Raw genomic sequence first — 72,089 nt, 5'->3', positions numbered from 1 at the left:
CACACACACACACAACTGAAAGAAATCCAAACATAGTATTAAAGATAGTCCTAACATCACAGATGAAGGGAATAAAAGAGGAAGAAAGGAACACTGAAGAAATTAAAGAGGGATTCTAAAAATACCCAAGACAAATGAAAATGAACACACAATGATCCAAAATCTATGGGACACAGCCAATGCAGTTCACAGGGTGAAGTTATAGTGATACAAGCTTATTCTTAGGAAACAAGAAACATATCAAATAAACAGCCTAACATTACACCTGAAGGAATTAGAAAAAGAAGAAAAAACAAAACTCAAAGCTGTCAGAAAGAAAAAAATTAAGAAAACAATACCATATGCAATCGCACCAAAAAGAATAAGATACTTAGGAACAAACACCCCTAAGCAGGTAAAAGACATGTACTCAGAAATCTATCAGCCACTGGTGAAAGAAGTTGAAGGCAACAGAAAAAGATGGGAAAATATAGCAGGTGCATGGACTGGAAGAATTAATACTGTTAAAATAACCATATTACCAAAGACAATCTACAGATTTAATGCAATCCCTATCAGAATACCAAAGCATTTTCACAGAACTTTAAAAAGAAATTTTAAAATTTGTATAGAAACACAAAGACCCCAAATAGCCAAACAATCTTGAAAAAGAACAGAGCTGGAGGCATCACGCACCTTGACTTCAGGTTACACTGAAAAGCGAGAGTAATCAAAGAGAATCGGACCATAGCAAAAACAGACACAAAGATCAGTGGAATAGAATAGAGATCCCAGAAAGAAGCCCACACACGTATATTTAATTGATTTATGACAAAGCAGGCAATATGGAGAAAAAACTGTCTCTTCAATAAGTGGTACTGGGAAAACTGGTCAGCTACATGGAAAAGAATAAAATTAGAGTATTTTAGCACACCATATATAAAATAAATGCAAAACTCAATAAAGACTTAAATGTAGGACAATAAAACCCCTAGAGGAAAATACAGAACATTCTTTAACATAAATGATAGCAACAGTTTTGGGTTCAGTCTACTAAGGCAAATGAAACAAAAGCAAAAATAAACAAATGGGACTTCACTAAACTTAAAAGATTTTGCACAGCAAAGGAAACCAAAGACAAAATGAAAAGACCACCTCCTGAAGGAGACAATATTTGCACATGATAAGAGGTTAACACCAAAAAGATGACCAAGCAAGGGTTCATATCTAAACTACAGAAACAGCACATACAACTCAATATCAGAACAACACCCAAAATCATTTTTAAAAAATGAGAAGACCTAAATAGACATTTTTCCAAGGAAAAAATAAAGAGAGACGGCCAGAACTCACAAAGATGCTAAACATAGCTAATCGGCAATAAAATGCAAACCAAAACAATGAGATATATCACCTCAGTCTTGTCAGAATGGCTGTCATCAAAAAGGTCACAAATAACAAAGGTTAGTGAGGATGTGGCGAAAGGGAAACTCTTGTACACTCTTGATGTGAATGTGGAGTAGTGAAGCTACTGTGGAAAGCAGAATGGAGGTTCCACAAAAAACTAAAAATAGAACTACCATAATATCCTGCAATTTCACTCTTGGGTATATCAGAAGAAAACAAAAACACTATTTCAACAAAATAACTGCACACCAATGTTCATAACAGTGTTATTTGCCATAGCCAAGATATAGAGTCAAACTAAGTGTTCATCAATAAGTTAGGGGATAAAAAAAATTTTCCATGATGACTTAAGCAAAAACTGAAATTTTGCCATTTGCAAGAACATGGATGGACTTGGAGGGTATTATGCTTAGTAAAATAAGCCGCAGAGAAAACAAGCCTGGTAGGTTATCACTTACACGTGGCATCTAAAAAATTGAACACAACAACAACAACAAAACAGACTCACAGATTAAAGAACAGACTAATGGTTACCAGCAGGGAGAGACAAGGTGGAGGAGCAAAATATTCGTAGGAGATTCTGAGGAAGAATCCACTATGTATAAAATCAATAATCTACAGTGACGTACTGTATAGCATGGGGAATAGAGCCACTCTTTTATAATAAGTATAAATGGAGAACAACCTAAACACTTATGAATCACTCTGAAACTAATATAATAATGTAAATTAACTATAGATCAATAAAATATAAAGTAAGAAACAATAAAGGGGAGACACAGATTATTAGATAGAAATCAATTGAATAAACACAACTTTTGGAAATCAAGGAATTAAAAAACCACATGTAAGACACAACATTGGCATTTAAAGTGTACGATCTATTCATTTAAAAGAAATCATTTAAGTGGTGAAAAATGGTACCCATTCTCACAATTTTGTATATCTAGGATAAATTATTATCTACAAAAATATGTTACAAATATTCACTCAAAAAGAAAGAGAAAATTTGGATTAACCTATTTTAGTATACAAAGTTAATATCAAAGTCTCTATGTAACATTGGTTTGAATAAGTTCTGTTAGCCATTTCTAGTTTCTTTGTGATGTAAAATCTTTTAAAGCATAAAAATCAGCCTTTCTACATTTTTCCGTTAGACATACGCAGAAGTTAAAGGAAATGGGAAGACAGAACAATCAACCAGGAAGGTGAATTTACTGAGAAACAGTCGTTCGTTCTCCCTCCTCCTTTTCTTTTCCTCCTTTTCCAGGTCTCTTTCGATTCCAATCAAGAGAAGTCTTGAGAATTCTGAGAATATTTCTTTCAGGGCTTCAAATCACCATACCTACATCCTCTGCCACAACTACACACACAGGAACAAAAATAAACCTCTGCTATCTACTCATGTAGGAGGGATTCATGCAAAATAAACTCCTACATGGAGACCAACAGGTGAGTTTTCTACCTGTTCTTTATAATATCCTTCCATTATAGTAAATCCCACACATTATGAGGCAGAAGGGGTTATGTGAGCTCTTCCTTGAAGTAAAAAAACTTGCATTCATTTCAAGTACCTAGTGATCATAGGGTACAGCCAGGGAAGGTGCCATCCCACTTGGGGGGGTGTCGGTGAATGGGCTCCCGCAGCCATGCACCTCCTGATGTACAGATTCTGGAGAAACAAAGGGCAGTCACACCGCAGTCAGCCTGTCAGGCTGTCGGGCCACTGGGCAACCCCACCAGCCTGGAAGTGCCCCATCAGTTGCTGAAAGCAAAACTCTGTCCCCCCTGTGAAGCCAGGTAATGTGGGCCAGAGAGTCAGAGGAGACCGGTAATCAACTCCTCCTCTCTGCTCACCTCCTTGGGGTTACAACCACCTCATCTCCAAACCCAACTCTGATCCTGGAGTGCCAAAGTGGGAGTGCAGGTGGGCTCTGCCGGTGCTTCAGCGCCCTCTGGAGGTTGTCTGCTCTAATGGCAACTCTCAGCCCTTCCTCCTCCTCCTTCCCTAGTCCTGGGGGCTGCCTTGCCCTCTGCAGCTGCTGGCCTGATTTCATTCTCCTTTTTTCTCCAATTACAATGAAGTTTCCTACAGAGGTTTGGAATCTCTTGAAGGAAGATCTTTTAGTCAATACACCTTAACCGTGAGAAGTTGGTTTCAAGAATGAACCTGAAATACTGTATTTTTCTCCTGATGATTCCAAGGAGAGACAGCTCAAGTTTTCTAAATCATAAGAAAAACCAAGGTAAATATGATATTCTGAGCCAGAGATGAAAAAGCAGTTTTTAGCACCCCCTCCTCATGTCATTTTACTGGAATTTAAATCAATCAACTGCCACTGGTTTTTAAATCACATGACCCAACTTTAAATCAATCAGCTGCTTCCCTGTAACTCACGTGACTTGGCTTTGAATAGTAAGAAATGCAGAGGTATAAAAATGATGTTCTAAACAATAAATGGAAAAAAAACATTTTAGAAAGTTTTTTTCTTTTCAGATGGACCATTCATTGCATACAGAGTAAAGGATGCTCTTCTGGATTTCTTGAACTGTAAACACATACAATGTCTCCGTTGGCTTGATTGACTTAGTTTTTTGGGGGTTTTTGTTGTTGTTGTTAACATCTTTATTGGAGTATAATTGCTTTACCATGTTGTGTTAGCTTCACACAGCAGTGCTGGCTTGGAGCGAACTTGTGCACCCCCATAGTTGGTCTTGTCCTGCAGCTGAGGGACGCAGGCTTTAAGTCAGCTGCCTTGGCTTTAAATTAATCAGTCCCCCCTTAAGTCAGGTGACCCGACTTTAAATCAGTGTGCCCCTCAAGCCTGCAACTTCAAAAGTTGGGAACTTCACTTTGATCCTAGCAGCTCACATAGCTGAACGCACACTGTAGTCACCCCCAAGCCTGGCTTAGAGGCAAGATATAAGGTAAGGGGATGGGCGTGCACTCAGGGTGATGAGGGTGTACTTCATGTACCAGTAGGGTCTAGGTACTCTGGGGGTACAGCAAGCAGTGCACGATACAGCGGCTCCCTGGCAAAGCTGGTGATGCACAGGGAGAGCGGGCACACCCATGCATGCAGAGGTTTCAGGACAGGAGGTGGGGCACAGCCAGCCCAGAGGGTGTGAAAGCGGAGGATCTGAGCCTTCTTGAGAAAGGCAGACACAGAGGATGGATGAGAAACAAAGACCAGATGAAATATGGATTTGCAAAACACACCCTGCTCTTGAAATTGGCATGGAGGGGCACCCCAGATTTGCGTCTTCTTACTCCCCAGTACCTAGTGCTTCGGCATTTGCCCAATTACTTATAAAATTTCCTGATAAGATCTAGCCCATAGAATACTGCATTTGTAGTGGTATCGCGTGTTAATGTTTCTATAGTGGAATGATCTTTTCTACAAGAAACATGTACACTATCTGAAATAAATTAAAACCCTTCTTTATAAAGTACTATATCGGACTTCCCTGGGGGCGCAGTGGTTAAGAATCTGCCTGCCAACGCAGGGGACATGGGTTCGAGCCCAGGTCAGGGAACTTCCCACATGCCGAGGAGCAGCTATGCCCATGCGCCACAACTACTGAGCCTGCAGGCCACAACTACTGAAGCCCGCGCGCCTAGAGCCAGTGCTCCACAGCAAGAGCAGCAAGAGAAGCCACCGCAATGAGAAGCCCATGCACCGCAACAAAGAGTAGCCCCTGCTTGCCACAACTAGAGAAAGCCAGCACATAGCAACGAAGACCCAACGCAGCCAAAAATTAATTAATTATTTTTTAAAAAAGTACTATATCCTTCTGTACAACTTCTCTGGGAAGAACAGAGAGATGGCATGGTAGAGTGAGAAAGACCAATATTTAGTCCACATCTCTCATGCAGGTGCTCTGCTGGCTCAGATACATTTATCCCCACTTTACAAAGGAGGAAATAAGCTCAGAGAGCTTTAGTAATTTTCCCAAAGCCAAACAGCTATTGAGTGGCAGAACCAGGATCTGAAACAAGTCTGTTACATTCAAAGCCTAAGTCCTCATCACAACAATTAATATTTACATTTATCGAATTACATTGAAAACTGGGGAGTTCTTGGCACAATCCTGAATAAGAGTGAGAAAGAAAGAAACAGCACTGTTCCTACAGTCAACCAAAATTTTTGGAGCAGCTGCTAGATGCCTGGCCCTTTTTGGGGTTCAGCCGTGATCACGACAGGAAGAGTCCTGCTTTCATGAACCATGTAGTGGGGAGGAGAGACGGGTGCAACTTGGGTGAGGGATTTCACCTTGCTGGGCCTCTGTTTTCTCATCTGGAAAAGGGGACGGGTGTTCCTCATTTTCTGGGATTGTCCAGCCCTCACATTCTCTGATTCCATAAGAAGCATTTGTTTTCCTGTTTCTTTAAAATTCATTCAGGCCGTGAGCCGTGATGAATGACGTTAGCTGCTCCCCAAATCACTCTATTCCCACCCTTTTCCTGTGATCAGGTCTTTCCTGAAACATGACTCACAATCAGTCAAGTCACAGAACCTAAGGGGCACCCAGGGGACAAACTCCAACCCTTGCTTCTCAGGAGCTCTGCGTTCTACCTGCCAGGTAAACTTAACTCACCTGGCACAAGGTGGCCATCCCTGGTTTCACATCGTGATCTCAGGCACAAACCTCGTTTTTCCATTTTGTCTTTAAGTTACTTGTTGAAACAACTGTACAAATATGACAAAGATATAAAATCAGGCATCTTCTGCCCCCAGTGCCTACTAATAAATGATTTTCTGCCACTTTAATGGTAAAGATAGAACATGTCAACATTCTGCTGCCCTTATTGTCATTTTTGTTGATATTTCTATTGAACACATCTTTCAGTATTTTAACAATGGAACATTTATGTAGGCTGTTCCAGACCCAGCCTTTAGTGGTAAAGGTTTTCTGGTCATATTTCTGTTTCCTTTAAAAATCATTATCCTATTTAAATGGATGAAGTCAATTCTATAGGCATTTATCTTATGATATTGATGAAATGAATACCTTAAGGGCAGTAGTACAAGTTGATGGGACTTGAGAACCTCTATTAGCACAGTTAAGTATAAATATTATCTATATGTAAACCAAAGTACATGCTGAGTGAGATTTTCCGACTCTTTTTCACTGTCTGCCCCTCAAGCCTGTGAGAAATGGAATATTTCTTGCCAGCTCAGTAAACAAAGGATGTCACAGTCATCAGCACTTGCAGCCCTCCAGTGTGAGCCGCGGGCCCTGAGGAATTCAGGATATGCAAATACAGAATGCAGGCCCCAGAGAGCTGAGGTGCATATGAAAGGGAGGATTTCAGTGAGCCCACACTCTGGCATCTTCGTATACAAAGAAAAGCGCTGCATTCCTCTCTTTGGGAGAGCTGGTTTTCCTTAGCTAACAATCACCTTTTAATGTTCCCTATTACCTGCGCCAAGCCCCTGCCCTGTCCCCTCCCCCCGATACTTTAGCTCAGTGAGGAAGGAGCGCAGAGGGACTCGGCTGAATAAGGGGCATGCGAGCCTCGGTAGGAGTTTTCAGCCGCTTTCCCCGCAGTTGGGAGGAGGGGCGCTGACGCTGCAGCCGGACCCTGCGCCTCCCTTGCCCCGTTTCCCCGCCGGACGCTCAGGCCGACCCCCTCCCCACGGCCCACAGGCCCCGCGAGCCAGGCCGAGGGCAGTGGGGAGAGGAGGGACCGAAGTTCCCGGGGACCAGACGCTGGGGGCCGCTCTTTCTACACAGCAGCGGCGGGTGGCAGCGAACCCCTGCCCCTCAGAAGCTGGTCTTGCGCTGCCGCCCGGGCACCGGACCAGGCGGAGAGTCGGCGCCCACTTACCCGTCCCGCCGTCCGCACGACTGTCGCTGCTTCGGCCGCCGGGGCCCCTGCAGAACCGGCAGCCTCAGTGAGGCCGCCCTCCCTTCGGCCTCCGCGGAGTTCGCGACGGCGGAGGGAAGAGACCCCGAGCTGCGGGAGTTCCAGCTCTGCGGAAACGCGGGCTCCGTTCTGGGCGCAGGGGGTGGGACCGCTCTGCCCGAGGCCTTCCGGGAGGGAGGGGGGCGCCGGGGGAGGGAGCCGCCAGGAACACAGGGCCCAGTCGGGGGTCCTGGAGGGGCGGCCCGGCCTGGGGGCCCTCCCACTGTGACCGCAGCCCAGGCCTTTTTCCTGGAATCCTACACAAAGTTAGAAAGATACACGGTCTATAGTAAATATTCACAAATGATTGTTGCTGCTGTGCTTATTGTCCTATTAAAGGTGTAAAATCCATAAAACACTTTAAGTTCAAAATTAAATATGAATTTTTACCTTTCTAATTGTGTCTCTGCTATTCACAATTGTCGTTAATGGATCAGAGACTGTGACATCACTAGTTAAAAATGAGCTTGTTGAAAAAAGAACTCAGGCCCACCGGACCTACTGAATCACAATCTGCAGTTTTACAATCTCCCCAGTGTACCTGTGTACCCATGAATAGTTGAAAGGTACATTTCTACCTCGACATGTCTTTTCTGTCTGAGAAATACACACATTTTATCCAATTTGATATAAGTAAAACATTAAAAAATGCATATGCCTGTGTTGAAACCATCATTTTATCATTTCTTTTCCAGATAAGTATAGTCTCTATAGTGGTTTTGTGAATCACATGCCATACTCTTTTCTTGTAGTTAGAAATAAGGTAGAGAAAGTTACTTTGTAATTATATATATATATATTTGTGATAATTGAAGACACTCTTCTAAATTAAAACCAGTTCTCTTAACTTGCTGTTTTCTTCTTGGGTCACATTATGAACTCTTCCCGTGGCCACATGGCATGTGTACCTTTAATTTCAGGGACTGCTGACATTCCAGGATATGGCCATAGATTTCTCTCAAGAGGAGTGAGAATGCCTGGACCAAGATCAGTGGGAATTGTACAGGGATGTGATGTTAGAGAAGTATAGGAACCTGCTCTCCTTGGGCGAGGATACCTTCCTTCCAGAATTCCTTATCCAACCACAACGTTTAGAGTCCTTCATTTGTAGAATGTCTCCTGGAATCTTTGGCTTCCTACAATAGGGTTTCAGATTGCAATGTTTCAGGAAATATTGGGAGTTTGTGGGTATAATTTATCTTATTATTTTAAAATTGCAGCCTCCCTCAGCCGCATAGCACAGGGAGAGCAGCTAGGTGCTTTGTGACCACCTAGAGGGGTGGGATAGGGAGGGTGGGAGGGAGGGAGATGCAAGAGGGAAGAAATATGGGAACATATGCATATGTATAACTGATTCCCTTTGTTATAAAGCAGAAAGTAACACATCAGTGTAAAGCAATTATACTCCAATAAAGATGTTATAAAAATAATAAAAAATAAAATAAAATTGCAGCCTCCCTTTTAATATACTTTGTAACTGCTTGGCATGTGTCTATATGAACTGTGTACTATATGATTCTGTTATAGTCCTTACAATTTTTTATTGTCTTATTTTCTGTAACAATTTTCCATAGATTCTTTGGGCTTAAGGTATATTAAAAAGGAGACTGCGATTCTGGGACTTCCCTGGTGATGCAGTGCTTAAGAATTCGCCTACCAATGCAGGGGACACGGGTTCAATCCCTGGTTCGGGAAGATACCACATGCCACGGAGCAACTAAGCCAGTGGGCCACAACTACTGAGCCTGTGCTCCACAACTACTGAAGCCGGTGTGCCTTGAGTCCGTGCATCATTTATTTTTTGGAGAATAAAACCACCTCTGAGTGATTAAAATTTAGACCAGCTAGTCAAAATGCTTTATCACCTGTTCTTAAAAACATTGATCAACAGAACAAGTTTTACTAGGGATAACAGTGTAATTGTATTCTGGAGTTCATAACGGCAATATGGTTTATGACCTTGATGCTGGATGACGATATTTCAATCGTATAACTGCTATTACTTGTGTGTTCAATGATTAAAGTCTCACGTGATCTGAGTTCAGACTGGAGTCATGCTGGTTGCTTTCTCTCTATTGCAGATTTCTTCCAGTATGAAAGGACAAGAGCAATACGGCTTACTTTACAAAATGTATGCAAGCTAAATGATGATATAATCTACATTCAATTAATTTATACATACCCTGCTGTAGAACCGGGTTTGTTACGGTGGCAGAGCCCAGTAATTATGTAAAACTGAAACCTTTATCTGCATGGGTTCAAGTCCTCTTCCTAAGAATATGTTTATAATCAACATTCTTTCACAAATGACCCAATTTAATTCACCATAGCATTGCTCATATTAACTAAATGGAAAATCCTAGGCTATATACAAATCCAGAAAGGGCCAAAAATCATCAGCCCCCATGGATTATTACAATCCATTGCTGAGGCATTCAAATTACTTATTAAAAACCACTATGTCCATCAACAGCATCAATTTATATATTATTGCCCCAATGCTAGCCTTAACCCTGTCTCTCACAACATGAATTCCTCTTCCCGTATCTTATCCACTAATTAGTATAAATGTAGGCATATTATTTATATTAGCCATATCACACCCAGCCATTTATTCTATCCTCAGATCTGGATGAGCTTCACATTCAAAATACTCACTCACTGGAGCTCTAGGGACAGTAGCACACACAATCTCATATGAAGTAATGTAGCAGTTATCCCATTCTCAGTCTTACTGATAAATGGATCATTTACACTTTCAACAGTAATTATTATACAAGAACACCTATGACTAATTTTCTCCTGACCGCTACCCAGAATTTGATTATCTCCGCAGTAGCAGAAATCCAATGAAGCCCCACTTGATTTAACAGAAGTAGAATCAAAACCTGTATATATCTTCAATGTAGAAAATGTAGCAGGCCCATTCACCCCGTCCTTCCTAGAGAATATGTCAATTTCCTTATAATAAACATTTCCACAGCAATCTATTTTTAGGAGCATTGGACAATCCCTAGGTGCCAGAATTATATACAGCCCAAGTCATAATTAAAACACATCTAACAATCTCCTTTCTATGAATTTGAGCATCCTACCCAGAATTTTGATATGATCAACGTACACATCTCTTATAAAAAGTTTTCTTACTACTAACATTAGCCCTATCTATATGAGAGTTTTCACTACCTGTCATCATACCAGGCAACCCACCACAAACTTAAGAAATATGTCTGACCAAAGAGTTACTTTGATAGAGTAAATCATAGAGGTTTCAATGCTCTTATTCCTGGAATTGAATTCTTCCTAAGAATTTTACATTCTCCATGCTACCACTTTATACCACATGCTATATAGTAAGGTTCTCTAAGTAAGCTTCAGGCCCATACCCCCAAAATGTTGTCGTATATCCTTCCTGTACTAATAAACTCTCATTGTTTTTACTATCATTTTACTGACCATTTTCTCAGGAAACATAATTGTATAACAAGCTCACACTGGTTAATGGTATCCCCATTCTAATAAAAAACACGAACCCATAAGCTACAGAAGCATCCAACAAATATTTCCTAAAATGATCCACCACATCAATACTACTTATAATGGCTATTATCATTAATCTAATATACTCTGGTCAAAGAACACAATGAATAACAAAAATCTTTAATCCAGCAGCATCCACCCTCATGACAATCGCCCTTGTCACAAAAGTAGGACTTTCCCCATTTCACTTCTGAGTGCCTGAAGTCACACAAGGCATCCCATGAACAGCAGGGCTGATGCTATCAGCCTGACAAAATTGCACCCCTATCAGTTTTATATCACATGTCACCATCCATCAAGCTAAATCTACTATTAATCATAGTGATATTATAAATCATAGCTGGAGGCTGAGGCAGACTTAGCCATACTCACATGGAAAAAATTACACCCTCCTCATCTATTGCCCATATAGGATGAATAACAGCTTATAAAGTATATTCTAATTATAACAGTCCTAAACATACTAATTTATATCATAATAACACTCTCTTCTTCTTTATGCCCAAATCATGTACTACAAGAGTATCATTATCACAGACATGATATAAAACACCTTCCATCACAATCCTTTTCCTCACCATTATAGTATCATTAGGACATCACCCATCACCATCAGGGTTTTTACCCAAATGAGTAATTATCCAAGAGATAACAAAAATGATAACATCATTCTACCAACACTAATAGCCATCATAGCAGTCCTCAACATATATTTCTACTTGCAGCTAACATACTCCACATCACTAACTATGTTCCCTTCATTAAACAACACAAAAATAAAACAATTTGAACACAGAAAGAAATAACCTTCCTATCATTACCAATCATAATATCCACACGATTACTACACATAACACCCATTCTATCAGTGCTGGACTAGGAATTTAGGTTAATTCAGACCAAGAGCTTTCATAAACCTAAAGAAGTAAAATTTACTTAATTCCTAAAAATAAGGATTGCAAGACTTCATCCTACATCAATTGAATGTAAAGCAAACATTGTAATTAAGCCAAATCTTTAGGAGATTGATGAGTTTTAACCCCAGGAAACTTTAGTTAACAGGCAAATCCTCTAGTCAACTGGCTTCAGTCTACTTCTGCTTCATTTGAGAAAGAAAAAAAGGCAGGAAAATCACCAGCAGAAGTTTAAGCTGCTTCTCTGAAGTTACAATTCAATTTGTTGATTCACCACAGGGTTTTTGAGAAAGAGGGCTCAATCTCTGTCTTTAGATTTACAGTCGAATGTTAGCTCAGTCTTTTTACCTCTGTCCATACACTGCTGATTATTTTCAACAAACCACAAAGATACCAGCATCTTATATTTTCTATTTGGTGCTTGAGCTGGAGTAGCAGGCAGCACCTTAAGTATATTAATCCAGGCTGAGCTATGCTAAGCCGGAACGCTACTTGGAGATGTCCAAATCTGTAAGGTAGTCATAACAGTCCCTGCATTTTTAATAATTTTCTTTATAGTTGTACCCATTATGATTGCAGGGTTTGAAAAGGGACTTGGGCCACTAACAACTCGGACACCTGAGGTAGCATTTCCCCAAAAAAATCATGTAAAATTTTGACTACTTCCCCCATCACTCTTGCTCCTACTCATATCACCAATAGTAGAAGCAGGTTCTGGTACCAGTGGAATGCCATATTCAGCTCTAGCCTGCAATCTGGCCCACGCAGGAGCCTCTGTCCACCTAACTATTTTCTTCTTACATTTAGCCCTTGTCTCTGTAACTCTTGGTATTATTACTTTTATTACTATAGTCTTTCATACAAAAGCAGGAGTCATATCCCAATACCAAACACCACTATTAGTTTAATCTTCCCCAACTATAGCCATATTACTATAATTACCAGTGTCAGTCCGAGCAGCCAGAATTGCCATACTGTTAAGAGATAGAAATCTAAACACTACTTTCTTTGACCCTTCAGGAGGAGACCAAATCCTATACCAACACCCGTTTTGATTCTTTGGTCACCCTGAAGCCTGTATTCATGGCCTACCAGGGTTTGTTATAAACTCACATATCATTACATACTATTTAGGACAAAAAGTGCCTTTCAGCTATTTGGGAATAGTATGAGTCATGTCTACTGGCTTCTTAGGATTTCTCTTGTGGGCCCATCATATGTTTACCATAGGGATAACTATCAACTCAGGAGCATACTTTGCATCAGCTACCGTAATTACTTCTATCCCTACAGGAGTAAAAGTATCTAGCTGATTAGCAACCTCTTTCTTTAATTTTTCTTTTTTCTTTTTTCTTTTTTTTTGGCTGCGTTGGGTCTTGGTTGCTGCACGTGGGTTTTCTCTGCTTGCGATGAGCGGCAGCTACTCTTCGTTGCGATGTGCGGCCTTTTCATTGCAGTGGCTTCTGTTGTTGCAGAGCACGGCCTCTAGGCACGTGGGCTTCAGTAGTTGTGGCTCGCGGGCTCTAGAGGGCAGGCTCAGTAGTTGCGTCGCATGGGCTTTTTGCTCTACGGCATGTGGAATCTTCCCAGACGAAGCCTTGAACCCGTGTCCGAATTATTAACCACTGCATCATCAGGGAAGTCCCTGGTTAGCAACTGTTCACGGAGGTAATACTGTATGACCTCCCACTATATTATGAGTTTTAGGCTTTAGTTTTTCTTTCTACAGTAGGTGGTTTGGCAGGAATCATCTTAGCCAACTCATCCCCAGACATTGTCCTCTAGGATACATACTGTGTAGTAGCACACTTCCATGACCTAATGTCCATGGGAGCAGTCTTCACTATTATAGGAGGCTTCCTACACTGATTCCCACTATTCTCATGTTATACAGTTAACTCAGCATGAGCAAAAATTCACTTTACAAGTATATTTGTAGTAGTAAATATGACTTCCTGCAGCACTTTCTTGGCCTCTCAGGGATGCCACTACGTTAGTCTGTGTACCCTGAGGCACACACAACATGAAGTATTTTGTCTTTAGGCTCATTCATCTCAGTAGCAGCGGTAATGCTAATAGTCTTCATACTTTGAAAAGCATTTGCATCTAAACAAGAAGTCTTAGCAGTGGAAACTGCTACTCCTAACCTAGAATGGTTACACAAATGCCCTACATCATATCCTATGTTTCAAGATCCTACCTATGTAAATGTAAAATAAGGAAGGACTCAAGTCCTTTTCAACTAGTTTCAAGCCAACACCATAATGATTATGTCTTTCTCAATAAATGAGATAAAAGTAAAAAGTGATGTAGCTTTGTCAAAGTTAAATCATAGGCTAAAGTCCTGTATTATCACTAAGGCATATCAATTTCATCTAGGCTCTCAAGACACAACATCACCGATTATGGAAGAACTTTTACGCTTTCATCATCACACAATAGTGATTTTTAAAATAAGTTCTCTAGTCCTCTATATTATTTCACTAATACTGACATCTAAACTAACTCATATATATACAATAGATGCACAGGTAGAGAAAATGTGAACAATTTACTAGCCATTACTGTAATCTTAGCTGCTCTATCATCATTGTGAATCCTTTACATGATACATGAAATCAATAACTCTTCCCAAACCATAAAAAAACTATGGGTCAGTAATGATGCTGAAGCTACAAATACACAGATTATGAAGATTTAAATGTTGACTCCTCTGTAATCCCCACATCAGAGCTAAAACCAGGAGAAAAATGACTAATAGAAATCAACAACAGAGTAGTTAGAGATAGACATTGAATATTAGTTAGTTTCATCTGAAATTGTTGTACACCCCTGAGCTGTTCCTTCTCAGGTCTAAAAAGAGCTGCTATCCCAGGATGCCAGAATTAAAGAATCCTAATATCAACAGGACCAGGCCTATGCTGTGAACAAGTTATTCCACCACCCCTACAGAATTTGTTCTTGTCATTGTTCACATTTGAGCCATTCTAATGGGTGTCTCCAGCAGCCCAGTGGTGGAGGGGAGTGGGAAGGATGCAGAGCTTCCTGAGGAAACCACAGGACCTGGCATTCTGGGAAATTCAAAAGTGCTAGTCCAGTTCTGGCAATCTGAACTCTTCCTTCTCAAAGCTGAAGTCTGAGAGACATTCTTGCTCCCTTTGGTCACACGGCTGACAAGAAAAGTAGCTGACCTGCAAAATGAGCACCGGTTAGGGTGGTGGAAGGGGGACACTCCTTACAATTATGCTAAAATGTTGCCATTTCCTCCAAACTCTCAGTATTCACGTCTCATTATTCATTCACAACTGTGTTACTAAGGGTTACCACTGAATCAGTGATGACTCCAGAATTTCTGTAGGAGGGGTTTGGGGCAGATGAGCAATTCATTCTGGGAAAGAGAGTTTAAAACCAAGTCAATGGCCCTTTACATTAGCATGGCCCACCTTGTCTCAACAGAGCCATTATTCTAGAAAAAACTACAGTGTCACTTTTCAGAGGTCTACCCTGTGTGAACACATGGAGAAGACACTTAGAATGTTAAAGTCAGCATGTTAAGTAATTTTCTTGAAATACTGTAACTAACACCCACTTTACTTTCTTCACAGTCCTTTTCATAATCTATTTAATTTTAGTCCTTTTTAATTGTCTGGTACACCTTTAACACCTAAATTCCAAGAGAGAAGGAGCTTCATCTTATCTCCACTGCCTAGCACATAATGGTTCCTAAATGGAACTGATTCCAAGATTGGCTTCATTTAGGAGTGGATCTGTTGTTATGACCAGGTTTCCAAAATCTTTAGTATCAATACGAATCCTTTCCTCTCACATTTCACAGGAAGCTAGACTTCTTATAGCCCAAACATGGATACATTTCAAGTTTCCTTGAGTGATTTAAACTGAATTAAAATTAAAATAATTACTTTGTACAGGAAAAACTTTCAATGTTTTTTCATTTTTCAGAACATAACCACCTTTTCTTTCTCTACTTTCTTCTCTTCAAAACAAACTTTGCAACATTGGGGTGAGTTAAATAATCAGAAATCTAGCCAAAAATTAAGCTCTCAATGACATGAAACACATTTTTTGCTCCTTTTAAATAAAAATCCTATATGCAGTACATTAATGTTTTCTTCCAGAAATTATGTTGACAACTTAATCCCTAATTCGAGGTATCCATATAACTGATTTACAGTAAGGTTCTTTGGCAAAATATTTAACACAAGATATATATGAGATGTTGAGATCTGGGTAATATACCTTACTTGAAAGGCATGAATAGTTTTTGAACAGTGTAGCATAATCACACTTACGACCATAGTTACTTTGTTCCCAAATCCCTGCAATTCTATTTGAGGGGAGTTCTAAAAGGCCTGTGTCTTCTCCTGTGTCCACAGCCGTAGACGTACACTGGTGGCCCTCAATCCTGCTCTCCAAACTTCAAATAAGGGACCAGAGACAAGGCTGAGGACTTGGAAAAGTCCTGGAAATTCCCTGCCTCAATATCACTTTCAGAGTTTCACCTTTTCCTAAGGAAGAAAGAGCTGAGTAGATATGCCAAAGTCTTCCAAATCCTGCTGGTTGTTTTGAATTATGGCTACACTGGCTGTGGACCCCTTGAGCTTTTATCTCCACATACTTGAATTAAATCCTGTAGCTTCTCTTCGGTCTAGCATCTGTGACCTGTTCACAGGGTCTATATGCCACAGCTGTTTTACCACTTTCTGTATTAAAGTTAACAAGGGTCAATTCATAAGTTTTCTTGTTCTAAAACTTCCTATATACAATGGTAGCACTGAATAATTAGACATTCTTTTGACTTCTAAAAGCAGAAAATAAGAGCATTTTCCTAGAAGTTCCCTCATCTGACACTTCAGTTTGTTTTTTTTTTTTTTTTTTTTTTGTTACGGGGGCCCCTCCCTGTTTTGGCCTCCCGTTGCGGAGCACAGGCTCCGGACCCACAGGCTCAGTGGCCATGGCTCACGGGCCCAGCTGCTCCGCGGCACATGGGATCTTCCTGGACTGGCCGGGGCACGAACCCGTGTCCCCTGCATCGGCAGGCGGACTCTCAACCACTGCGCCACCAGGGAAGCCCCGACACTTCAGTTTTTATCATAATTATTTGTGAAAACATATATAGAAGTATCAACTATGGTTCAAAACTTTTTGATCTTAGAAATAAGAACTAAGGAATAAGGACATAGAAATTAAAAGCTGTGGAAGCAAAAATGTTCAATCACAATACAATTAAATAGGAAAGCATTAGGTGGGGGTCAAAGTGAGTTCAAACCTGGGAGACATACCACTGGACTATAATAGATACTTCCTATTAGAAGCAAGGCAAGTGCCTACCCCTTGGGACCAAAATTCTACCAGATACAATGAACAAAGCTTTGGAGACAGAGACAGAGAGATAGAGCATTTGAACACTGCACCGGCAGAAACTGGCTCATGTACCCTTTGGACAATACAGCTTTCCTCAAGGCAAGCTAGAGCCACCAGGCTTTTTGATCTAAGGAGTTTTGTGTACATATAAGGAGTACCTTGGCATAATAGGCACAAACAACCCAGGCATTCACTTTGGTTCTTAAAGGTTGTTACCAAGAGTTGACAGCTGATGGAGATTCTGCCTGATGACCAGGGAAGTCAAACTTCACTGGAAGGACTGCCCAAGTTGGAAGGCCAAGACCAATCCAGGGTCAACTCTTACAAGCAAATAAGGTCTCTGACAACTTAGCTAGGTTTTCTCAGTCTCTCAGCCTGCAGGGCTGTGAAGCAGGGGAGCAATTCTGTTCCGGGAATCTACTAATCATAAAGTTTCCTTTGGGCACAGCCTGTGACATTCTCACCGTTTATAACTCGACAGGGAACACAATCAACGCTATTCAATAGCATGACCACTTTCAAGACTCACAAAAACGTAGCTGATTATTATATAAGAATCATATTCACCAAATATATCAGAAATGAAAACTGAAATTAAACTGATTCCAAAAACATAATCTAATAAACTCTTCAACAAGAAAACAACGGTAATAATAATAGTCAATATACTTTGCTTACTATGTTTCAGGCATAGTTCTAAGCTTTTTACATTCATCATCTCATTTACTCTTACAATATCCCCCATTTGGTGGGAAGCTGAATTACTAACCCTATTTGCAGATAAAGAAATTGCAGCTTAGAGATATTAAATACCTTCAAATGTCTCTGGCTAGAAAAACCTAAAATTGCAACAACAAGAACAACAAAATCTAAGAGACAAAGTTAGGACTCAAACACAGGTGTCCAAGGCTTATAATCACTACCCTATTCTGTATGATAAGCAAGCAATTGAAGAAGAACTGGATCAAACACTTTCTGTATGAACTGAGGCAAGTGATTTTACATCTAAACACTGGGGACAATAATATTTGCTGTTGTTTTTCTCATAAATGCCACAAAGAACAAATGTAAGACTCCTGCTGTGAAAGCATATGGTGAATGAAAGAATATGTAATGTTTTAGATAACCATTATTTTCATCCAGTTAATTTTTCAAATAAGTTTATTTGCTCACTGAAACTGAAGCACTTCAACAACAATCAAAAAGGTCTTACCTAAAACCACAATCAGCAATTTCTGGAATGCATCTGTCATAGCTTTCTGAACAGCAAGCTTCTGGGTTACCTTCCTTTTCATAAGGAATGATAATGACCCTAAATCCAACCAAAACAGATGAATTTAAAATGCCTATATGAATAAATGATTTCTAGGTTATACGTTTAAAACTAAAAATGCATCTGTGATTCTTAGATCATTATCTTAGTGATTAAGGGCAGGCACAACACTGGGTTATGGGTGAAAGTCTCCATTGCAGGTGTACCCTGGCATGGCATATTTTTACTGCTCAGACCTATTCTGGAAGTTCCTAACATATTAGATGGGAAATGCAAACCAAGAACGTGGCACAAATCTCATATTACTCACAGATTTCAAATAGACAAGCTGAGGCTACACTGCTACAGACCCTGCTCTCCTCTGCATAAAGGACTGGATTCATACAGTGAGATAGATTTGATTGTAGTGCAGATGATCTGGCCTCTACTCAACCATCACCCACTCAGGTGGATGGTGGAGCCTCCTCCACCCCATTCGCTAACAGCCCTGTCTCTGACTTAAAACCCTAAGCCCAAGTGCCATGGATGCTAGGAAAAAACTCAGTACCTATCGGAATCCCCTTTCTGGGGATCTACATTTACTTTTTATGCTCAGGCCCTTCTATAAGAGGCAAAGGACTGAACATTTACACAAGAGTTTATTTCGATCTTTAGACAATGATTTTGTTGGGATAACTGAAGGCCAGAAGACATGTGCATTTGAAGGACTATTTTTAGCACAAAACAAATTATTAACAAACAAACAAAAAAAACCCCAAATAAACAAAACAAAAAAACTAACTAATTTTCCCTACTCCTAAGCTTCTTGGCAGGCAGTCAGTTCTAAAATTCTAAAGTTTAAGGTGCTGTCAGGTATTGCCTAAGATAAAAACCTATATTGTCAGGCAGAAAAATTCTGCCCAGGCTTTCAGTTGCTTAGAAAAGATGATGATGTATCTGAAAAGTTGAGTATCAGAAAGAAAGAAAGAAAGAGAAATCCCACTCCCTCACCTCCCCACACACACAGATACTGGAAAACAGACCTTCCTTCAACTTATCCAAAAGTTCCTCAGCCATGCTAACTCAGGGACTCCTGCACTCGTGGGAGGTCAACACCACCTCTAAAGCACAGAAGAACTTCAGGCTTTGCTTCTGAAATCGTGTCACAATATCTTCATTTTCCCTTTCTTCAAGGTTAGAAAGATCCCGAAGCTGTTAGGATTTTGAATTAAAGGCTAAACTTCAACATATACTGTTGTTATAAATAAAAACTAAACTCCAGCAATCCCAGGTAATAGTTTAGGTATGCTACCCCTTCAAAATCAACTGAGACTTGCAAATGAATGACTAGATATGGACCACTATTTTTTTAGGATATACCATACAAATACTGGAGAAAATTATGGACACCACCATCCAAGTCATTGAGTTTATCACTAATTCTAGGTGGCAGGCCAATGCTCAGATACTTCCACGTGGAAGTCTCTCACAACTCCTTCCCATAGCCCTGTTCTATTCTTCTCTCTAAAGTCTAGGAGTTCAATGTTGAAAAGAGTCTGGTTAGTCAAAGAAAATCTACAGAGTTTACCTTGATGGTCCTTTTTGACCACCCACGGAAATCAAAGTAGTAATTTGCCAATTCTTGGCATCTGGAGCTGTTTAGGGCAAGCGTATTATGTTGAACCGTCTTACGTCTGGTGCTGAGACGAACCTAAAGACATAAAAGACCTAAAAATATCACCACCCTACACAGAGACTTATTTTGGATATACCTGAGATTTATCAATACCAATTTCATAGAGTGGTTGTGAAGATTAATTAGGACATTTTAAGCAATGAGTTCACAGTGAGCCCTAAATGTTATTTATTATTTTTAAGTCAGTACTTTTCTGCATCATTTTCAGGGCCCCTGATTAACCGGAAGGTTCCCTGACCTCTGGTGGTGAAAGTGATGATGAAAGCCACCAAGGAAGCCCAGCAGAAGCCTATTATGGTGCTGGGGTTAAGCAAAGGAAGTTAACTGTTTTACTCCTCTCATCCTGTGGCTCCTGCTTGAGAATATAACCTGAAGAGGAGACAAGATGGACCTGCCACTGAATTAGGACCTTAATCTGTAGCACCCCCTCCCCAAGTTACTAACCCCTGTTAGAAGAGGGAATACGTATACCTCTATAAATGTAAATGAAGCAACGAAAATAATTAGAGGTTCTCTGCGTTAACAGGCTTCTTTGAGAGTGCAAATATTTCCAGTCTTAACTCTCTAAAGAACTTACATATTACTGTGGATTTTTTACATCACTAGTTCTTTCTTAAATGTCTATTTCCATTTTGAACAGGGTATAGTATATAAATATAGTCACAAAAATTCAAATAATACAAATAAAGTCAAAGCATTGTTAATTCTTTATTGATTTGTTTGTGCATCTTCCTCTGTCACTAGTTTATGAGCTCCATAAGTGCTTGAAGGAACCATATATTATTCTTTCCTTGTTACCAGAAACAAGCATAGATCTTGTCATATCATAGAGGAGTGATAGTCTGTTGACTGAGTGAATGAATGAGTACATAAAAAAAATGAAATTACTTTCTCCAACTGAAGCTGCCTGCTGGGAAGTAGAAATGAAGATTAATTTTTAAATGTTGAGTGTCACATGGGAGGCTACATCCTGTGCAGTGAGTCATAATGGAGCTGTCCTGGACAATTAGGAATCTTCAGAAGGGCTCTGAGCCCCTGGGTAGTAGAGACAGTTCACATCTGGGTTAACCTTGCCACAGTTCTTGCTGGCAAACATTTCCCTTCGTGCTACTGAGAAAAATTCAGATACATTAGACCTTTCCTTCATTTTATTTTAAGATATTATTCTCTTTTCTGTATTTATAAAAAACACAGGGGAAAAAAGCTAAGAAGTATGTATACCTGTCAATGAATAAAATAACACATAATTGGAACTTCCATGCTGGTGCAGTGGTTAAGACTCCTTGGTCTAAATGCAGGTGGCCCGGGTTCGATCTCTGGTCAGGGAACTAGGTCTCACATGCATGCTGCAACTAAGAGTTTGCATGCAACATTTAAGGAGCCTGTAAGCCACAACTAAAGGAGCCTGCCTGCTGCAAATGGGGAGCCCACATGCCACAACTGGGGAGCCCTTGAGCTGCAACTAAGGAGCCCGCCTACTGCAGCTGAGAGCCGGTGCAAGCAAATGAATAAATAAATAAATAAAATTGAAAAAGAATGCATAAGTAAAGAAGGGAACAATTTCGGGGGTGTGGGTAGTAAACTAAGGCTCTGCATTAAATAAAGAAATATAAAACGAATGCCCTTTCCTCTCAACTCTATAGTGACTTGGAGAACATTTTCTTCATTACTCTATCAGTGACGGGTTTTATGCTGTGAAAATCTCACAACCTATGCTTATGGAATGGTCTTAATGTCCAATATAAGAAAAGAACTCATTACTTACCACTGATACCAAGTAACTGTTTCATACTCTTTCCAGGACCATCTGTCATATCTGAGTGCTATGTGAAATGGTCGCAGGGTCCGCAAATTAAAGAATGTCTGACACAAAATCATTTCAATCCCAGAGAGTACAGCCAGGATTGAAGTGGGTGTTAAATAAGTTACAGAAGTGGGAGGTAGTGTACCTGGAGTCCCATCTGAGGAGAGTTCTCAGATTCAATATAGGTGAAATCAGTGAGAAAAGAAATGTGGGTGAGAATAGGCAGCAAGGTCAGTAGGAAGTAGTCAGAGCAAGAAGCCAGTCAGAGAAGACACAAAATTATAAAGTGAAAGGTCTGGGAAATCTAAGCCTCACTCACTTATTCAGAGGAATTGAAAAGGTCCTTGAAAAAGGAATGGTGGCTGAATGGAGGCACATAATGAAATGTTAATTCTGGGAAAGTAAACTTGGATGGCATGTTGATATAGAATAATGTTTCTACAATGCATTAAAGAATATTTTAACCATTTTCTGGAATCCGAAGGGAGTTCTGAATAGGCAGTTTGAGAGTGATGTTGATGATGAAGGCTACTTTATGTTACATCTGACCAAAGTTTGTCAAGCTTGGGACTTCCTTGGTGGCACAATTGTTAAGAGTCCACCTGCCAGTGCAAGGGAAATGGGTTCGATCCCTGGTCCAGGAAGATCCCACGTGCCACAGAGCAACTAAGCCCGTGTGCCACAACTACTGAGCCTGTACTTAGAGCCTGTGAGACACAACTACTGAAGCCCGCGTGCCTAGAAGCCGTGCTCTGCAACAAGAGAAACCATCGCGATGAGAAGCCCACGCAAGGCAACGAAGAGCAACACCTGCTCGCCGCAACTAGAGAAAGCAGGCGCGCAGCAACAAGACCCAACACGGCTAAAAATAAATAAATAAATAAATTTAAAAAAATTGTCAACCTCACACATTTAAAATCCACATAAAAGTAAATATAAGGAAGACTCTTGTGAAGATTTCTTAAATTAAGGGGCAGCATAAAATGACATGGGGTTTAACATCAGTTAAGTTTGGGTTTGGCCTCTAGTTTCCACGTTTACTGTCATGAACCTTAAGTAAGTCACTTAACCATCCTGAGTTCGAGTGTCTTCATCTAACAAAAAAGAAACAACTGGGGAACTGGGGGATCAGTGGAGCAGTGCATCTGAGAGCATTCTGTACACCACAGTGCTGTAGAAATGCTGGCCATTCCCCCCCCCCAGCCCCCCCACACCCCCCGGTATCTTAGTTCCCAGACCAGGGATTGAACCCGGCTCCTCAGCAGTGAAAGTGCAGAGTCCCATCCACTGGACAGCCAGGGAATTCCCGATGGCCTATTAGTTTTAAATTCAGCACATCATCCCAGTAGAGCGAGGAATTCCACATTTGGACCCACCTTCACTGGAGATGTGTGAAAAAGCTGCTTCTGGCCGCATGCCTTTTGGGCTCTGTGGGCATCCATTGCTGAATAAAACTTGATGATGGCATAGAACACAGGACAGGTCACTGCTGCGTTTGGGAAGACTCAGACCAAATACAGAAGGCCAAACCGGGAGAAGACTGTGAAGAGAGAAAGCTGTAGGGCGGTCCCACACTAAGTAAGTGCAGTAAATTTCAGGCCCAGTAAACAAAACCGCCCATTCCCTTATATTCCCCCAGCCATTCGCCACAGGTAACTGTGGTGAGCCTGGAACTCCAAACACTTCTTATTTCATGAACAAGGTTCGCTATGAAATCCTAAGCTTCTAGAAGCATTAGGAGGCAATGCCTTCTGTTGGGAACTATCTCTCAAAAATCTATGGGGGAGAGCTGATTGCTGAGGTCATCTCTAGAACTAAGATTCCTCTCAGCGGAGAACACAGGCAGCTGAGGTACTGAAGCACTACCCCGGGCCGCCCAGTTACTGGGGCGTGGGGCGGCTTCCTCCACCCTTCCCTCTGCTCCGGCTCGTCTCACTTGCAAGGCCTCGGCCGTGGGTCGAGAGCTCAGCTCCCACAGCAGCAAGGTTTTGTCACCCCCAATGGGAACCGCAAAAGGTACTGACTGCAAAATCCTATCATCACAGCACGTGCGCGGCTCAGGGCGCAAGAAGACTGCGCCAGAGAACGCGTGCCCGCGCTTTTTAAAAAGTTAGTGCCAATAAATCTAATATACAGAAAAACAGTTGAAAGCCCCTGAGCGTTTTGTGGATAGAAAAGCCTGAGATTCAGAGCAAGTTCAGAGCTGGACAGTCTAAGAATAAACTAGCTCTCCATTCCATTAGAAGGGCTAGGTAGCAGCTTCTGGTTATGGAACCAGAAATTCTCAGGCTCCAAATAGGACATAAAACAGCATTACTTGTACTCTTTATAAAATTGCAGAATCAAACAAAATAAACAAAAATATATTTACACTTGCCCTATAAGACAAAGGGTACTTGAGACCTAATATATATAAAATCAGTTTACAAACTGTGAGGCACTATATCAATAAGTTCTCATTTGCAGAGGGCACAGCATAGGATATGAGGCCATTAATGTTAATTCCCTTCCCCCTTCCATTCCTTTCTCTTGTTCTTTTATGTATGCGGATCAGTTACATTATTAAGCTAACAATGTAACTGAGATATTAGTAGCTTAATAATGTAACCAAGAATCTGATTTTTAGCAAGGGGGTAATTCTTAGAAACTTAGGGAGCTGGAACTCTGAATGAATGAATTAAAATAATGCAATTACATCATTAATTTTAAAATTTATCATCATTGATTAAAAATAAAAATATTAAATTAAAAATTTATTATCCTGCAATTGAGACTCACCACAATGTGTAACATCTGTCAGGCATTCACTGTCACAATGCAGCTTGACTGTCTTACAGACAACCTCAGTAATATTTTTAAATTGGCAGAGGCAGCAGGCCATAAGGCTAGGTAAGATCCTATAAATGGAAACACAGGTAATTAAATTCGTGGTAAAATAGTTACTTGAGTAGGTAGAAGAGGTAAAAGGAGGTCTTGGGGCATGTGGACTGCAGAACTGGATAGGGGCAGGTTGGCCAATTGCTGCTCTTGACTGTTGTAAATAAATATAGAAGAGGAGAGAGGTGCCCAACAGAAGGATTAAGATGGCAGTAGATATGGTATGCCTAGAAAAAAGGGAATAGGGATTAGAATAAGGTGACACTGATCTGTAGTTTAAATCCGAAGTATCTCCTTCCAACCCGAAAGCCTCACTTTGGGTTAAGAGTACACAGGAAGAAGGCAGACTCCTAAGAAGAGTCTGAATAAGACCACACCTTCTGCAGTCTCTTTCTCAGGTCCTATTTGTGAGTAGTAATATATTAGAAATTATTCTAGTAATAAAAAAGCATCGTGTGGTTAAACAATAACAGAGGTGGCTTTGGCCAAATCGGGACAAAAGGAACATTCCGAAGAATAACATTACCATTACAATAAGTTATAAAATAGTTAATAAAAAAAAAGCACATGAGTTCATAATGATACTCAAAAGGAAAGTGGGGGGGCTGTACTTTATAGAATAATGTCAGCTAATAAATGCAAAAGGAAAGATAGAATTAGGAAAGTGTCATTTTGCAACTGTCAATATAATAATCGATTCAGACAAGGATTATCATTGATGCACAGTTGAGTGAAGAGTTATTTGAAAGTAGAATGTTCAATGATTCCAAAGTATCAACCCACATATGATTTATCAATTACCAAGGGTAAAAATAACTTTACAATGGAGAGATATAGAAGATACCACCTTAATCAAGTGATCAAACTTAGCACTGGGTCACCTGAAGTGATGAAGTATGAAGATTACATCACCCACATAGTATTCTTCCCCAAAAAGTTTACTTTGAATCTAATGAGGAAACAGACAAATCCAGTTTGTGGGCCAATTTATAAGACAACTGGCTTAGACTCTTCAAAAATGCCAATGTCATAAAAGACCAAAAAAAAAAAAATAGCAGGGAAATATTCTAGATTAAAGGAAACAAAGACAAGACATGCAATGCCTAATCTTTAATTGGACCCTGTATCAAACAAAACACACTTAAAGAATGCTATTGGATTCTGGCAAAGAGGAATTAAAAAGGACCAATTTAACCTTGCACCTGAAGCAATGAAATAATAAGACAGAACTTATGACAAAACAATTTTCAATATACTGGACCTCAGGCAATAAAGTTCAGTAATCCCCATGAGATGGGCAATAAATGAAATGATTCCTATAATCACCCTAATGTACTTCTCTGAGAGAGTTTACAGGTCATGGTACAAGGAAGAGAAGCACAGGCAGAGACTGGTGGACTCCCTGACTGAGGAAATGGAGCTGAGAGTCTGGGAAAACCAAGGTAACTAGAGTTCACAAAGCAGAGTATCAGAGACAAAAGAAGTGCACAGACAAAGAACTCTGGAGATATGCATAGGGATCTCTTGAGAATTCAACAAAGTATTGGTCAGTACATTTGTGTGAGGAATTGCTTGATGCCAGGAAAAGAACCACATGAAAGGATTAATAATAAGAATAACTGGATATCACACAGGGTTGTAGGAATAAAATCTGTTCCTACAAGTCAGACTGGAAAACCTCAAGATACTCAGAAAGGACTTGTCTCAGTAGTTGCAAATAATGCACTCCAGACTAAAGGGTACTTGGACTCCTATCCAACTAATCTTAAAATCTAGACCTAAAACAATAAAATTGTTTTGAGTAACTTAATTTCACCCAGAACAAAGCCCAAGCATTTTACAGGAATATAAATATCTATAACACACAATAAACAAAAACTCACAATATCTGGGATCATATGAAAAATTGCCAAGCCTGCAAAGAAGTAGGAAAATATGACCCATAGTGAGGAGAAAAGGCAATCAATCAAAACTAAGCCATAATCTATACAGATGTTAGAATTGGCAGAAAAGAACATTTAAAAAGTTATTATACCTGAAGTAAAGTTATTATAACTGTATTTCATATGTTAGAAAACCTAGACTAAAAACCGAAAATGTTAAGTACAGGCATGGAAAAGGTAAAGGAGACCAAAATTGAGCTTCTATAGATTAAAAGCAATGTCTAAATGAAAAAGATATTGAACGAGTTTAATGGCTGATTAGGCACTGCAGAAGAAAGGGTCAGTGAGCATTAAGGCATAGTAATAGAAACTATCCAAAATGAAACAAAAAGGGTAACAAAACTAAACAACAACAAAACTGAATAGAGCATCAGTGAGCTGTGCAACAACTTCAAGTGGCCTAATACATGTGTACTTAGAGTCCATGAAGGAGAGGAGAAATGCAAAAATTTGAAGAAATAATAGCCAAAATCTTTCCAAAATGGTAAACTCTATAAAGCCACAAAGTCAAGAAGATCAATGATCTTTAAACATAAGAAACATGGACAAAACTACACCAAGGCACAGAAAATAATCAAATTGCTCAAAACCAACAATAAAGAGAAAAATTTAAAAGCTACCAGAGGAAAAAACTATACACTACATACAGAGGAACAAAGATAACAATGACAACAGAATTTTTGTTGGAAACAATGTAAATGAGAACAAAGCAAAATAACATCTTTAAAGTAGTGAATTGAATTCTATCAAGCTAGAATTCTATATCCAAATCTGTCAAAACAAAAGCAAAATAAAGACTGTCTCAAACATACAAAAGCTGAAAGAATTCATTACTAGTAGACTTTCACTTTAAGAAATGTTAAAAGAAGTATTTTCAAGCAGAAGGAAAATGACAGCAGATTGGAATATGGATCTACACAAAAGATTAAGAATACAGGAATAGGGACTTCCCTGGTTGTTCAGTGTTTAAAAATCTGCCTGCCAATGCAGGGGACACGGGTTCATTCCCTGTTTCGGGAAGATCCCACATGCCGCAGAGCAACTAAACATGTACGTCACATCTACTAAGCCTGGACTCCAGAGCCTGGGTGCCACAACTACTGAAGCCTATGCACCTAGAGCCTGTGCTCTGCAGCAAGAGAAGACATCCAGTGAGAAACAGGTGCACTGCAGTGAAGAGTAGACCCAGCTCGCCACAACTGGAGAAAGCCCAGGCGAAGCAAAAAAGATCCAAAGCCACAAAAAAATAAATTAAAAAATACTTTAAAAAATTTAAAATGGTTTTAGTCATTCAATAAATGTCTCCTAACACAATGGAAATAGATTAGAAATTAACAAATCTGAAAAAGCTCCAAATATTTGGAAACTAAACAATACACTTCTGAGTAGCTTTGTGGTCAAAGAAGAAATCAAAAAGGAAATCAGAAACTATTTTGAACTCACTGAAAGTGAAAACATAATATGTCAACATGTGGGATATTGCTAAATCTGTACTCAGCTTCCACAACTTCCACCTTAATCTGGGAAAACGAGAGCAAATTAATCACAGAGTAAGAGAAGAAAGAACACAATAAAGATCAAAGTAGAAATAAATAAAATGGAAAACAGAAAAATACTATAGATATTAAAAGGATAGTAAGAGAATATATAGAATATAACAATAAATTCAAGATGAAATGGACAAATTCCTTGAAAGACAAGGACTACTAAAGTTTTTCAAGAATATAGATATTAGGGCTTCTCTCATGGTGCAGTGTTTGAGAGTCCGCCTGCCGATGCAGGGGACACGGGTTTGTGCCCCCATCCGTGAAGATCCCACATGCCGGGGAGTGGCTAGGCCCGTGAGACATGGCCATTGAGCCTGCGCGTCCGGAGCCTGTGCTCCGCAACGGGAGAGGCCACAACAGTGAGAGGGCCGTGAACAGCAGTAAAAAAAAAAAAAAAAAAAAAAAAAAAAAAAAAAAATACAGCTATTAAAGAAATTGGATGTGCAGTTTAAAACCTTCCAACAAAGAAAGCTTCAAGTCCAAGTGGCTTAACTGATAAATTCTACCGAACATTTAAGGAATAAAATAATGTCAATTCTACACAAACTCTACCAGAAAGTTGAAGAGAAGGGAATATTTCCCAACTTATTTATAAGGCCAACTTTCACCTTATCAAGATTAGACAATGACATTGCAAGAAAACTATAGATCAATATCTCTCATGAACACAGAGGCAAAAATTCTTAACAAAATTTTAGCATATCAAATCCAGTATTATATAAAATGATGATACATCACGACCAATTGGGTTTATCTCAAGAATGAACGGTTGGTTTAATATTTGAAAATCAATTTACCCAACTTAGTACACTAAAAAATAAAAATCAGGACATCTCTGGTGGGGCAGTGGTTAAGAATCCACCTGCCAGTGCAGGAGACATGGATTTCAACCCTGGTCCGGGTAGATCCCACATGCCACGGAGCAACAAAGCCCATGCACCACAACTAATGAACCTGCACTCTAGAGCCTGTGAGACACAAATACTGAGCCCATGTGCCACAACTAGTGAAGCCCATTCACCTAGAGTCCGTGCCCTGCAACAAGAGAAACCTGCATACTGCAATGAAGAGTAGTCCCTGCTCGCCACAACTAGAGAAAGCCTGCGTGAAGCAATGAAGACCCAAAGCAGCCAAAAATAAATAAACAAATTAAGAAAAGAAAAGAAGGGAAAAATCACATAATTATTGCAATAGATGCAGGAAAACAATGAAAGAATCTAACATCCATTCCTGATTAAAGAAAAAATCAGCCCTCAGTAGACTAGGAATGGAAGGAGACTTCCTCAACTTGATAAATGACTTCTACAAAAAACCTAACATCATATTTAATGGTGAAGGACAAAGTACTTTCTCTCCAGGATCAGGACAATAGCAAGGATGTCTACTCTCATTACTTCTACTTGACATTGCACTGAAGGTTCTAGCCAGTGCAATAGAGCAACAACAAAAAAAGAGATATTCAGAATGGAAAGGGAGAAGTAGAACTATATTTGCAGATAACATAATTATGTAGAAAACCTGATAGAAAGTACAAAATTGCTACTGGAACTAATAAATGAGTTTATCAAGTTTTCAGGGTACAAGATCAACATAAAAAAGATTAATTTATCTCAACAAACAATCAGAAATCAAACTTTAAAAATACTACTTATAATAGAATCAAACATATAAAACACTTAGAATAAATCTGATAAAATATGTAAAAGACTTGCACACTGAAAACTGAAAAATATTGCTGGGTGAAATTAAGGAAGACCTAAATAAATGGAGAGATATAATGTATTCATGGATCTGAAGATTCAATATTGATAAGATATCAATTCTCCCCAAATTGATTTATGGATCAAAATCCCAGTAGGCTTTTCTGTAGAAATAGGCAAGCTACTTCCAAATTTTATATGGAAATAAAATTTAGAATAACTAAAACAACGTTGAAAAAGAACAAAGTTGAAGAACTAACAGTAACTGATTTCAAGGGCTATGAAGCTACACTTTCAAGACATTGTGATAGTAGGGTAAAGATAGACAAAAAAAAATCAAAGGAACAGAATGGAAAGTTCAGAAGTAGAGAGTTGTGGACAACTGACTTTCAGGTTCAAAGGCATTTGAGAGGAGAAACGATAGTCTTTTCAACAAATGATGCTGAAACAACTGAACATCCAGGTTCAAAAAAGAAAAATAACTTCCATCCAAACCATATACAGAGGGCTTCCCTGGTGGCGCGGTGGTTGGGAGTCCGCCTGCCGATGCAGGGGATACGGGTTCGTGCCCCGGTCTGGGAGGATCCCGCGTGCCGTGGAGCGGCTGGGCCCGTGAGCCATGGCCGCTGGGCCTGCTCGTCCGGAGCCTGTGCTCCGCAATGGGAGAGGCCGCGACAGTGAGAGGCCCACATACCGCAAACCATATACAGAAATGAACTCAAATTGGTTCAAAGATCTAAATGTATAACATAAAACTATAAAACTTCTAGAGCAAAACAAGTGAAAAATTTTATGACCTTGAGTTAGGTAAGATTTCTTAGATACAACACCAAAGCATAATCCATAAAAGAATAAAATAGATAAATTAGCTACCATCAAAATTAAGAATTTCTGCCCTGCAAAAGACACTACTGAGAGAATGAAAAGATGAGTCCCAGAATGGGAGAAAATACTTAGGAACTTACACATTGGATAAAGGACTAATTTCCAGAATATATAAAGAACTCTCAAAACTCCAGAAAAAGATAAAAGATTCAAAGATATACATATGGAAAATAAGCATATGAAAAGATGTTTGACAAGATTAATCATTAGGGATTCTAGAGTGAGAAAAAATTACACACCTATCAAACTATCTAAAATTAAAAATACTGAGCATAGCAAGTGTTGGCCGCAACGTGAAGAAGATACAACTCTCATACACTGCTGGGAGAGATGTAAAAGGATCAAACCAGTATGGAAAACAGGTATTTTGTAAAAAATAAAACATACATTTACCAATGATCCAGCCATTCTACTTGCAGGTATTTACCCAAGAGAAATGGAAGTATACATCCATACAAAGACTTGTACAAAAATACTCATAGCAACTTTATCTGTAATAGACTAAGACTGAAACAACTCACATGTCTATCAGTGGTGAATAGATAAATTGGGGTAGATCCGTATAATGGAATACTATTCAGAAATAAGCAGAAATGAATTACTGATATATACAACAATATGGATGAAGATTAAAATAATCATGCTGAGGGCTTCCCTGGTGGCGCAGTGCTTGAGAGTCCGCCTGCCGATGCAGGAGACGCGGGTTCGTGCCCCGTTTCGGGAGGATCCCACATGCCGCGGAGCGGCTGGGCCCGTGGGCCGTGGCCGCTGAGCCTGCACGTCCGGAGCCTGTGCTCCGCAGGTGGGAGAGGCCACAACAGTGAGAGGCCCGCATAACGCAAGGAAAAAATAAAAAATAAAAAAAAAATAATAATCATGCTGAGCTTAGAAGCCAGTTAGAAAAAAGTATACACTGCATGATTTCATTTACATAAAATTCTAGAAAATGCAAACAGAAAGCAGATCAATGGTTGCATGGCGATTGGAAAGGGCAAGGAATGATTGGAAGCAATAATTATGAAGAAACGTTAAGAAACTTTCTGAGGTGATGGACATTTTGATTTTGGTGATGTCTTCATGGTGTGTATGTACGTGTGTGTGTGAACACAGATTACTGTATGTCAATTATACCTCAAAAAGATGTTAAAAGAAATGATATTATATGAGAGAGACAATTGGGGAAATTTGAGTAGCAAGTCTTTATTAGGTAATATTATTGTGCAGGAATTTAATTTCTTCAATACTGTATATTAACAGTATTGTAGTTACATAGGGAAATATTGTATTTTTTGTGTGTGTGTGTGCGGTACGTGGACCTCTCACTGTATGGCCTCTCCCGTTGAGGAGCACAGGCTCTGGATGTGCAGGCCTAGCAGCCATGGCTCACAGGCCCAGCCGCTCCACGGCATGTGGGATCTTCCCGGACCGGGGCACGAACCTGTGTCCCCTGCATCGGCAGGCAGACTCTCAACCACTGCACAACAAGGGAAGCCCCGGGAAATAATTTTTAATATCCAGAGAGGAGGGCATCTAGCTGACAAGAGAGGGATCACAACTGTGGCAGATGCTGTTGGAGGCTGAGGAAGATGAGGCTAGAGCAGTGACCAATGTGTGATGGCATGGTGAAGACAAGTCATTTGTCGGCTGACCTGACAAAGACAGTTGGAACAGACTGCTAAATGCAGGGTTCTTTCCACATACTAATCTCACGCAATCCCCTCAACTAGCCTTGGCATAACAGAAACTTTCTATTAGCTTGCCATACTGGAGGGGTGATGGCACAATTTAAGGTGCAGTAAGTTGTGTAATAAACTGTCACAATAGGGTCCTATAGAAATAGTTTTCTTTAAATGGCAAAAAAAAAAGAAATGACCCATCCCTCAAAACATATATGAAAATTAACTCAAAATGAATCATACACATAAATGTAACTATACAAATTCCGGAAGAAAACATAGGAGAAAAGCTTTGTGATTTTGGGTTACACAATGGGGTCTCAGAAAAAGATTTCTTAGATAAGACACAAAAAAGCACAAACCATCTAAGAAAAATTGCTAAGGGAAACGCTGTTGGTTAAGACTCCAAGTTCCCAATGCAGGGGGCCCAGGTTTGATCCCTGTTCAGGGAACTAGTTCCCACATGCATGCCACAACTTAGAGTTCATATGCCACAACTAAGAAGCCCATGAGCCGCAACTAAGGGGTCCATCTGCTGCAACTAAGACCCAGCACAACCAAATAAATAAATTAAATAAATATGAAAAAAATGCTAAATTAGAGTTCATCAAACATTTAAAACTTCTAGTCTTCAGAGACAATTTAATACAATGAAGATAAGTCACAGTCTGGGAGAAGATATTTACTAAACACATATGTGAGAGAAAGGACTTTTCCCATTGCTTTTTATATAAAGCACTCTTAAAACTCAATATAAATATCCAATTAGAAATGGATTTTAACAGACACTTCATTTAAAAAGATATCTGCACATGAACAGATACTCAACATCATCAGCTATTATAGAAATGCAAAATGTGGCAAAAAACAGGAGATGGAACTACACACCTACTAGAAAGGCTAAATTTTTTTAAAAAACAAATATAATGATCAGGTGACGATGTGGAGCAACTGCAACTCTCATAGACTGCTAGTGGGAAAGCAAAATGGCACAGGCACTTTAGAAAACAGTTTAGCAGGTTCTTAAAAAGTTAAAATATGCACTTAGCATATGATGAAGCAATCCCACTCTTAGGTATTTTACCCCAAAGAAATGAAAACCTATGCTCTCACAAAACATATGTTCACACACACATGTGAGTGTTTCCAGAGGCTTTGTTCATAATAGTCAGAAAACTAGAAAAAACTCAAAAGGTCATCAAACGATGAATGTGTAAACAAACTGTGTATCCACATAACTAGAATACTACTCAGCAATAAAAAGGAATGAACTACTGACAGGTGCAACAAAACACACGAGTCTCCAAAGAGACTGGTAAGTGAAAGAAGCCGAAAACAAAAGGCTACATACCACAAGATTTCAGTTATAAGCTATTCTGGAAGAGGCAACACTATACGGACAAAAATCAGATTGTTGGTTGCCAGGGGCTGGCAGTGGGAGGAGGATGGATTGACTACAAAGGGACATGAGGGGTCTTTTGGGAGTTCAGAAGGTTTCTTTGCCTCAAATATGGTGGTGGCTACAGAATTATACGTTTGTCAAAACACATCACAATGTATATTTATAAATAGTGAACTTTGTGAAATGAAAATTATACATAAATAAACCTGACTTAAGAAAATAATAAAAGAAAACTAAAAAAAATTTAGTGAAAATAAATGTCAGAAAAACTCAATTTACAGTTTTTCCAATTCAAGGGTCACCATGAGGATGCTTTCAATAGTTGTAAGTGACACTTTGTGCTGTTCCCATGTCTCTGAAGGAGAAGCCCAAATATGCATGATATAAAACTCAAAGACAAAAATTCTAAACATAAAAAGATACTTAACATGTGATTACTTCAATTCTGGCTACTTACTTGCCATAGATGATAATTCGAAAAAGCTCTTATTGACGAAATTTAAATTTGCATCATCAAATTAATGACCATGGTGCTGAACAGCACAATCATTTTTTATTCTCCTAACTTTTCATTTTCAATTGCATCTACCTCTTTGATAACTTTTTAAAAAAATAATGTACCCCTTATTCCTTTTTGCTTTCTGGGATAAATAATATTCCTACATGCATCTATACCGTCATAACTATATGTGTTCTTCAACACTGTTCTCATTCTCTGCTGGCTGTCTTACCAATATATATTCTTTCTTAATCCTTTTCTTTGCCAATAACTCTTATTTTCAATAACCCAGTTAAAATCTAAATTATGACTTTTCAGCCAAAGTACTCAATCTTTGACGAAAGCAAACAAGAGCAGAAATTATCTCATGAGACATGAAACTGTTGCAATAGTTACAAATATTTTAATCCTGGCAATTTAAAAAGATAAGAATCTTTAACTGTTGTCAAAGGATTACGATTGAGAATTCTGAAAAATGGAATGGAATTAAAATTACCTGCATTTTCAGAAAATTATAAGACACTGATGAAAGAAATTAAAGATGATACAAACAGATGGTTCAGAAAATTATAAGACACTGATGAAAGAAATTAAAGATGATACAAATAGATGGAGAGATATACCATGTTCTTGGATTGGAAGAATCAACATTGTGAAAATGAATATACAACCCAAAGCAATCTACAGATTCAATGCAATCACTATCAAACTACCAGTAACATTTTTCACAGAACTAGAACAAAAAATTTCACAATTTGTATGGAAACACAAAAGACCCCGAATAGCCAAAGCAATCTTGAGAACAAAAAATGGAGCTGGAGGAATCAGGCTGCCTGACTTCAGACTATACTACAAAGCTACAGTAATCAAGACAGTATGGTACTGGCACAAAAACAGAAAGATAGATCAATGGAATAGGATAGAAAGCCCAGAGATAAACCCATGCACATATGGTCACCTTATCTTTGATAAAGGTGGCAGGAATATACAGTGGAGAAAGGACAGCCTCTTCAATAAGTGGTGCTGGGAAAATTGGACAGGTACATGTAAAAGTATGAGATTAGATCACTCCCTAACACCATACACAAAAATAAGCTCAAAATGGATTAAAGACCTAAATGTAAGGCCAGAAACTATCAAACTCTTAGAGGAAAACATAGGCAGAACACTCTATGACATAAATCACAGCAAGATCCTTTTTGACCCACCTCCTAGAGAAATGGAAATAAAAACAAAAATAAACAAATGGGACCTAATGAAACTTCAAAGCTTTTGCACAGCAAAGGAAACCATAAACAAGACCAAAAGACAACCCTCAGAATGGGAGAAAATATTTGCAAATGAAGCAACTGACAAAGGATTAATCTCCAAAATTTACAAGCAGCTCATGCAGCTCAATAACAAAAAAACAAACAACCCAATCCAAAAATGGGCAGAAGACCTAAATAGACATTTCTCCAAAGAAGATATACAGACTGCCAACAAACACATGAAAGAATGCTCAACATCATTAATCATTAGAGAAATGCAAATCAAAACTACAATGAGATATCATCTCACACCAGTCAGAATGGCCATCATCAAAAAATCTAGAAACAATAAATGCTGGAGAGGGTGTGGAGAAAAGGGAACACTCTTGCACTGCTGGTGGGAATGTGAATTGGTTCAGCCACTATGGAGAACAGTATGGAGGTTCCTTAAAAAACTACAAATAGAACTACCATATGACCCAGCAATCCCACTACTAGGTATATACCCTGAGGAAACCAGAATTCAGAAAGAGTCATGTACCAAAATGTTCATTGCAGCTCTATTTACAATAGCCCGGAGATGGAAACAACCTAAGTGCCCGTCGTCGGATGAATGGATAAAGAAGATGTGGCACATATATACAATGGAATATTACTCAGCCATAAAAAGAAACGAAATTGAGCTATTTGTAATGAGGTGGATAGATCTAGAGTCTGTCATACAGAGTGAAGTAAGTCAGAAAGAGAAGGACAAATACCGTATGCTAACACATATATATGGAATTTAAGAAAAAAAAATGTTATGAAGAACCTAGGGGTAAAACAGGAATAAAGACAGAGACCTACTGGAGAACAGACTTGAGGATATGGGGAGGGGGAAGGGTGAGGTGTGTTAGGGCGAGAGAGAGACATGGACATATATATACTAACAAACGTAAGGTAGATAGCCAGTGGGAAGCAGCCGCATGGCACAGGGAAACCGGCTCGGTTCTTTGTGGCTGTCTGGAGGGGTGGGATAGGGAGGGTGGGAGGGAGGGAGACAAAGAAGGAAGAGATATGGGAACATATGTATATGTATAACTGATTCACTCTGTTATAAAGCAGAAACTAACACACCATTGTAAAGCAATTATACCCCAATAAAGATGTTAAAAAAAATAAAAATAAAAAAATAAAATTACCTGCATTTTCAATTACTTCCATGGAAGTTTATATTCATTTTTTTTGGTATGGAACTTGAAGGTTAAAAAAAAATCATTTTCTGTCTTTACCTATAAATCACTCTAAGAATCTGTAAAACAGTCTTTCACTGGGAACTACCCAGGTCTCTAGATGATAAAGTGGAGAAGAGAAACAAACAAACAAAAAAAAAAATAGAAAAAAAGTAGCAAACAAAGAAAAAATATGCCAAAGAACTTTTCAGGTTAAAAACCCAAGAAGTGACTATGCTGGTAGGAAGCCCTTGCTCTGTAAAAAAGTACTATTTCTAGTGTCCTCCATAATTCAAGGTGTTTTTCTTTCATCTCTACAAATTTTTTTTAAATTTCATGATTTATAGTACCCAGTTAAAGACAAAAATAGGGCTAATTCCTTGGTTCTGGAGCCAAAGAAGGAGAGATAAATCCAATAGGAACTAGTGAAAGCCATACTGCCATCACATAGTACCATGTGAATTCTAGTAACATAGCCTTTGTTACTGTGTATGTAATCACCTGTTTACTTGTCAGTCCCCTAGATTATCAGCAACTTGAGAGCAGGGACCACACTTTATTGTCATTATTATTCCTGTGCCTAACACATTGCCTAATATTTACTAGGTATTTAATAAATGTTTGCTGAATAAATAAATATTTTGTTTATATATCAATAAAATAAACAAATAAATTTGGGGGAACAAAATTTTATTCCAAAATGCTGGAATAGATTTCTTCTTAGTTCTTCTTTTCTTCTTAGTTCTTTAAAACAAATAGGGGAGGAGTTGTGGAAAGATGGCGGATGAGTAAGAGGCGGAAATCACCTTCCTCGCCACAGATACACCAGAAATACATCTACATGTGGAACAACTCCTACAGAACACCTACTGAATGCTGGCAGAAGACCTCAGACCTCCCAAAAGGCAAGAAACTCCCCACGTACCTGGGTAGGGCAAAAGGAAAAAGAATAAACAGAGACAAAAGGATAGGGACGGGACCTGCACCAGTGGGAGGGAGCTGTGAAGGAGGAAAAGTCTCCACACACTAGGAAGCCCCTTCGCGGGCAGAGACTGCGGGAGGCGGAGCGGGGAGCTTCGGAGCCGCGGAGGAGAGCACAGCAACAGGGGTGCGGAGGGCAAAGCGGAGAGACTCCCGCACAGAGGATCGGTGCCGACCGGCGCTCACCAGCCAGAGAGGCTTGTGTGCTCGCCCGCCGAGGTGGGAGGGGCTGCGAGCTGAGGCTCGGTTTCGGTTTCGGTCGGAGCTCAGGGAGGGGACTGGGGTTGGTGGCTTGAACGTAGCCCGAAGGGGTTAGTGCGCCACGGCTGTCCGGGAGGGGGAAAAGGCTGCACCTGCTGAGGAGGCAAGAGACTTTTTCTTGCCTCTGTGTTTCCTGGTGCGCTAGGAGAGGTGTTTTAAGAGCGCTGCTTAAAGGAACTCCAGAAACGGGCGCAGGCCGCGGCTAAAGGCACGAACCTCAGAGATGGGTGCGAGCCGCGGCTAAAAGCGCGGACCCCAGAGACGGGCGGGAGACGCTAAGGCTGCTGCTGACGCCACCAAGGGGCCTGTGTGTGAGCACAGGTCACTCTCCACACCTCCCTTCCGAGAGCCTGTGCAGCCCACCACTGCCAGGTTCCCGGGATCCAGGGACAACTTCCCTGGGAGAACACACAGTGCACCTCAGGCTGGTGCAACGTCATGCTGACCTCTGCCGCCGCAGGCCCGCCCCGCACTCCGTGCTCCTCCCTCCCCCCGGCCTGAGTACGACAGAGCCCCCAAGTCAGCGGCTCCTTTAACCCCGACCTGTCTGAGCAAAAAACAGACGCCCTCCAGCGACCTACATGCAGAGGCAGGGCCAAATCGAAAGCTGAGCCCCTGTGAGCTGTGAGAACAAAGAAGAGAAAGGGCAATCTCTCCCAGCAGCCTCAGAAACAGCGGATTAAAGCTACACAATCAACTTGATGTACCCTGCCTCTGTGGAATACATGAATAGACAGCGAATCACCCCAAATTGAGGAGGCGGACTTCTAGAGCAAGATCTATGATTTTTTCCCCTTTTCCTTTTTGTGAATGTGTATGGGTATGCTTCTGTGTGAGATCTTGTCTGTATAGGTTTGCTTCCACCATTTGTTCTAGCGTTCTACCCGTCCATTTTTTTTTGTTTTGTTTTGTTTTTTGTTTTAACTTTTTTCTTAATAATTAATTTTAATTTAAATAACTCTATTATACTTTACCTTCTTTCTATCTTTCTTTCCTTCCTTCCCTCCTTTAGACAACGAATCATCCCAAATTGAGGAGGTGGACTTGGAGAGCAAGTTTTATGATTTTTTCCCCTTTACCTCTTTTTGTGAGGGTATATGTGTATGCTTCTATGTAGCATTTTGTCGGTATAGCTTTGCTTCCACCATTTGTCCTAAGGTTCTATCCGTCCCTTTTTTTTTCTCTAAATAATTATTTTTTTAATTCAATAACTTTATTATACTTTATTTCACTGTATCTTCTTTCTGTATTTTTCCTTCCTTCCTTCCTTCCTTCCTCCCTCCCTCCTTTCTTTCCTTCTTGCCTTCTTTCCTCCTTTCCTCCTTTCCTCATTTCTTTCTTTCTTTCTTTTTCTTTCTTTCTTTCTTTCTTCCTACTTCTACTAATTTTCTCTACTTTCTCTCCCTTTTATTCTGAGCCGAGTGGAAGAAAGGCTCTTGCTGCTCCAGCCAGAAGTCAGGACTCTGCCTCTGAGGTGGGAGAGCCAACTTCAGGACACTGGTCAACAAGAGACCTCCCAGCCCCACATAATATCAAATGGTGAAAATCTCCCAGAGATCTCCATTTCAACAACAGCACCCAGCTTCACTCAACGACCAGCAAGCTACACTGCTGGACAACCTATGCCAACCAAATAGCAAGACAGGAACACAAGCCCACCCACTAGCAGAGAGGCTGCCTAAAATCATAATAAGTCCACAGACACCCCAAAACACACCACCAGACATGGACCTGCCCACTAGAGAGACAAGATATAGCCTCATACACCAGAACACAGGCACTAGTCCCCTTCACCAGGAAGCCTACACAACCCACTGAACCAACCTTAGCCACTGGAGACAGACATCAAAAACAATGGGAACTACAAACTTGCAGCCTGCAAAAAGGTGAACCCAAACACAGTAAGATAAGCAAAATGAGAAGACAGAAAAACACACAGCAGATGAAGGAGCAAGAGAAAAATGCACCAGACCTAACAAATGAAGAGGAAATAGGCAGTCTACCTGAAAAAGAATTCAGAATAATGATAGTAAAGATGATCCAAAATCTTGGAAATAGAATGGACAACATGCAAGAAACAGTTAGCAGGGACCTAGAAGGAATAAAGATTAAACAGACAATGATGAAAAACACAATAAATGAAATGAAAAATACTCTAGATGGGATCAATAGCAGAATAAATGAGGCAGAAGAACGGATAAGTGACCTGGAAGGTAAAATAGTGGAAATAACTACTGCAGAGCAGAATAAGGAAAAAAGGACACAGCAGATGAAGGAGCAGGATAAAAACCCACCAGACCTAACAAATGAAGAGGAAATAGGCAGTCTACCTGAAAAAGAGTTCAGAATAATGATAGTAAAGATGATCCAAAATCTTGGAAATAGAATGGACAAAATGCAAGAAGCAGTTAACAAGGACCTAGAAGAAATAAAGATGAAACAGACAATGATGAACAACACAATAAATGAAATGAAAAATACTCTAGATGGGATCAATAGCAGAATAAATGAGGCAGAAGAACGGATAAGTGACCTGGAAGATAAAATAGTGGAAATAACTACTGCAGAGCAGAATAAAGAAAAAAGAATGAAAAGAACTGAGGACAGTCTCAGAGACCTCTGGGACAACATTAAACGCACCAACATTCGAATTATAGGGGTTCCAGAAGAAGAAGAGAAAAAGAAAGGGACTGAGAAAATATTTGAAGAGATTATAGTTGAAAACTTCCCTAATATGGGAAAGGAAATCGTTAATCAAGTCCAGGAAGCACAGAGAGTCCCATACAGGATAAATTCAAGGAGAAATACGCCAAGACACATATTAATCAAACTGTCAAAAACTAAATACAAAGAAAGCATATTAAAAGCAGCAAGGGAAAAACAACAAATAACACACAAGGGAATCCCCATAAGGTTAACAGCTGATCTCTCAGCAGAAACTCTACAAGCCAGAAGGGAGTGGCAGGACATACTGAAAGTGATGAAGGAGAAAAACCTGCAACCAAGATTACTCTACCCAGCAAGGATCTCATTCAGATTTGATGGAGAAATTAAAACCTTTACAGACAAGCAAAAGCTGAGAGAGTTCAGCACCACCAAACCAGCTTTACAACAAATGCTAAAGGAACTTCTCTAGACAAAAACACAAGAGAAGGAAAAGTCCTATAATAACGAACCCAAAACAATTTAGAAAATGGGAATAGGAACATACATATCGATAATTACCTTAAATGTAAATGGACTAAATGCTCCCACCAAAAGACACAGATTGGCTGAATGGATACAAAAACAAGACCCATATATATGCTGTCTACAAGAGACCCACTTCAGACCTAGAGACACATACAGACTGAAAGTAAGGGGATGGAAAAAGATATTCCATGCAAATGGAAACCAAAAGAAAGCTGGAGTAGCAATTCTCATATCAGACAAAATAGACTTTAAAATAAGGACTATCAGAAGAGACAAAGAAGGACACTACATAATGATTAAGGGATCGATCCAAGAAGAAGATATAACAATTGTAAATATTTATGCACCCAACATAGGAGCACCTCAATACATAAGGCAAAAACTAGCAGCCATAAAAGGGGAAATCGACAGTAACACATTCATAGTAGGGGACTTCAACACCCCACTTTCACCAATGGACAGATCATCCAAAATGAAAATAAATAAGGAAACACAAGCTTTAAATGATACATTAAACAGGATGGACTTAATTGATATTTATAGGACACTCCATCCAAAAACAACAGAATACACATTTTTCTCAAGTGCTCATGGAACATTCTCCAGGATAGATCATATCTTGGGTCACAAATCAAGCCTTGGTAAATTTAAGAAAATTGAAACTGTATCAAGTATCTTTTCCGACAACAACACCATGAGACTAGATATCAATTAGAGGAAAATATCTGTAAAAAATACAAACACATGGAGGCTAAACAATACACTACTTAATAATGAAGTGATCACTGAAGAAATCAAAGAGGAAATTTAAAAAAACCTAGAAACAAACGACAATGGAGGCACAATGACCCAAAACCTATGGGATGCAGCAAAAGGAGTTCTGAAAGGGAAGTTTATAGCAATACAAGCCCACCTTAAGAAGCAGGAAACATCTCGAATAAACAACCTAACCTTGCACCTCAAGCAATTAGAGAAAGAAGAACAAAAAAAAACCAAAGTTAGCAGAAGGAAAGACATCATAAATATCAGATCAGAAATAAATGAAAAAGAAATGAAGGAAACAATAGCAAAGATCAATAAAACTAAAAGCTGGTTCTTTGAGAAGATAAACAAAATAGATAAACCATTAGCCAGACTCATCAAGAAAAAAAGGGAGAAGACTCAAATCAATAGAATCAGAAATGAAAAAGGAGAAGTAACAACTGACACTGCAGAAATACAAAAAATCATGAGGGATTACTACAAGCAACTCTATGCCAATAAAATGGACAATCTGGAAGAAATGGACAAATTCTTAGAAATGCACAAACTGCCAAGACTGAATCAGGAAGAAATAGAAAATATGAACAGACCAATCACAAACACTGAAATTGAAACTGTGATTAAAAATCTTCCAACAAACAAAAGCCCAGGACCAGATGGCTTCACAGGCGAATTCTATCAAACATTTAGAGAAGAGCTAACACCTATCCTTCTCAAACTCTTCCAAAATATAGCAGAGGGAGGAACACTCCCAAACTCATTCTACGAGGCCACCATCACCTTGATACCAAAACCAGACAAGGATGTCACAAAGAAAGAAAACTACAGGCCAATATCACTGATGAACATAGATGCAAAAATCCTCAACAAAATACTAGCAAACAGAATCCAACAGCACATTAAAAGGATCATACACCATGATCAAGTGGGGTTTATTCCAGGAATGCAAGGATTCTTCAATATACGCAAATCTATCAATGTGATTAACCATATTAACAAATTGAAGGAGAAAAACCATATGATCATCTCAATAGATGCAGAGAAAGCTTTTGACAAAATTCAACACCCATTTATGATAAAAACCCTGCAGAAAGTAGGTGTAGAGGGAACTTTCCTCAATATAATAAAGGCCGTATATGACAAGCCCACAGCCAACATCATCCTCAATGGCGAAAAACTGAAAGCATTTCCACTAAGGTCAGGAACAAGACAAGGTTGCCCACTCTCACCACTCTTATTCAACATAGTTTTGGAAGTTTTAGCCACAGCAATCAGAGAAGAAAAGGAAATAAAAGGAATCCAAATCGGAAAAGAAGAAGTAAAGCTGTCACTGTTTGCAGATGACATGATACTATACATAGAGAATCCTAAAGATGCTACCAGAAAACTACTAGAGCTAATCAATGAATTTGGTAAAGTAGCAGGATACAAAATTAATGCACAGAAATCTCTGGCATTCCTATATACTAATGATGAAAAATCTGAAAGTGAAATCAAGAAAACACTCCCATTTACCATTGCAACAAAAAGAATAAAATATCTAGGAATAAACCTACCTAAGGAGACAAAAGACCTGTATGCAGAAAATTATAAGACACTGATGAAAGAAATTAAAGATGATACAAACAGATGGAGAGATATACCATGTTCTTGGATTGGAAGAATCAACATTGTGAAAATGACTCTACTTCCCAAAGCAATCTATAGATTCAATGCAATCCCTATCAAACTACCACTGGCATTTTTCACAGAACTAGAACAAAAAATTTCACAATTTGTATGGAAACACAAAAGACCCCGAATAGCCAAAGCAATCTTGAGAACGAAAACCGGAGCTGGAGGAATCAGGCTCCCTGACATCAGACTATACTACAAAGCTACAGTAACCAAGACAGTATGGTACTGGCACAAAAACAGGAAGATAGATCAATGGAATAGGATAGAAAGCCCAGAGATAAACCCACGCACATATGGACACCTTATCTTTGATAAAGGTGGCAGGAATGTACAGTGGAGAAAGGACAGCCTCTTCAATAAGTGGTGCTGGGAAAACTGGACAGGTACATGTAAAAGTATGAGATTAGATCACTCCCTAACACCATACACAAAAATAAGCTCAAAATGGATTAAAGACCTAAATGTAAGGCCAGAAACTATCAAACTCTTAGAGGAAAACAAAGACAGAACACTCTATGACATAAATCACAGCATGATCCTTCTTGATCCATCTCCTAGAGTAATGGAGATAAAAACAAAAATAAACAAATGGGACCTAATGAAACTTCAGAGCTTTTGCACAGCAAAGGAAACCATAAACAAGACCAAAAGACAGCCCTCAGAATGGGAGAAAATATTTGCAAATGAATCAACTGACAAAGGATTAATCTCTAAAATTTACAGGCAGCTCATGCAGCTCAATAACAAAAAAATAAACAACCCAATCCAAAAATGGGCAGAAGACCTAAATAGACATTTCTCCAAAGAAGATATACAGACTGCCAACAAACACATGAAAGAATGCTCAACATCATTAATCATTAGAGAAATGCAAATCAAAACTACAATGAGATATCATCTCACACCAGTCAGAATGGCCATCATCAAAAAATCTAGAAACAATAAATGCTGGAGAGGGTGTGGAGAAAAGGGAACACTCTTGCACTGCTGGTGGGAATGTGAATTGGTTCAGCCACTATGGAGAACAGTATGGAGGTTCCTTAAAAAACTACAAATAGAACTACCATATGACCCAGCAATCCCACTACTAGGTATATACCCTGAGGAAACCAGAATTCAGAAAGAGTCATGTACCAAAATGTTCATTGCAGCTCTATTTACAATAGCCCGGAGATGGAAACAACCTAAGTGCCCGTCGTCGGATGAATGGATAAAGAAGATGTGGCACATATATACAATGGAATATTACTCAGCCATAAAAAGAAACGAAATTGAGCTATTTGTAATGAGGTGGATAGATCTAGAGTCTGTCATACAGAGTGAAGTAAGTCAGAAAGAGAAGGACAAATACCGTATGCTAACACATATATATGGAATTTAAGAAAAAAAAATGTTATGAAGAACCTAGGGGTAAAACAGGAATAAAGACAGAGACCTACTGGAGAACAGACTTGAGGATATGGGGAGGGGGAAGGGTGAGGTGTGTTAGGGCGAGAGAGAGACATGGACATATATATACTAACAAACGTAAGGTAGATAGCCAGTGGGAAGCAGCCGCATGGCACAGGGAAACCGGCTCGGTTCTTTGTGGCTGTCTGGAGGGGTGGGATAGGGAGGGTGGGAGGGAGGGAGACAAAGAGGGAAGAGATATGGGAACATATATATATGTATAACTGACTCACTCTGTTATAAAGCAGAAACTAACACAGTACAGGGATACCGGCTTGGTTCTTTGTGGCTGCCTGGAGGGGGGGGATAGGGAGGGTGGGAGGGAGGGAGACGCAAGAGGGAAGAGATATGGGAACATATGTATATGTATAACTGATTCACTCTGTTTTAAAGCAGAAACTAACACACCATTGTAAAAGAATTATACCCCAATAAAGATGTTAAAAAAAATAAAATAAAATAAAGAAATAGGGGAAAAAGGACCAAAAGAATCAGGAAGAAAGAAAAGAATGTCTAACTTAGGTTAACTCTACTCAAGAATTATTAGCGTATTTTTGAAGAATATTATAAAGATAATTATCAAAACTAATATCTTTTGTGTTGCCAGGCATCTGTGATCATCATTTAACAGTCAATCCTAACAGTAACCTTATGTGATAGATATATTACCCCATTGTACAAATGAGGAAACTGAGGCACAGAGAAGTTACATAACTTGTCCTAAGTCATCAAGCTAGTAAGAAGCAGAGATGGAATTTGAACTCAGTTTTGACTCTAAAGCCTGTGTTTAACCTGAATGAAAAAAAAAGTGGGGGTGTGTTAAACACCTGTAATTTAACCTTAATTTTCAGAGCACTAAATATAGAAATATCTTTTCAATCTTCATCTACCCATCTGGGAAATCCTCTATGAGAATTTTATTTTCTCTTTTAGTTAGTATTTATCTTTTTATTTATTTTTTCCTTAATCATCTCCCATGACAAATATTTAATTAACCTATGATCATTGAGACTTTAAAAAAATATTGCAGGAAAATCAGTAAAAATGATGGAGGAAGGACATCTGTAAATTCATCCCTCCATAGAAGCAACAATACCAGTAACAACAGCAACAACAACAAAACTGGCAAAAATGGTCAGAATGAACTTCTTCTGAACTCTGGAGATTTAACCAACAGGCTTACTGCACATTGTGGAGCAATTTATTCAAGGAAAACAAATTAATTTCTGTAAGAACAATGAGATCTGTGTTGCTTGAACTTCTCCTTGACCTTTGCTCTCCATGCCAGTGGTAGCCTTGAAAAACAGCCCACATCCTTGGTACCAGAAGGAGCAGCATGGACTGGGAGGGCCTTCAAAACCTCATTCCCAAAGAACTGTCATTGTTTTACATGTCTGGTGGTCCCCTGGAAGACATCACTTGAAAGGCTTGCCCTTTGACCTGACTGAGAGCTGTCTAGTGAGAAAAGTCATTCCTCAGGTTGCATTTCTGGAAAACATTTTCAAGCAAATATTTTAACATGGCGGTTGCATGAGGCAATGGATAACAGTTTGGGGCAACAAACAGCCCAACCAAAAAGCTTAAAAAGAAAAGCTGAGGAATGAGATGTCCACAGAGACTTTGAAATGTGCCAATGTATTCCTGGGAAACTGGAAGACCACAAGACATATTCCTGGGAATCTAGGAAAATAACTGCTAGCATTAATAAAAGAATTCATCAAGGTTGTAGGATATAAGATCAATATTATTTCTACACAACAGCAATGAGTAATCTAAAAACGAAATTAAGAAAACAATTCCATGTGTAACAGCACCAAAAGAAATAAAATACTTAGGGAAAAATTTAACCAAGTAAGTGCAAGATTCACACTGAAAAGTACAAAACTGTTGAAAGAAATTGAAGAAGATCTATATAAATATAAAGACATGCTGGATTCATGGACTGGAAGATAATCTTATTAAAATGTCAATACTTCCCAAATCGACTTATGGTTCCATTGCAATTCCTATCAAAATCCCAGCTGATATCTTTCCAGAAACTGCCAAGCTGATTCTAAAATTCATATGGCAATTCAAGGAAACAGAATAACCAAAACAATGTTGGTAAAGAACAAAGTGGGGGACTCACACATCCTGGTTTCAATACTCAGTTCAAATCTACTGCAGTCACAGTGTGGTACTGGAATAAGAACAGACATGTAAATCAATGGAACACAATTCGCAGTACAGAAATAAACCCTCATATTTATGGTCTATTGATGTTCAACAAGCGTACCAAAACAATTCAATGTGGAAAGAACAGTCTTTTCAAATGATACTGGGACCAGTGTACATCCAACCACAAAATAATGAAGCTGAACTCCTACACTTCACACCATATATGAAAATAAACTCCCGCTCGGGAGGGGAAGATGGTGGACGAGTAAGACGTGGAGATCACCTTCCTCCCCACAAATACACCAGAAATACATCTACACGTGGAACAACTCCTACAGAACACCTACTGAATCCTGGCAGAAGACCTCAGACCACTCAAAAGGCAAGAAATTCCCCACGTACCTGGGTAGGGCAAAAGAAAAAAAGAAAAAACAGACAAAAGAATAGGGACGGGACCTGCACCAGTGGGAGGAAGCTGTGAAGGAGGAAAGGTTTCCACACACTAGGAAGCCCCTTTGCGGGTGGAGACTGCGGGAGTCAGGGGGTGAGCTTCGGCACCACGGAGGACAGCACAGCAACAGGGGTGTGGAGGGCAAAGCGGGGAGATTCCTGCACAGAGGATCGGTGCCGACCGGCACTCACCAGTCCAAGAGGCTTGTCTGCTCACCCGCCGGGGCGGGCGGGGCTGCGAGCTGAGGCTCGGGCTTTGGTCGGAGCGCAGGGAGAGGACTGGGGTTGGCTGCGTGAACACAGCGTGAAGGGGTTAGTGCACCACTGCTAGCCGGGAGGGAGTCCGGGATAAAGTCTGGAGCTGCCGAAGAGGCAAGAGACTTTTTCTTCCCTCTTTGTTTCCTGGTGCGCGAGAAGAGAGGTTTAATTAAGAGCGCTGCTTAAAGGAAATCCAAAGACGGGCGTGAGCTGCGGCTAAAAACGCAGACCCCAGAGACGGGAGCGAGCCGCGGCTAATAGCGCGGACCTCGGAGACGGGCGCGAGCTGCAGCAAAAAACATGGGTCCTAGAGACGGGCGGGAGACGCTAAGGCTGCTGCCGCCACCACCAACGGGCCTGTGTGCGAGCACAGGTCCCTATCCACACCTCCCTTCCGGGGAGCCTGTGCAGCCCACCACTGCCAGGTTCCCGGGATCCAGCGACAACTTCCCCGGGAGAACGCACGGCGGGCATCAGGCTGGTGCAACGTCACGCCTGCCTCTACTGCCGCAGACTCACCCCGCACTCCGTGCCCCTCCCTCACCCCGGCCTGAGTGAGCCAGAGCCGCTGAATCAGCGGCTCCTTTAACCCCGTCCTGTCTGAGCAAAAAACAGACGCCCTCCAGCGACCTACATGCAGAGGCGGGGCCAAATCCAAAGCTGAGCCCCTGGGAGCTGTGAGAACAAAGAAGAGAAAGGGAAATCTCTCCCAGCAGCCTCAGAAGCAGCGGATTAAAGCTTCACAATCAACTTGATGTACCCTGCATCTGTGGAATACATGAATAGACATCAAATCATCCCAAATTGAGGAGGTGGACTTCGAGAGCAAGATTTATGATTTTTTTCCCCTTTTCCTCTTTTTCCGTGTGGATGAAAGGCTCTTGGAGCTGCAGCCAGGAGTCAGTGCCGTGCCTCTGAGGTGGGAGAGCCAAGTTCAGGACACTGGTCAGCAAGAGACCTCCCAGCTCCACATAATATCAAACAGCAAAAATCTCCCAGAGATCTCCATCTCAACACCAGCACCCAGTTTCACTCAATGACCAGCAAGCTACAGTGCGGGACAAGCTATGCCAAACAACTAGCAAAACAGGAACACAACCCCACCCATTAGCAGAGAGGCTGCCTAAAATCATAATAAGTCCACAGACACCCCAAAACACACCACCAGATGTGGACCTGCCCACTAGAGAGACAAGATATAGCCTCATACACCAGAACACAGGCACTAGTCCCCTCCACCAGGAAGCCTACACAACCCACTGAACCAACCTTAGCCACCAGTGACAGACATCAAAAACAATGGGAACTATGAACCTGCAGCCTGCAAAAAGGAGACCCCAAACACAGTAAGATAAGCAAAATGAGAAGACAGAAAAACCCATGGCAGATGAAGGAGCAAGATAAAAATGCACCGGACTTTACAAATGAAGAGGAAATAGGCAGTCTACCTGAAAAAGAATTCAGAATAATGATAGTAAAGATGATCCAAAATCTTGGAAATAGAATGGACAAAATGCAAGAAATATTTAACAAGGACTTAGAAGAACTAAAGCTGAAACAATGATGAACAACACAATAAATAAATGAAATGAAAAATACTCTAGATGGGATCAATAGCAGAATAAATGAGGCAGAAGAACGGATAAGTGACCTGGAAGATAAAATAGTGGAAATAACTACTGCAGAGCAGAATAAAGAAAAAAGAATGAAAAGAACTGAGGACAGTCTCAGAGACCTCTGGGACAACATTAAACGCACCAACATTCGAATTATAGGGGTTCCAGAAGAAGAAGAGAAAAAGAAAGGGACTGAGAAAATATTTGAAGAGATTATAGTTGAAAACTTCCCTAATATGGGAAAGGAAATCGTTAATCAAGTCCAGGAAGCACAGAGAGTCCCATACAGGATAAATTCAAGGAGAAATACGCCAAGACACATATTAATCAAACTGTCAAAAACTAAATACAAAGAAAGCATATTAAAAGCAGCAAGGGAAAAACAACAAATAACACACAAGGGAATCCCCATAAGGTTAACAGCTGATCTCTCAGCAGAAACTCTACAAGCCAGAAGGGAGTGGCAGGACATAATGAAAATGATGAATGAGAAACACCTGCAACAAATATTACTCTACCCAGCAAGGATCTCATTCAGATTTGATGGAGAAATTAAAATCTTTACAGACAAGCAAAAGCTGAGAGAGTTCAGCACCACCAAACCAGCTTTACAACAAATGCTAAAGGAACTTCTCTAGGCAAGAAATACAAGAGAAGGAAAAGACCTATAATAATGAACCCAAAACAATTTAGAAAATGGGAATAGGAACATACATATCGATAATTACCTTAAATGTAAATGGACTAAATGCTCCCACCAAAAGACACAGATTGGCTGAATGGATACAAAAACAAGACCCATATATATGCGGTCTACAAGAGACCCACTTCAGACCTAGAGACACATACAGACTGAAAGTGGAAACCATGCAAGTGGAAACCAAAAGCAATGGAAACCAAAAGAAAGCTGGAGTAGCAATTCTCATATCAGACAAAATAGACTTTAAAATAAGGACTATCAGAAGAGACAAAGAAGGACACTACATAATGATTAAGGGATCGATCCAAGAAGAAGATATAACAATTGTAAATATTTATGCACCCAACATAGGAGCACCTCAATACATAAGGCAAAAACTAGCAGCCATAAAAGGGGAAATCGACAGTAACACATTCATAGTAGGGGACTTCAACACCCCACTTTCACCAATGGACAGATCATCCAAAATGAAAATAAATAAGGAAACACAAGCTTTAAATGATACATTAAACAAGATGGACTTAATTGATATTTATAGGACACTCCATCCAAAAACAACAGAATACACATTTTTCTCAAGTGCTCATGGAACATTCTCCAGGATAGATCATATCTTGGGTCACAAATCAAGCCTTGGTAAATTTAAGAAAATTGAACTTCTATCAATTATGTTTTCTGACCACAATGCCATGAGACTAGATATCAATCACAGGAAAATATCTGGAAAAAATACAAACACATGGAGGCTAAACAATACACTACTTAATAATAAAGTGATCACTGAAGAAATCAAAGAGGAAATTAAAAAATACCTAAAAACAAATAACGGTGGAGACATAGCGACCCAAAACCTACAGAATGCAGCAAAAGCAGTTCTAAGAGGGAAGTTTATAGCAATACAAGCCCACCTTAAGAAGCAGGAAACATCTCGAATAAACAACCTAACCTTGCACCTCAAGCAATTAGAGAAAGAAGAACAAAAAAAAACCAAAGTTAGAAGAAGGTAAGAAATCATAAAAATCAGATCAGAAATAAATGAAAAAGAAATGAAGGAAACAATAGCAAAGATCAATAAAACTAAAAGCTGGTTCTTTGAGAAGATAAACAAAATAGATAAACCATTAGCCAGACTCATCAAGAAAAAAAGGGAGAAGACTCAAATCAATAGAATCAGAAATGAAAAAGGAGAAGTAACAACTGACACTGCAGAAATACAAAAAATCATGAGGGATTACTACAAGCAACTCTATGCCAATAAAATGGACAATCTGGAAGAAATGGACAAATTCTTAGAAATGCACAAACTGCCAAGACTGAATCAGGAAGAAATAGAAAATATGAACAGACCAATCACAAACACTGAAATTGAAACTGTGATTAAAAATCTTCCAACAAACAAAAGCCCAGGACCAGATGGCTTCACAGGCGAATTCTATCAAACATTTAGAGAAGAGCTAACACCTATTCTTCTCAAACTCTTCCAAAATATAGCAGAGGGAGGAACACTCCCAAACTCATTCTACGAGGCCACCATCACCTTGATACCAAAACCAGACAAGGATGTCACAAAGAAAGAAAACTACAGGCCAATATCACTGATGAACATAGATGCAAAAATCCTCAACAAAATACTAGCAAACAGAATCCAACAGCACATTAAAAGGATCATACACCATGATCAAGTGGGGTTTATTCCAGGAATGCAAGGATTCTTCAATATACGCAAATCTATCAATGTGATTAACCATATTAACAAATTGAAGGAGAAAAAACATATGATCATCTCAATAGATGCAGAGAAAGCTTTTGACAAAATTCAACACCCATTTATGGTGAAAACCCTGCAGAAAGTAGGCATAGAGGGAATTTCCTCAAAATAATAAAGGCCATATATGACAAGCCCACAGGCAACATCATCCTCAATGGTGAAAAACTGAAAGCATTTCCACTACGATCAGGAGCAAGACAAAGTTTCCCACTCTCACCACTCTTATTCAACATAGTTTTGGAAGTTTTAGCCACAGCAATCAGAGGAGAAAAGGAAATAAAAGGAATCCCAATCAGAAAAGAAGCAAAGCTGTCACTGTTTGCAGATGACATGATACTATACATAGAGAATCCTAAAGAAGATGCTACCAGAAAACTACTAGAGCTAATCAATGAATTTGGTAAAGTAGCAGGATACAAAATTAATGCACAGAAATCTCTGGCATTCCTATATACTAACGATGAAAAATCTGAAAGTGAAATCAAGAAAACACTCCCATTTACCATTGCAACAAAAAGAATAAAATATCTAGGAATAAACCTACCTAAGGAGACAAAAGACCTGTATGCAGAAAATTATAAGACACTGATGAAAGAAATTAAAGATGATACAAACAGATGGAGAGATATACCATGTTCTTGGATTGGAAGAATCAACATTGTGAAAATGACTCTACTCCCCAAAGCAATCTATAGATTCAATGCAATCCCTATCAAACTACCACTGGCATTTTTCACAGAACTAGAACAAAAAATTTCACAATTTGTATGGAAACACAAAAGACCCCGAATAGCCAAAGCAATCTTGAGAACAAAAAATGGAGCTGGAGGAATCAGGCTGCCTGACTTCAGACTATACTACAAAGCTACAGTAATCAAGACAGTATGGTACTGGCACAAAAACAGAAAGATAGATCAATGGAATAGGATAGAAAGCCCAGAGATAAACCCATGCACATATGGTCACCTTATCTTTGATAAAGGTGGCAGGAACGTACAGTGGAGAAAGGACAGCCTCTTCAATAAGTGGTGCTGGGAAAACTGGACAGGTACATGTAAAAGTATGAGATTAGATCACTCCCTAACACCATACACAAAAATAAGCTCAAAATGGATTAAAGACCTAAATGTAAGGCCAGAAACTATCAAACTCTTAGAGGAAAACATAGGCAGAACACTCTATGACATAAATCACAGCAAGATCCTTCTTGACCCATCTCCTAGAGTAATGGAGATAAAAACAAAAATAAACAAATGGGACCTAATGAAACTTCAAAGCTTTTGCACAGCAAAGGAAACCATAAACAAGACCAAAAGACAGCCCTCAGAATGGGAGAAAATATTTGCAAATGAATCAACTGACAAAGGATTAATCTCTAAAATTTACAGGCAGCTCATGCAGCTCAATAACAAAAAAATAAACAACCCAATCCAAAAATGGGCAGAAGACCTAAATAGACATTTCTCCAAAGAAGATATACAGACTGCCAACAAACACATGAAAGAATGCTCAACATCATTAATCATTAGAGAAATGCAAATCAAAACTACAATGAGATATCATCTCACACCAGTCAGAATGGCCATCATCAAAAAATCTAGAAACAATAAATGCTGGAGAGGGTGTTGACCCAGCAATCCCACTACTGGGCATATACCCTGAGAAAACCAAAATTCAAAAAGAGCCATGTACTAAAATGTTCATTGCAGCTCTATTTACAATAGCCCGGAGATGGAAACAACCTAAGTGCCCATCGTCGGATGAATGGATAAAGAATATGTGGCACATATATACAATGGAATATTACTCAGCCATAAAAGGAAACGAAGTTAAGCTATTTGAAATGAGGTGGATAGACCTAGAGTCTGTCATACAGAGTGAAGTAAGTCAGAAAGAGAAAGACAAATACCATATGCTAACACATATATATGGAATTTAAGAAAAAAAATGTCATGAAGAAACTACGAGTAAGACAGGAATAAAGACAGAGACCTACTGGAGAACAGACTTGAGGATATGGGGAGGGAGAAGTGTGAGCTGTGACAAAGCGAGAGAGAGGCATGGACATATATACACTAACAAACGTAAGGTAGATAGCTAGTGGGAAGCAGCCGCATAGCGGCACAGGTATTTCAGCTCGGTGCTTTGTGACCGCCTCGCGGGGTGGGATAGGGAGGGTGGGAGGGAGGGAGACGCAAGAGGGAAGAGATATGGGAACATATGTATATGTATAACTGGTTCACTTTGTTATAAAGGAGATACTAACACACCATTATAAAGCAATTATACCCCAATAAAGATGTTAAAAAAAATAAGAAATAAAAGATCATAAACCCCCAATGGATCAAATATCCAAATATAAGAACTAAGGCTATAAAACTCTTAGAAGAAAACACAGGAGTAAATCTTTATGACCTTGCATTAGACAATAGTTTCTTACATATGATACCAGAAGTACAAACAACCAAAGGAAAAATAGATGAATTGGATTTTACAAAAATTAAAAAGTTTGTGGTTCAAAGGACACTATCAAGCAAGTGAAAAAACGTATAGAATGGGAGAAAATACTACAGTTGGGAAGAATAAGATGCAGTTGGGACAAGAAAACCATAATAGTTGCTAGTTGTGACAATCTCAAAATTTTGAACTATTACAAATAAAACAGCCACCCTGAATCACCCCAGAGGGCAGACCCAAGTTATTTTTGTTTTTAGCGTTAATGCTTTTCTAAATCTGAGGTGCCAGGATTCTAGTACATAGCAAAAAGTGATGGCAGCATCCTGAAATGTGTAAACTTTTGTGTGTACATAGTTAGCTAAAGGAAACCAATGCTAGCTGACTGGGGGAGCATTAGGTCAGCTCTGTGACCGCAGCTCAATTTGCCTTCATAGTGTGGCCACACCTCCCTTACTGATATTCTCAACAATGAGGTAAATAATTCAATAGGGATAAGGTTTTGATTTTTCCCTTATTCTGTCTTAGTGCTTATGTTCTTGGTACCATATTTTTTTTACTTTTTTTTTTTTTTTTTTTTTTTTTTTTTTTTTTTTGCGATATGCAGGCCTCTCGCTGTTGTGGTCTCTTCCGCTGCAGAGCACAGGCTCCGGATGTGTAGGCCCAGTGGCCATGGCCCACGGGCCCAGCCGCTTCGCGGCATGCAAGATCCTCCCGGACTGGGGCACGAACCCGCGTCCCCTGCATCGGCAGGCGGACTCTCAACCACTGCACCACCAGGGAAGCCCTTGGTACCATATTAATGTACCACAGAGAACGCAGCATGTGAATGTGCTCTGTCTGGTTAAGTTATATAGCCTCTCTACATTGTAGAGTCCTACAGTTTCTAAAATCATGGAGCTTGTATTGTTAGAGCCAATGAAGTGATGAAAAGAACTTTAAAAAATAAGCCATCAGTGTGGACCTTCATAATTGAATGAAGGAGAAACACTTTAAAGTCAGAAAAAAAAGTATACTTAACATTTAGGATTATCGACCACTGCTGGTTTTCCATAATATATTTCATTCCTGATTTTATCTGAAAGAGATATGATTACTACCACCATTCAAAAAGTGGTACTTTATTAATTAATAAGCTCTTGGCTCATTTTTGAGGTTGATTTCAGATATAAAATAGACTACCACACTGCTAACTACTTCACCTGATGTTTGCCAATAACTTAGAGGCTTCATTCAGGAAACCTACTGACGTACAATTACCTGCAACCCGCTGATGAATCAAGGTTTTGTGGGGCCTGAAGCTCATCTACTTTGGAAAATCCTATCTAATAAAAACATGCAAAATTATGAATACAAAAATCGCTAGGACCCCTCTCAAGAACTTGGAAGGGACCTCTGCAAGTGAGGAGCCCTGAAGCCTAAGCTTCATTGAATTCATGATAAATCCACCTCAGCTGGAGCCCTTTCCCAAACTTATTTAATGCAGGAAACTTATAAACACCCCAGTAATATGTCATTTTAGGTAGTAAAATGACTTAACTCGAGGGTGGCATCTTCCCTTCATGGCTAGCCTTTGGAAAGAGATGCAATAAAGTTTATATCTCACCATGGCAAATGCTTTCTGAAGCAAATTAGCTATGTCTATTAGAAAGACTTATCCAAAAACCAAGACTTACTATACTGTGACAACCTTTTTTTTTTTTTTTTTCTTTTGCTGTACGTGGGCCTCTCACCATTGTGGCCTCTACCGTTGTGGAGCACAGGCTCCGTTTGTACAGGCTCAGCGACCACAGCTCACGGGCCTAGCCGATCCACGGCATGTGTGATCTTCCCAGACCGGGGCACGAACCTGTGTCCCCTGCGTTGGCAGGCGGACTCCCAACCACTGCGCCACCAGAGAAGCCCTGTGACAATGTTTTGAAAGTAACTGTGAACGAGTTTTAGGAGTACAGTACTAATTTATTTACAACAACAGATAGATCTGATTCTTTCACTACCTTTTTCTGTCATTTAAGAGGAACACAAATTCAAAAGGAACGAGTTGGTGCCTCTTCCATTACAAATATTTTCTAACCTACCACGCATTTTTTACTTCATCACCCCCACCCTCACCTTGTTACCCTGCTGGATAGTTGCTCGAATAGCTCTCATATATGTTTTCCCATCAACATCCATCTTTCTCCTTCCAGTATGAAAGTTTCTTGGGGAGAAAGTCCATGCCCTGTGCGTCTTTGTAACCCTAGCACTTAGTACAGTGCTGACACACAGTGGGCATGGCACTCAGTGAATGTTTTTGAATGAATTCATTAATTTTTAAACTGTGATTTATTTATTACCACAATGTATTTTGCTGTGTTGCCTACATAACTACAGTGAAACTCTCATTCTTATAAGGAACTCTTGCTGTTACAGGATGTTTAGGAAAGGTGGTGAGTTTAAGACGTTGTATTGTCACTACTAAAGCCTCCTGGTGAAGGGACATCATGAGTCTGTTCTCCGGTGTGCAGGCAAAAAACAACTGACACTTGGTGCTCTCTCCCCAAGGTAGACATCAGCAAACTAACAAGGGAAAGGAAGGAGGGCGCTAAAAATAGGCATCTGCAGGAATTGCTAATCCAGCTCCAGACACAGCCTCAACACCTTCATTAACCCAAAATGTGTGAACTGTGTGAAACTGGATTTCTGACCCACAAGACAGGTAAGAGAGTCTTTTCCAAAGCCAGGTGGAGAAGAGCTTTTTTGCCTTGAGTCTGAAGTCACCTTCGGGCCACTGAACATACACACTATCATTTCCTTCTGTCAAGAGAAATCACAGAATTTTTGAGCTAAAGGGATGTAAAACCCACACTTCTTATTGAAGAGTAGTCAGCAAAGAAAGTATATTGAATTAGGCTACAGCAATGTATTTTCTACATATATTTCACACTACAGCTGAACACAAACAATATCTTTTTCCATACCTTAAAGGTTCCTATTGGCCACAGATAATTTACTTCAGAGATATATGCTTTTTGAAAAATAATGTTCTCTTTGGCTGGGGAGAGCCCTATGGTGGGTGTTCAGGAATTCTTTCTGCTTTACCATTTAAAAGAGCTAATAATGGTTGGGGAAGCACCCACACCTTTTGCTCCCTGAAGAATTCAGTGGTAAACTTAGCTCTTTGCAGCTCTGTGTTGCATACATTTTATGCAGTTAGGAGCTTTGCACATGAGCAGGAATCCAAGTTAAATTCAAAAGTGGAACTTCATGGACCATTCGCATATTGGAGAGGCATCAGTGGGATTCCATGACAATGTTAATTTGAGTGTTTTTGCTTGGTACATTTTATTGCCCGTGCCAAAGATCAGTACTATGGAAAGCTGAGCGTTTCATATATATGACTTATACAAGTCGCTTGGCCTCTTTGTTCCTTAGTCTCCTCATTTGAAAAAATAAAATAAAGGGCTCTCAAGACATGTTTTCCAGAATTCATACTGGTCTTACACCCAGCTAACCAATAACTGCATGATGCTTTCATACACAGTTTTTTACATGTATTCATCTTCTATTTCACTTACTACTTGTGGAAAAACTGCATTCCATGCCGGGCCTGGATGTTCCAAAGCTCAGTTCTGTGAGTAAATTGCAACAAAGATTTCTACAAAAAAAGACACAAGCAAAAGAAGAAGAAAAATATATATTCTTTCAGAACACTAATCCTTTAGCAATAATTCTAATTTATATATGATGAAACATAACATCACTACTCCCTCCATACACTAAAGAAATCTCACTGTGGAAGATATTATGATTTATACTTTCATGATTGTATATGTGGTGCATTAGATAGAAAATAGTAAATGTTCATTAAATACTTGTGTTAAGTGATCTTTATTTCTCTAGAAAGGCAGCAGTCTTGGCATTTTTGGCTGGATAATTCTTTGCTGTGGGAGGCTCCCCTGAACAGTTGGATGTTTAGTGGCATCTGTGACCTCTGTCCACTAGATGCCAGTAGCATATACAGTTCTGACAAGGAAAAATATTTCCAGACACTTCCAAATGTCACCTGTGTGCAAAAATCACCCTGGTTGAGAACCACTGCTCCATAAAGATTCCTCTGATCTGTGTAATAATTCTCACACTAATCTTTGCTAGAGAAAAAAAGGATTTGCTACATAATTTTATTAGTAATTTTAATCATATTTCAAAATGAGTAACAAATTAATTTTATTTAAAAAATTAAGCTTTGGGCTTCCCAGGTGGCGCAGAGGTTGAGAGTCCGCCTGCCGATGCAGGGAACATGGGTTCGTGCCCCGGTCCGGGAAGATCCCACATGCCGCAGAGTGGCTGGGCCCGTGAGCCATGGCTGCTGAGCCTGCGCGTCCGGAGCCTGTGCTCCAGAACGGGAGAGGCCACAACAGTGAGAGGCCCGCTTACCACACACACATACACACACACAAAGGACAGGTAATAAAATGAATTTAATCTAGAAGCAGCAGCTCAGTAAGGGAAATAAAATCATCAGAAGCTATCTAATCACAGCCACAGCCATCCAGGGTTCTTTCTTATCTGCTGGGGCATAAGAATAGGACCTTTCTAAACTTGAAGGACATCCAATCAAATAAGTAAAGGTTTCGCTCACCTCTGGCTCTTGGAGGGATTGCTAGGCAGTCTACCCTGTGTATACTAACTGCAAAACACTGTCATGGTTTTGAAACACCTATGTTCCAGAAAAGCTTTTTGGGGTACATGGGGAAGGTTTCTTTTTGACATCAAGCAAAAAATAAATCACCAAGCTCTTTGAGCACAGGGGTGCTTAAGAGGGAAGTAGAAAGAAGGAATGGGCAGAAAAGACGATCTCCTCTGAAGCGAAGATCGTTTTTCCAAGAGTAGGATTTAGTCTACTAAATTTAGGAGAACTTAGTCTACTAAATTTAAGGAGAACACTTTTAAATAGCTGGGACAACTCCAAACTGCAGTTTAGGGAATGAGTGCTTCAAAAGAACAGTGCTTTAAAAGTCCTGGCAAGGCAGCAAGTGGATGAAGAGTTGGTTTTGCATAGTTTTGAACACAGGAGTAAAGAAACATAGGCATCTCTGACTAAACGGCCCTGAGATCCTATGGCATCAATGGGTCAGCTGCAGGGGGAGGGGGTGTTGGGGGCGATATTTCTCTCTCAACGTTTCCCAGGGCAGCCACCCCTCCCTACCCTACACCCCTACTCCCTTCACCCTTCCTCCCTCCACTGTTGGGTCCCCAGGGACAGCACTTCTTAAGCTGGAGAGCTCAGGCACCATCTCTGCAGTCTGGATTCTTCCTGGAGCCTGGCAAGTTCTGGGACAGGAAGGCAGGTCTGCCAGGCCGCTGGGGTGCAGTCGGACCTGGAGGCCTGGAGGGGAACTGGAGCCCTGAAGCCCACCCTCGTCCTTGAAGCCAAGGGAGGAACACATCCTCCTAACAGTACTTCTCAGGGCTCAGCGTGCTCCCCACCCGATGGTGATCCATACTCACTCGAGGCAGCAAGGACTGCTTCTAACTGGCCCACTCGATTCTGCCTCAAGGGTCCTCGCACATATGTGAGAGCGCAGGCCCCGGCTCTCTTTAGTCAGCTGAGGTCATTGCTGCCGGGGTCCCTCCAGTCCCATCCCCTCCCTCACGGACTGTATCTAATAGAAGAAAGAGCACGGAGGAATTGGCTGAATCAAGGGACCTGGGAGCCTGGGTATGAGTTTGAACACCGAGAACCTAAGGCACAATTACATATTATTGGAGACTCTTGTGGGGTGTGTGGGGGGAGGTTAGGTGGCTGAGAAGCTGAGTCGACCTGGTGAGTCCAGCCCCAGGACACCACACATCTCCGCACCCCCCTTCCCTTCCATCTGACAAGGGGTGCCGCAACTCCAGGCGGGACTCTGCACTTCCCCCTCCCTGATTCTCCTCCAGAAGACCAGGTGGCCCCCCACTGAAGGCAGCGGCAAGACAACGCACCAAGTCCTCTTGCACTAAGGCGCTACTGGAAGCTCTTCCTGAACAGCAGGGCTGGCTTGGAGCGAACCCGTGCACCGCCAAATTTGGTCTCGTCCTGAAGCTGAGAGAAGCAGGGCTTAAGTCAGCTGCCCTGACTTTAAATCAATCAGCCCCCCCTTTAAGTCAGGTGACCCGACTTTAAATCACTGTGTGGTCCTCAAGCCTGCAACTTCAAAAGTTGGGAACTTCACTTTGATCCCAGCGCCTCACATAGCTGAACGCACACTGTAGCAACCCCCAAGCCTGGCTTAGAGGCAGGATATAAGGTAAGGGGATGGGCGTGCACTCATGGTGATGACAGTGTACTTCATGTACCAGAAGAGTCTAGGTACTCTGGGGTACAGCAAGCAGTGCACAATACAGCAGCTCCCTGGCAAAGCTGGTGATGTACAGGGAGAGCAGGCACACCCATGCATGCAGAGGGTCCAGGACGGGAGCTGGGGCACAGCCAGCCGGGATGATGTGAAAGCGGAGGATCTGAGCCTTCTTGAGAAAAGCAGACACAGAGGATGGATGAGAAACAAAGACCAGATGAAATATGGATTTGAAAAACACACCCTGCTCTTGAAATTGGCAAGGGGGGGGACCCAAGATTTGAGTCTTCTTACTCCCCATTACCTAGTGCTTTGGCCTTTGCGCATTTATAAAATTACTGATAATATCTAACCCATAGAATACTGCATTTGTGTGGTATCGCGTATTAATGTTACTATAGCGGAAACATCTTTTCTACAAGAAAAATGTACACTATCTGAAATAAATTAAAACCCCTCTTTATAAAGGGCTATATCAGACTTCCCTGGTGGCGCAGTGGTTAAGAATCTGCCTGCCAAGGCAGGGGACATAGTTCAAGCCCTGGTCAGGGAAGATCCCACATGCCGCAGAGCAGCTATGCCCATGCACCACAACTACTGAGCCTGCAGACTACAACTACTGAAGCCGGTGCACCTAGAGTCGGTGCTCCACAACAAATGCAGCAAGAGAAGCCACCGCAATAAGAAGCCCGCGCGCTGCAACAAAGACTAGCCCCCGCTCGCCGCAACTAGAGAAAGCCCGCGTATGGCAACAAAGACACAACGCAGCCAAAATTTAATTAATTAATTATTTATTTTTAAAAAGTACTATGCCCTTCTGTACAACTTATCCGGGAAGAACAGAGAGATGGCGTGGGAGAGTGAGAAAGACCAATATTTAGTGCACATCTCTCATGCAAGTGCTCTGCTGGCTCAGATACATTTATCCCCACTTTACAAAGGAGGAAATAAGCTCAGAGAGGATTAGTAATTTTCCCAAAGCCAAACAGCTATTGAGTGGCAGAACCAGGATCTGAACCAAGTCTGTTACCTTCAAAGCCTAAGCCCTCATCACAACAAAACTCAATTAATATTTACACTTACCGAATTACATTGAACACTGGGGAGTTCTTGGCACAATCCTGAATAAGAGTGAGAAAGAAAGGAATAGCATTGTTTCTACAGTCAACCAAAATTTTTGGAGCAGCTGCTAGATACCTGGGCTTTTGGGGGTTCAGCAGTGATCACGAAAGGAAGAGTCCTGCTTTCATGGACCATGTAGTGGGGAGGAGAGACGGGTGCTACTTGGGTGAGGGATTTCACCTTGCTGGGCCTCTGTTCTCTCATCTGGAAAGTGGGACGGGTGTTCCTCCTTTTCTGGGATTGTCCAGCCCTCACATTCTCTGATTCCGTAAGAAGCATTTGTTTTTCTGTTTCTTTAAAATTAATTCAGGCCGTGAGCCCTGATGAATGTTGTTAGCAGCTCCCCAAATAATTCTATTCCCACCCTGTTCCTGTGACCAGGTCTTTCCCAAAACATGACTCACAATCAGTCAAGTCACAGAACCTAAGGGGCAACCAGGAGAAAAATTCCAACCCTTGCTTCTCAGGAACTCTGAGGTCTACCTGCCAGGTAAACTTAACTCACCTGGCACAAGGTGGCCATCCCCGGTTTCACATCAACATGATCTCAGGCACAAACCTCCTTGTTTTTCCATTTTGTCTTTAAGTAACTTGTTGAAACAACTGTACAAATATGACAAAGATATAAAATCAGGCATCTTCTGCCCCCAGTGCCTACTAATAAATGATTTTCTGCCACTTTAATTGTGACGAAAGAAACGGAAGAACAGCTTCAGGGCTAACAGCACATTTTGGCTTCTGTAAGAAACTTGCTTGCTTGCTTGGGGCGGGAAGAACCGGGTTCCTGATTGGCTGATTCAAAATTAAACAGCTCCCTCCCGCCTTGGGAACTTCCCGCCCTGTGAAGGGTATAAAAGCCTCGCCCGACTGTTAGTCGGGGTCTCACTCACTTCTCTCCGAGTGGGACCCTGTCCGGACAGTTTGTGTAAGCTTCTATACTTGTATAAATCCTTTGCTAATCTTTCTACTTGGTGTTGGTGATTCTCGGGTGTCCTTGGTTGGGACACGGGTCGCATTTACCGGGGAACTCGACTCCAGGCGTGTGGCTCCCGGACCGCAACATAATGATAAAGATACAACATTTCAACATTCTGCTGCCCTTATTATTTGTCATTTTTGTTGATATTTCTATTGAATACATCTTTCAATATTTTAACAATGGAACATTTATTTAGGTTGTTGCAGACCCAGCCTTTAGTGGTAAAGGTTTTGTTGTTATATTTCTATTATGTTTCCTTTAAACATCATTATCCTATTTATATGAATTAAGTCAAATCTATAGGCATTTCTTATGAATATTGATGAAATGAATACATAGAGGGCAGTAGTACAAGTTTATTGGACTTGTGAACCTCTATTAGCACAGTTAAGTATAAATATTATCTATATGTAAACCAAAGTACATGCTGAGTGAGATTTTCCGACTCTTTTTCACTGTCTGCCCCTCAAGCCTGTGAGAAATGGAATATTTCTTGCCATCTCAGTAAACAAAGGATGTCACAGTCATCAGCACTTGCAGCCGTCCCATGTGAGCCGTGGGCCCTGAGGCACTCAGGATATGCAAATACAGAATGCAGGCCCCAGAGAGCTGAGGTGCATATCAAAGGAAGAATTTCAGTGAGCCCAGACTCTGGCATCTTCGCATACAAAGAAAAGCGCTACATTCCTCACGTTGGGAGAGCTGGTTTTCCTTAGTTAACAATCACCTTTTAATGTTCCCCATTACCTGCGCCAGGCCCCTGCCCTGTCCACCCCACCCCCCGCCCCCGTACTTTAGCTCAGGGAGGAAGGAGCGCAAAGGGACTCGGCTGAATACGGGGCCTGCGAGCCTCGGGAGTTTTCAGCCGCTTTCCCCGCAGTCGGGAGGAGGAGTGCTGACGCTGAAGCCGGACCCTGCACCTCCCTTGCCCCGTTTTCCCTCAGGACGCTCAGGCCAACCCCCTCCCCACGCCCCCCGGGCCCCTCGAGCCAGGCGAAGGGCACGCGCGAGAGGAGGGACCGAAGTTCCCCGGGACCAGACGCTGGGGGCTGCTCTTTCTGCACAGCAGCGGCGGGTGGCAGCGAACCCCTGCCCCTCAGAAACTGGTCTTGCGCTGCCGCCTGGGCACCGGACCAGGCGGAGCGTCGGCGCCCACTTACTGGCCCGCCATCCGCACGACTGTTGTGTCTTTGGCCGCCGGGGCCCCTCCAGTGCCGGCAGCCTCAGTGCGCCGCCCTCCCCTCGGGCTCCGGGCCAGTTCCATGACGGCGGAGGGAAGAGACCCCGAGCTGCGGGAGTTCCAGCTCTGCGGAAACGCAGGCGTCGTTCTGGGCTTAGAGGGTGGGACAGCTCTTCCCCGAGTCCTTCTGGGAAGGAGCGGGGCACCGGGGGAGGGAGCCTACAGGAGCGCAGGGCCCCAAAGGGGGTCCTGGAGGGGCGGCCCAGCCTGGAGGCCCCGCCCACTGTGGCCGCAGCCCAGGCCTTTATCCTGGAATCCTACAAAAAAAGGTAGAAAGATACACGGTTTATAGTAAATATTCACAAATGATTGTTGCTGCTGTGCTTACTATCCTATTAAAGGTGTAAAATCCATAAAACACTTTAAGTTCAAAGTTAACTATGAATTTTTAGCTTTCCTTCTTATTTCTCTGCTATTCCCAATTGTGGTTAATGAATCATAGACTGTGGCATCACTATTTAAAAATGAGCTTGTTAAGGGCTTCCCTGGTGGCGCAGTGCTTGAGAGTCTGCCTGCCGATGCAGAGAACATGTGGTAAGAGCCACTAATGAAAACACAATGGAGGTGCTTTGAAAAGGTAAACACTGCGCTACTAGTCAATCAGTCACACCCACTGCTGGGCCTGTCACCTGAGAAAATGAGAATCAAAAAGTCACAGGCTGGTCCGGGAGGATCCCACGTGCCGCGCAGCAGCTGGGCCCGTGGGCCACGGCCGCTGGGCCTGCCCGTCTGGAGCCTGTGCTCCGCAGCGTGAGGGGCCGCGGCGGTGAGAGGCCCGCGTACCGCAAAAAAAAAAAAAAACTAAAACTAAAACGTCACACGCTGTCAATCTTGCACTCCAGCAATATTTAATATAGCCAACACTTGGAAGCAAAGAAAATGTCCATCAACAGAGGAATGCATCAAGAAGTGGTCCATATACACAATGGAATATTACTCCAATAAAAATATAAATTAAATTTAAAAATCAAGCAAAATTAAGGAGACCTCAGCTTTTCGGAGTTTATCTGGGCACATTCCACTCTAATTTATAACCAAGGAAGACCACTGGCCAGAAGGTCTGTTTCCCTAGTACAAGCATGGGGAATGAAGAAAGGCTGCCACACTCTGGCTGTTACCTGCAAAAGAAGCTTTAAAGCCTGTGCTAATGGTCACTTCATGTGAACAAGTACTACAGGGCTGTAAGTGAAACCTTCCCTCAAAATGTCTTGAGGGATGTAATGGCCAATAAATTTCAAAATGTGACACATACTTTAAGAAAATACTTTGAAGAACTAAGCTGTAATCACAGTTTGAAAAATAAAAAGGACATACCTTAAAGCTCAATTTCAGCGGATTATGAGTCACATGCAACTTCAACCACAAAGATGTATGAGCTCACACCAGTCAGAATATCCATCAGCAAGAAAACTACCAACAATAAATGCTGAAGGTGTTGTGGAGAAATGCATACCCTCAACTTTAAGTGGGATGTAACCTGGAAAGAGCCACTAATGAGAACAGAATCATGGTTCATTTAAAAGGTAAACCCTGAGAAACCATATGATACAGGAGGTCCACTCCTGGGCCTATAATATAAGAAGACAGAATTGGAAAGACACAGGCAGACAAACCTGCATTGCAGCAGTATTACAATAGCCAAGACATTGAAGCAATCAAAAAATCCATCAAGAGGTGAGTGGACAAAGAAGAACTGGTACATGTACAGATGGAATATTAGCTAGGGAAAAAAATGAAACAAGGCCATTTGCAGCACCATAGATGATTCTAGAGGTAATCACGCAAATTGTACTAAGTCAGACAGCAAAAGACACATATCCTATAATATCACTTATAGGTGTTAGCTAAAAATTGATACAAATGAAGATATTTCCACAGAGAAAGGCAATCACAGATTCATTAAACAAATTTATGGTTCACCAAATGGAAAGGTGTGAGGATTGGATACATTAGGATATTGGGGTTAACATAGATATAGAAACACATGTGAAATATATAATCACCAGAAACCTAAGGAATACCAAGAGAAGACTACTCAACATTGTGTCATAACCTACATGAGAAAACAATCTGAAGATGTATAGATACATGTATATGTGTAAAAGAACCACATCTTGCACACTTAGAACAAAACATTTTAATCAAATTTACTCTGATAAAAAATAAAAATTAAATTAATAAAAGAAGAAGTAATGAGACATAAACTTAAGAGGCTTTTTGCTGGCACATTGCATTCTAATTTACAACCAGAACATGACTTCCATTAAAGCTGTGTCATCACTAATAAAGCAGCTTTATAAGTAATGTTGAAGGTAGCTTAAAAGAAGTCTCACTAATTATTGATAGTAACAAGAAAACAAACAAAAGTAAAAATCTCACTGCAAAAAGTATACATAGAGTAAGGGTAGTAGATCAAACACTTGTTAAACTTCTGTAAAGAATAAAAGACAACAGTAGTATGTTTTGTTAAAAAGAGAGGGCCCAAATAAACCAGAAATGAAAGAGATGATGTTACAACAGCCACCACAGAAATACAAAGTATCCTAAGATACACACAGGGTAACGCAGGGTTCAGACTGGACAGAGCTCACTCTCCATTCCCCTGTACATGACATACAGGAGCCTCAGGAACTGAGGAGGGAGTCCCTGATGAGAGGTACAAGAAAGAAGATGTTAGGCATTAACATGACTGCATTCATCTTAAACGTGCCTGAACTACATTCACACAAGATGATTCTGTCCTGTATGTACATCGGCACCTCTTGTTGGAACTGCAGATCTTTGGCTTCACCACCTCTACTGACAGCATTAGCTTCACCTACTGTGGACTGTCTCCTATAGGATTTCTAGAACCACAAAGCATCAAAGCTTCACAGGACCCAGAGTCTGTGCAACTACACTACGAGTCTCAGAGTCTCAAATGCATTCAGAGACTCAGAGTCTCAACAGAGACTCCACTCTTGGAGGGCACACACAAAGTAGTGTGCACATCAGGACCCAGGGGAAGGAGAAGTCACCCCATAGCCGAATGAGCATACCTAACTTCTAGTGTTAGAGGGTCTCCTGCAGAGATGGGGAGTGGCTGTGGATCACCATGGGAACAAAGACACTGGCAGCAGAAGTTCTGGGAAATACTCCTTGGTGTGAGCCCTCCCAGAGTGTACCATTAGCCCCACCAAGAGCAAGGTGGGCTCCAGTGCTGGGTTGCCTCAGGCCAAACAACCAACAGGGAGGGAACCAAGCCCCATGCATCAGCAGACAAGCGGATTAAACTTTTTATTAAACTTTTATTTAATCCACAGACAAGCAGATTAAAGCTATGCCCACCAGAGCAACACCAAGCTCTACCCACCACCAGTCTCTCCCATAAGGAAGCTTGCACAAACCTCTAAGATAGACTCAATCACTGGAGAGCAGACAGCAGAAGCAAGAAGAACTACAATTCTGCAGCCTGTGGAAGGAAAACCACATTCACAGAAAGATAGAGAAAATGAAAAGGCAGAGAACTTTATACCAGATCAAGGAACAAGATAAATCGCCAGAAAAACAATGAAATGAGGTGGGGGTAGGCAACCTTCCAGTAAAAGAATTCAGAATAATGATAGTGAAGATGATCCAAGACCTTGGGAAAAGAATGGAGGCAAAGATCGAGAAGATGCAAGAAATGCTTAACAAAGACCTAAAAGAATTAAGGAACAAACACCTAGAAGAATTAAAGAACAAACAAACAGAGATGAACAATACAATAACTGAAATGAAAAATACACTAAAAGGAATCAGTAGCAGATAACTGTGGCAGAAGAATGGATAAGTGACCTGGAAGAAAGAAAGGTGGAAATCACTGCCACGGAAAAGAATAAAGAAAAAGAATGAAAATAAATGAAGACACCCTAAGAGACCTCTGGGACAACATTAAACGCAACAATATTCACCTTTATAGGGGTCCCAGATGGAGAAGAGAGAGAGAAAGGACCCAAGAAAATATTTAAAGAGATTATGGTCAAAAACTTCCCTAGCATGGGAAAAGAAATAGCCACCAAAGTCCACGAAGCACAGAGAGTCCCAGGCAGGATAAACTAAAGGAGAAAAATGCCGAGACACACAGTAATCAAATTGACAAAAATTAAAGACAAAGAAAAATTATTGAAAGCAACAAGGGAAAAATGACAAATAACATACAACGGAACTCCCATAAGGTTAACAGCTGATTTCTCAGCAGAAAATCTACAAGCCAGAAGGCAGTGGCATGATAAATTTAAAGTGATGAAAGGGAAGAACCTACCACCAAGAGTACTCCACCCAGCAAGGATCTCATTTAGATTTGATGGAGAAATCAAAAGCTTTACAGACAAGCAAAAGCTAAGAGAATTCAGCACCACGAACCAGCTCTACAAAAAAGGCTAAAGGAACTTCTCTAAGTGGTAAACACAAGAGAAGAAAAGGACCCACCAAGACAAACCCATAACAATTAGGAAAATAGTAATAAGAACATACATATCGATAATTACCTTAAACGTGAATGGATTAAATGCTCCAACCAAAAGACACAGGCTCGCTGAATGGATACAAAAACAAGACCCATATATATGCTGTCTACAAGAGACCCATTTCAGACCTAGGGACACATACAGACTGAAAGTGAGGGGATGGAAAAATATATTCCATGCAAATGAAAATCAAAAGAAAGCTGGAGTAGTAATACTCATATCAGATAAAATAAATTTTAACATAAAGAATGTTACAAGAGAAAAGGAAGGACACTACATAATGATCAAGGGATCAATCCAAGAAGATATAACAAATATAAATATATATGTACCCAACATAGGAGCATCTCAATATATAAGGCAACTGCTAACAGCTATAAAAGAGGAAATCAACAGTAACACAATAATAGCAGGGCACTTTAACACCACACTTACACTAATGGAGATCATCCAGACAGAAAATTAATAAGGAAACACAAGCTTTAAATGACACTAGAAACCAGATAGATTTAATGGATAGTTATAGGACATTCCATCCCAAAACAGCAGATTACAAGTTTCTTCTCAATGGCACACAGAACATTCTCCAGGATAGATCACATCCTGGGTCACAAATAAAGCCTCAGTAAATTTAAGAAAACTGAAATCATACCAAGCAGCTTTTCGGACCACAACGCTATGAGATTAGAAATCAATTACAAGGAAAAAAATGTAAAAAACACAAACACATGGAGGCTAAACAATACATTACTAAATAACAAAGAGATCACTGAAGAAATAAAAGAGGAAATCAAAAAATACCTAGAGGCAAATGACAACAAAAACATGATGATCCAAAACCTATGGGATGCAGCAAAAGCAGTTCTAAGAGGGAAGATTATAGCAATACAAGCCTACCTCAAGAAACAAGAAAAATCTTAGATAAACAATCTAACCTTACACCTAAAGGAACTAGAGAAAGAAGAACAAAACCCAAAGTTAGTAGAAGGAAAGAAATCATAAAGATCAGAGCAGAAGTAAATGAAATAAAAGCAATAGCAAAGATCAATAAAACTAAAAGCTAGTTCTTTGAGAAGATAAAAAAATATGATAACCCAGACTCAAGAAAAATGATAAGCCAGACTCAAGAAAATGAGGGAGAGGACTCAAATCAATAAAATTGATGAAATGAAAAAGGGGAAGTTGTAACAGACACCACAGAAATACAAAGCATCCTAAAAGACTACTACAAGCAACTCTATGCCAATAAAATGGACAACCTGGAAGAAACAGACAAATTCTTAGAAAGCTATAACCTTCCAAGACTGAACCAGGAAGAAATAGAAAATATGAACAGACAAATCACAAGTAATGAATTGAAACTGTGATTAAAAATCTTCCAACAAACAAAAGTCCAGAACCAAATGGCATCAGAGGTGAATTCTATCAAACATTTAGACAAGAGCTAACACCCAACCTTCTCAAACTCTTCAGAAATTTGCAGGGGAAGGAATATTCTCAAACTCATTCTATGAGGCCACCATCACCCTGATACCAAAACCAGACAAAGATACTACAGAAAAAGAAAATTAGAGACGAATATCACTGATGAATATAGATGTAAAAATATTCAACAAAATACTAGGAAACAGAATTGAACAACACATTAAAAGGATCATACACCATCATCAGGTGGGGTTTATCCCAGGGATGCAAGGATTCTTCAATATACACAAATCAATCAATGTGATACACCATATTAACAAATTGTAGAATAAAAATATGATCATCCCAATAGATGCAGGAAAAGCTTTTGACAAAATTCAACACCCATTTATGATTAAAAGTCTCCAAAAAGGGGGCAAAGAGGGAATCTATCTCAACATAATAAAGGCCATATATGACAAACCCACAGCAAACATCATTCTCAATGGTGAAAAACTAAAAGCATTTCTTCTAAGATCAGGAACAAGACAAGGATGTCCATTCTCACCACTATTATTCAACATAGTTTTGGAAGTCCTAGACACATCAATCAGAGAAGAAAAAGAAATAAAAGGAATACAAATTGGAAAAGAAGAAGTAAAATTGTCACTGTTTGCAAATGACATGATACTACACATAATGAATCCTAAAGATGCCACCAGAAAACTACTAGAGCTAATCAATGAATTTGGTAAAGTTGCAGGTTAGAAAATTAATGCAGAGAAATCACTTGCATTCCCCTACACTAACAATGAAAGATCAGAAAGAGAAATTAAGGAAACAATCCCATTCACCATTGCAACAAAAAGAATAAAATACATAGGGATGAACCTATGTTCATCCCTAAATACACAGGTAAAAGACCTGCACTCAGAAAACTATAAGACACTGCTGAAAGAAATCAAAGGTGATATAAACAGATGGAGGTATAAACCATGTTCTTGGATTAGAAGAATCAATATTGTGAAAATGACTATACTACTCAAAGCAATCTACAGATTCAATGCAACTCCTATCAAATTACCAGCAGCATTTTCTACAGAACTAGAACAAAAAAAATCTTAAAATTTGTATGGAGACACAAAAGGCCACGAATAGCCAAAGCAGTCTTGAGGGAAATTAAAAGAGTTGGAGGAATCAGACTTCCTGACTTCAGACTATGCTACAAAGCTACAGTAATCAAGACTATATGGTACTGGCACAAAAACAGAAATATAGATCAATGGAACAGGATAGAAATCCCAGAGATAAACATACGTACCTATGGCTAACTCATCTATGACAAAGGAGGCAAGGATATACAATAGAGAAAAGACAGTCTCTTCAGTAAGTGGTGCTGGGAAAACTGGACAGCTACACATAAAAGAATGAAATTAGAACACTCCATAACACCATACACAAAAATAAACCCAAAATGGATTAGAGATCTAAATGTAAGATCAGATGCTATAAAACTCTTAGAGGAAAACATAGACAGATAATTCTATGACGTAAATCACAACAAGATCCTTTTTGACCCACCTCCTAGAGAAATGGAAATAAAAACAAAAATAAACAAATGGGACCTAATAAAACTTAAAAGCCTTTGCACAGCAAAGGAAAATATAAACAAGAAGAAAAGACAGCCCTCAGAATGGGAGAAAATATTTTCAAATGAAACAAATGACAAAGGATTAATCTCCAAAATTTACAAGCAGCTCATTTAGCTCAATATCACAAAAACAAAAAACCGAATCCAAAAATTGGCAGAAGGCCTAAATAGACATTTCTCAAAAAAAGATATACAGATTGCCAACAAACACATGAAAGGATGCTGAACATCACTAATCATTAGAGAAATGCAAATCAAAACTACAGTGAGGTATCACATTACAGCA

At 40.3% G+C, this 72,089-nt stretch overlaps 1 pseudogene; it reads right to left on the bottom strand.

Moving 5' to 3' along the window:
- Positions 1–14,840: 14,840 nt before the first annotated feature.
- LOC103074634 (RAD52 motif-containing protein 1-like) lies at positions 14,841–62,565 on the bottom strand (annotated as a pseudogene).
- Between the last annotated feature and the right edge of the window lie 9,524 nt (positions 62,566–72,089).

Source organism: Lipotes vexillifer, unplaced genomic scaffold (assembly GCF_000442215.2).
Source record: "Lipotes vexillifer unplaced genomic scaffold, Lipotes_vexillifer_v1.1 scaffold1185, whole genome shotgun sequence".
In the NCBI taxonomy this organism is placed as follows: Eukaryota; Metazoa; Chordata; class Mammalia; order Artiodactyla; family Lipotidae; genus Lipotes; species Lipotes vexillifer.
The sequence above is the reverse complement of the archived record's forward strand: the minus strand, read 5'-3'. Positions and strand labels throughout refer to the sequence as shown.